Here is a 72,089-nt window from a genome sequence, read left to right on the forward strand (position 1 = left end):
ATCTAATATGACTTGCTCATGTCGGTTTACTCTCGACTTGATTGAGGAGGTTTTGATTTAGGTCTCAATTGGGTTTGCTACATCACATGTAAACCTATCTACCCGACTCGCATTCACATCACATGCAAACGGCACATCACAGGCAGTTATAATCGCAGCATCAAATTAAAGCTAAACTTTAAATAGGTGATGATCATGGATTCTAGTTAGGTCGTATTACAAGCACATGCACGTCAATCGATCAACTGGTCTTCAACTCTTGAATTGGTTTCAAGCCTCCTTGATTCGATCCTTGACCAACTCTTGATCCAATCGCCATCAACCGCTTAGACCCCTGTTCATCCCATGCATCATCTTCGACTTGATCGTTGACGTACATCACATCACAGAAATACAACCAGATGTAAAATAAAAATAAAAATAAATTACATCTCCTTTTAGGAGGCACGCAGGCCTCTCAAAATATCAAATAAGATGCATGCAAGCATCTGAAAAATTACATGACATCGCAGATCACATCGCAGGTCATTACATTTGATACCAAAAGGGTTTGAATCCTATGATCATCACCATATGCAACAATTATAATTTTCAGATCTGAAAACTAACTGATTATGTCATGACATAGGTTGCTGATCATGCTAATCATGATTCTAAACTTTGTAATCTCATTAACAACGCAATTAGAATCATCATTTTATCACATAAAAATCAGCATGCAAAAATCAGCACCCCTGAAAAATCTGCATGCAGAAATTTTCAGCATGCATGATCATTCAATTTTCAGATCTAATAAGCCTTTAGATATTTAATTCTTACCTTAATCTACGAAGCCTAGGCTCTGATACCACTGTTGGGAACCCCGATCATGCCGCTGAAATTTAAAAAAATTCAGAACGCAGCGGAAGAGGCATGCGCGGGATCAACCGTTCATCGCATGAACGCTGTTTCTAGACCGTTCGTAGATAAGATAAGGATTAATACTTTTAAAACCTTTAGGAAGATCAGATCTTCACCTTGTGCGGGTAGATGATCACCGCAAATCTGAGTTCGTGGTTTTAGGAAGAGGGTTCGCTTGAAGCCGTTCAAGTGTCCGGCCTCTACGGGTATCCACACGAAACAGAGGACCGATCAAAGCTTTCTTGTCTTCCCGGGGTGCTAGCTCCCTTGCAAAGACTTCTTTTTGATGGCTGATCTCCTCTCTTTCAATCAACCCTTGATTGTGCTTGAGAGGAGGAAGAAGAAGAATGAAGAAGAGGAAGAAGATCAAAGCCCTTCGCAGCCTTCTTCTTTTCTCATGCGTTGAAGCCAAGAGGAGGAAGAAGGGATGTCGCCAAGCTCTTCTTTCCCTTGCACCTTGCTTGCGGTTGAACCAAGAGAGGAGAAGGGAGGGTGGAGACAGCAAGAGGAGGAGGCTTCAATTGATTAGGGCGCTGGCCCCTAGTCCTCCTTTTAAAGGGAGTGGAGCTCCTAACATTTAGGAGCTCCATGACAACTTGCCTTTCTCTTCTCCCTTCTCCACATGGAAAAGGGAGGGGCATATTCCCCTCCTCATGGTTAACCCTAATCCACATTAAGTAGGGTTTGAAATGCCCTAATGTGGTCAAGCCCTAATCCAATTAGGCTTAGCCCAAGGGTGAACCAATTAGGATCCAATCTAGGTAAGTCCTAATCCAATTAGAACTTAAATCAATTTTGACTCAATTGAACTCTTCAATCCAAATCCAATTAGGAGTCTTATTGATTCATTAGATTAATAATTAATTGTGACTTAAGAAACCCTAATCCAAATTAGGACACATTTAATTTTAGTCCTAATCTAATTAGGACTCTATTTGAATCCGAAGTCCTAATCCGATTAGGACTCTAGGAATCCTACTCCAAGTAGGAATCCAATTTTGATTCAAAACTCCTAATCTCATTAGGATTGCAGGAATCCTATTCCAAGTAGGAATCCCAGTCTTACTCCAACTAGGATTCCCAGTCCTAATCCAATTAGGACTCTAGGAATCCTACCCGAAGTAGGACTCTTGTTTTAAGTCCAAATAATTAATTTCCTTTGTTCCTTCTTCAACTTCTTATCAATCAAATTGATTACTTGTGATTCATAATCACTTTTCAACTATCGGATCGGTCAATACTTCTAGTATGTGTGACCCCATAGGTGCTACTCTGACTGGTAGTGAGATATATTATGATCTCTATCACAATATCATTGAAAACTCCTTTCAATGGGTTGGAACGATTCCAACTCAACTCATTAGGGTTTATCGATCATCAAGATAATCTCTATGAGTCCCACCATCCACCAGTGACACCTAGCAGCATGTAGTGGCTACCCAGTAGAATAGAAAGATGAACCTCTAGGTGCAGTTAACGTGTGATACAGTCCTACTATCGTGGATCCCTACAGGACGGAGGTCATGGACAACTCGTCAAACCCCATCGTCTGTCATATGTCAAGATTTATTCGACTTGAGTTCGATAGTGGAAAACTCTTTTTCCACTTTATATTACTGCCCTGGCCAAGGTCTTAGAACTCAGTCTAACAAATCACATAGGATCACTCCTCTTCTATCAAGGTCGATAGATTCCTTGTAGGTGCATACCCTACTCCTACAGTGAACCTACTGCAGCCAATCTACACTGCATGGACCCATATGGCTAGAGACCATGTATGTGTGCAGTCAAACTACAATAACCTCACTGTGAGTAGCCGAAGCACCGCAGGTCAAAGGACCAGTCACACTACTGCAACATCAAGCAAGTCACTGACGAGTGGATAGACATCCAAGTAACTTCTTGTCTTGGTCACGCTCAGTACCCTTGTTCTCTAACAAGCACCTGCACTATCACTTCAGTGTCCCTACACTGTGGACTCAAGTCTCGTCCATCCAGAAGGAAAGTGATCTGTGCACTGATCGGATCGATCACCGTCCTCGTGATGATCCATTGATCAGGAGCATTTAGAAATTAATCACCAATGATGCATGGCTCAAATTCTCAACTCTTGAGAATATGCATCATCATCTTATTAATTTCTTGGACGATTCATAGACACATAAATAATATGAATGAAAAGATGCCTTTTATTTATTCAATAATAAATAGTCAAGTACAAAATTATGTCCCTAGAATTAACAATGTGTCAGCCAGATTGGCTTCTAGGGCATACATCTAACAGGAAGGTCCTTGTCCCGAGCCGAAAGAGACCCGTCTTCGCGAGTGGGGCCGAGCGACGGTCCAAGGCTCGGAGCGAACCGGCGAGGCCCCCACCTCCGGTTCCTTCCCCGCCTAGGCCGGTTCCCTCGCGCTCATGCGCCGGGAAGGTTGTCTCTACCGGGAGGCAAGTCAACTTTGACTTTCTCTCCCGGGAAGGGTTCAACCTAGGGCATCACCTTAGGGCCCAGGGTTTATAGTTTTTCTGCACACTTGACCTCCCTACCTATCCAGGGTTAGTTAGGAAATTCTATGGTACTGTCGCACGGGTTAGCGGGGGTATCCAGGGAACAATTTTGGGTGTCTTTATTTTCATCTCGGAGGACTTCATTGCTTGAGTCCTCCATCTCTCGAGTGAGGGGATTGTTCCCACACACCCCTCCGATAGGACAGAGGCCCTTACAGCCATTTTAGGGAGTCCACCTCTGTCCCTCATAGAGGAGGTGTTCGCAAATCAGCTTTCGGCTGAAATGCGGCTTCTCCTTAGTATCATCTCTAGGACTCTCTTCCCAAAGACTGGTAGGTTTGACTTCATTTCCGAGAGAGACCTGGCCTTGATGTTCTACCTCCTCCAAGACACTCCCATCAACTTTCCAAAACTCATCTACAAATACCTTTGTGAACCCCTAGACAAACCTAGGCTGAGTCTTCCTTACGGTATGTTATTCACTCTGATATTTAGACAGTTAGAGGTTCCTATCCCTGAGGGGGAACCCTCTCACTCACTGCGTTTTACAGATCGCATGAGTGAGGGGACCTTTCACCGGATGGGATTCCACAAGGTAGGGGGAGTCTGGGTTAGGAAATCATCCACATCCACATCTACACCTTCTGACCCTACCACTCATCACTCACCCAGTCTCGATCATGATCAGGACCATGACATAGCTCCTCCCACTTTTCTTTCCACCTCTGCTCCTACCTATACTGAGCCTTCCACCTCCACTGCCCCACCTTCTCAGCAGCAGCCCCTGGAGGTTCGGATATCTTCTGAGCAGCTCCGAGAGTTGCGGCAGGAGATAGTGAGGGAACTGAGAGATGATCTACTGAGGGAGCTCCGAGGTCCTCAGAGTGCTCCCTCCACCGAGCTAGTTTCCTCCTTAGCAGCCGTGACAGAGATGGTTGCAAATATGAAGGAGGAGATATTCAATATTCGAAGCCTAGTTCAAGCTCAATACTGGAACATAAGTGACGTCAAGGACGACACAAGGAAGATGCGAGACAGCATCAGACATGAGCTAGGCAACCAGAGTCAGGGTGCAGAGCAGCTAGCTAATGCATTGATCTTCAAGCTTGACACCATCCAAGAAAAAGTGAACGAGATTTCCTCGACACAGTCTAGACTCACCCCGGAGATCATCGCACAGCTAGGGAACGTATCTGAGGGGATAAGCTTAGTCATGCAAATGAATAGACTCAAATCAGGAGCCACATCCTCCACTACAAAGAAACCCTAGAGTAGCTTTGTTTTCTATCTTATGATGTATTTACTCTATACTTGTATTTCTCTCTACTATTGTACTCAAAATTAGCATCAATACAATGAGTAGACACTTTCTTACAAAACTGTGTAATACTTTTCTGTGTTCTGCGCTTCTTTTTGCTATGATGACAAAAAGGGGGAGAAAATGTGATGTTTTGAAATGTAAAGAAAGAAAAAGAAAGAAAACCCTTAAAGCAAAACGTCAAAACATAATTTGTTCTAAGTGGATTTGATACCTCGAGGCTCATTATCTCTCTGTTGGGGCTCCTAAAGGAGTAATCTCCAGAATCTATTCAAGGAATATTTGGAGATTAGTTGAATCATACTCAAGAACAAATTGTCAGATTCTCCCTCTAAAACCAAAAATTTAAGCTCAAAAGCTTCAAGACATTAAAAAAAATTCAGAGAATCTAAACAAAATTGAATGCATATGTTGAGGGGGAGAATCTGAAATCTTAAAAAAGCGAAATCATTAACTACATATAAGCCAAACAATTGATTGCATGATATGAAGGCTTATATAATTCCAAATGAAAGGGGGAGCCTTAATTTTAGGATTTACTGATCCATACCTTTCAATTCTGGATAGATTAAAATAACCAGACATTTGAATTCATTTCAAAACTTTTACTGAATGATTGAGCAATTCACTTCAAAAATATTCAATGTTTTGTCATCATCAAAAAGGGAGAGATTGTGGAGTGATTGATTATAACCCTATTTGATTTTGATGAGCACAAAACCATTGAGTATATTTTATATTATACTAATGAATTCAATCCAGCATATCAGGCAAAATTTGTAAGAATCCTCTTTTGAGTGCATGTGGAAATCAGCTTAAGTCAAAGGCTGAAACTCGAGTCGACTCCGAAAGATTTCGAGTCGACTCCAAGTGTTTCAGACGCTCTGGCACAGGCTCGAGTCGACTCCGGCACACTGCGAGTTGACTCCGACTGAGAACAGACAGCAGGACAGAAAGATGAATCTCAGACCCTGTCACCGAGTCGACTTCTGAAGAATTCGAGTCGACTCCGATGCTTGCCGAGTCGACCCCCGTTAGCTCCGAGTCGACTCCAAGGAGTAACAGACAGAAAGACAGAGAAGTTGTTTTAGACTCTGAGAGCCGAGTCGACTCCAGAAGAACTCGAGTCGACTCCGACGGTTGGCGAGTCGACTCCTAAAGAAGCAAGAGTCGACTCTCAGAGGAATGCAAGACTAAAAGTCAGAGAACCAACTTCGGTGTCTGAGAGCCGAGTCGACTCCAGCAAAGTCCGAGTCGAATCCGAGGCAGTTCAACTCCAAAGAAGACCAGTTTTTCGGTGTCTGAGAGCCGAGTCACTCCAGCAAAGTGCGAGTCGACTCCGAGGCAGTTCAACTCCAAAGACAGAAGACCAGTTTTTCGGTGTCTGAGAGCCGAGTCGACTCCAGCAAAGTGTGAGTCGACTCCGAGGCAGTTCAACTCCAAAGATAGAAGACCAGTTTTTCAGGCTCTGAGAGCCGAGTCGACTCCAAGAGAATCCGAGTCGACTCGAGGAAGTAAACCTGAAAGAAAGATCTTTGGATTCCTGAAAAACGAGTCGTCTCCAGAAGGGAGAGTCATCTTCGAACATTGGCGAGTCGACTCCAGGTTTGGCCGAGTCGACTCCAGAACTGGACAGCACTTTATTTCAAATTTTGAACAGTGGGCGAGTCGTCTCCAGTAAAGCATGAGTCGACTCCAGCAACAGCCGAGTCGACTCCAGATCGAGCAAGTCGACTCCGATCGCAACGGACACTGTGTTAGGAGTTGCAGAGTGTGCAGAACGGCCACAAAAAGGTGTCTAACGGCTAGTTTTCAAAGTGGACTGCTTAAATAGCCAGAGTGAACAGTAGTAGACAACAAGAGAGCTATTTCATTCAAACAAAAAGAGATTTCCACCTACCAAAGCTTCTCAAGAGTGATTACAAGTGAAAGAAGGAAGAAGTGCATTAAAAGTCTATCCTCCAAATGTCTTCCTCGCATTCAAGGCTCCCCTTCTGACAACAAATCTTCAGCACACTCAAGAGGAGTTGCAGAGTTTGAGAAGCCCCCTTCTTCACATTCAAAAATCTGTTTGAGGGCTTCTAACTCTTCTTTATTCATATTGTTTATATTTGCTTTTCAAGAAGCTATCCTTGTACTCTTTTCAAACTGCTTTTCTTACTTGATTCAATCAGGGGATTGAATCAAGGGTGTGAAGGTTGGTTGGTGAGCCGAGGGTAAAACCAACTTGTAAGGGTTCGATTGTAATTCCGGAAAAACAATCGGGTGGTTCTAGTCGGTGAGCCTATGAAAACCGACCGAGTTCGTTGTGATCTCGTAAAACAACAAGTTGGGTTGTGAGCTTGTAAAACAACCGGCTGTAATCCGAGGGATTATAGTGAACTCCCAAGTGAAGCTTGGGGAGTGGACGTAGGAGCAAGGGTTAGCTCCGAACCACTATAAAATCTCTTGTGTTTGTGATTGTTTAATTGTCTCTCCCATTTCCTTCATCCACTGCATATAGTAAACTAATTAATCCACTTGCAATAAGGTTCAATTAGTTACTCATTAAGTTTTAATTTGCAATTATTACTTAAAACCCAATTCACACCCCCTCTTGGGTTGTCTTCTTGGGCAACACATATCTACATACATACATATATACATACATAAAGATACACACACATACGTACGTATGTTTGTATATACGGGTGCATGTGTGTCTGTATTATGTATGTATGTATATATGTATGTGTGTATGTATGTATGTTGTGCAGGTACATGCGCGTCTATATTGTGTATGTATGTATGTATATATGTGTGTATGTATGTATGTCTCTATGTATGTTTGTGTATGTCTGTGTGTATATTTGTGTGCATGCGTGTATGCATGTGTGTGTGTGTGTATGTGTGTGTCTGTCTGTATGTATGTGTGTATGTATATATGTATGTTTGTATGTATGCATGTATGTGTGTATGTATATCTGTATGTTATATATATATATATGTATATATGTATGTACGTATGTATGTATGTGTGTATGTATGTATGTGCATGTGTATGTACGTATGTGCATGTGTATGTCTGTATGTGTGTGTGTGTGTATGCATGTGTGTGTGTGTATGCATGTGTGTGTATGTATGTATGTATGTAATGTGAATAAGGAGTAGCATTCTTAAGTTGGCAGCGATTTTTATATATGTGTGTAATGTATGTGTGTGTGTGTATGTATGTATGTACCTTTTTAGTTTGTCGTTAAAGAACTTGCTCTTTTTTTTTAATGTGTGCATACCAGTTATATTGTTTTCTACAAAATAGAAAGAGGGTGCACATTTGCAATTTATTAAGCAATGCAATATTGCATCAAAATGTTTTTCAAACTACTTTAATGACAACACTATAAAAATCACCGCCAACTTAAGAGTGCTACTCCTTATTCACATCACACATGTATACAATTTTATATATATGTGTGTGTGTGTGTGTTTATCTTTTTTTATTAGCTTTTCTGAAAGGGCAGGGCGCAAGAACAAGTATCCATATAACAATCCAAATAAGGCCAATCCACACTGGATGACCAGAGATTTGACATCGATGATCCAACCTATTGGATATGGTTCATTATCTCTAAATTTGCTTATTGTTAAAAAAAAAAGTTATTTGATTTGGAAATTACTAGCATGTGCATTGCTTATGCATCCAATGGTAAAAAAGGGAAAAAAATAAATGATAGGAATGATGCTTATTTTTGTACCATTGGATCTTAGCTAGGGAATCTCCAAAATCTCATTATTTTTTTGATAGTAAGTAGTTGATAGATAATAGCTCACGTCTAATGACTCAATGTTGACCACTCTAGTAATTTTGGATAGATCTAGCCAGAGTCTGGGACTAAGATTCGTCAAGTTGAATTGCATATCAAAATTTCTAGAGGCCATAACTTCCAATGCAATGTCTAACTGGGGTGCTCTTTTCTAAAAATTGGGCAAATTTGCAAAATATATGATGCTGCGTCTACCCTTGAAGGGTTTGACTGCAATGATCATTGGTATATGATGACTTTTAGGTCTTAAAAAGGATCAGTGAAAGTAAAAGTTTCTTTTCTGAAAAGTGTTTTACGGGCATAACTCATAATTTGGGAAGAATTAGATGAAGCAATTGAAGACAAAGTTGATATAGAAGCCGAGATCTAACTCTAGGAGAATTTTAGATTTTTTATAATTATTTCTACTGGTCATAACTATTTTGAAAAAAAGTTATAATCTTTTTCAACTAGAAGAGAAATTTAATATGGATTTCATAAGCATGTATTTTACTAGAATAAATATAGGATTGCAATCAATTTTATTGTTCAAATTAGTTAAAAAAACTTAGACCTTATTTTCATAATTATTTTATTTCTATTATTATTTTCAAGAGGTTCAAATTGAGCAGATTGCAGGAATTTATACCTTCTATTTTTGATCATATCAAGTACTCATAGAACCTTTTCTGACAAATTACGTTCTATTTTTTCCCATCACAAGCAAAATCATGTACTGATGTGAAGGATCTCATTTATGGTATTTGATACTTATTTTTGAATTAGAGTTTTTATAAAATTTTGCGGAGGGTGTGCATCCATGTACTTTATTTCTGAAACTGTGTGATTTTCCTTCGTCATGCTCATCCATTTAGGTGTATAACTTTATCTGATTGCTGACCTTGTCAATGAGAAAGACAACATGGTAAAAGTCATATTTCTTTTGTTCCCTTCTTAATTTGTTTGCCTCAAACAATAGGAGTCCATGTAGAGTCATTATATAATACATGCTGAAAAATCTTTTGTCCAGGCCTGCATACCAATTTCTTAGAGTAGATAAAATATGATTACTGATTTCAACCACCTATTGAATTGGCTCCAATATGTTCTGAGATACATACACACACAGCCCTTTATAGGCCATCTTAGTCCTGTTATATTATGATTTGATTACCTAATCTAAATGTAGATTGATCTTTAAGATAACTACCCTACCATTCTTATTTATCAGGATAACTACCAAATTTTTGATGGTCCGATATTTTTTTTCCTTAAATAAAACTGATAGTAATGTGTAGTGTTGAACATTTGCACTGCTTTAGTCTACCAGAAAAAAGTTTTGCACCACGCAATGCAGCTGCTAAATTAGATAGGATTAGTCATGCAAAAAATTCTAAACTATTTAGGGCTTTCAATTTCTTTCTGAAGTTTAATTTAGTGCAATCAGGTCATTAAATTTTTAAGCTTTTTAATTCGAACCTTCGCTATGAATTCCATCTGGCTGCCATTATGGAGCAGTCACATATCATGCAACTTGCTTATATGGTAAAAAGGGCTGATGTGGACAAGCTTATCTCCCATTTTCGCCCCACTTTGGTTAGGATTTTGACTTCCATTTCCATCCAAATCCTATCTCTTGTTCCCAACGACTGCGCACTAGAAATGGACGTGAGAGTGGTGGTGTTTCCCTTCGGTGGCTAGCAACGTTACTAGTCCTCCATTTCGATGATGATGGTAATATCTTCGTCTTGCATTATGTTTTGTCATTATACTTTATTAGGGTTTCCCTTAGGCTTTTCCTGTAATACGTAATCCCTTCATCCTGGATCCTTCACTCCATAGAGAAAAACAAGAAAAGATTGCTTTTAATATCAAACATTGCTAGTGATTTTGAGCAGAAGGTGATCCAAAAAAATTGTTTTTGTCGTGTCTCTATGTAGCCCCAAAGCTTTGTTAATGCTTTGTTATTAGCAAAACATGGTCCCAAGATGTTTCCCTTTTTTTTTAGTCAGACTTATCCAAATGGGACTAAATAATACCATTTTTATAGTTGGTTTAATGGAACCCTATCTAGTTAATGGAACCCATTTGTTTAATGGTGCCCATTTGTCATGTCTCTTCACTGCTCTCTTGCTGCAGCCATCTAGTTTTTTGAGAATAAGGGAGGCAAGATGCCACCTTGGTTTCTATTCACTGTAATATATTTATCGAAAATATGTACAATCAAAAGCCAACTATTTGTACCTTATTTGGTTGCAAAAAATTGGATTGCTGGCTGAGCAAACAAAGATGAAAAACAACTCTGCTGAAGCACTAGGATCGATCCACAATTAAAAGAGGGATTACATGAATGCTTGAAACTTGAATCTTTCAGCTCCAAAAATAAGGGTGCATGGAACCTTAATAACAGCCGACTTCTTTGCATCCATCTAGTTATTGAAACCTATTCCATTTTCAGCCTGTGTCTTGCTGCAGCCATCTTACTTATTGAATCATGATAAGGTACCTTACCGCAGCAAGATAGGGCGCCTTTCTGAAGCAAGATAAGCAAGATAACAGCCATCTTGCTTTGTAGACTCCGCCTTTGATGTTAATGGACTCTTTGTTAACAGCTAATTTGATCTTAAAAAACTCTTTGTGGGTACTGCTTCATAGATTTTGCTGATAATTTTATCTTAATAATAATGTTGTTTCATCTTTCAAGTATAGTCTTTTTCACATGTCATGCAGAATGGATTCTGTAACCATTGCTATGCATCATGCTGGCAAGTTTGTCAACAAGGGTGGATGCGTTGTGGATGCGTTGAACATGTTGGAGGAGTTGTGGCTTATTATGACATCCGTGACATCCACAGTTTATTTTATGAGAAGTTACAGGATATAGTGGAGAAGCTGTGTGTGGATAAAGTTGTAGGATTATTCTGTAGGGTGCATGTTCTGAATGAAAATCAAGGAATGAGGCTTATATATAAAGACAGTCAGTTTAAAGAAATGATAAAGCCTGTATTGGATACAAGGGAGTATCTTCATGTTTATGTGGAGCAACGAGAGACATAGGAGAAGCAGTTAATGAAACAGTCATAGAGAGACCTAGGACTCGAAGTTTTGAAAAAGAGATCAGTGAGAAGCAAAGCCAGGAAGTGGTGAGAAGTCAAGTGGTCAAAAGCAAGTAAGAGGCAGAGGAAGCAAAGTCAGCAAACTAGTTGCTGAGCAGAGTCAACAAGTGGTGAGAAGTGAAGAAGTGAGAAGCAAGGGAAAAGAGAGAGTACTTGAGATACCTAGGGTTCGATATGTTGCTGAGGAAGCTTCTGAGGATGAAGAGTACTACAGCCCATATAGCGACAATGAAGAGGAAGAGAGTGATGACAGACAGCTATTATACAAATGCTGAGCTATTAACTGAAGATGAGGAGTTGATAGTTGTGAGAGACAAAGTGAAGGAAGCAAGGAATAGAAAAAAGAACAGGCTAATACGGTGCAGAGAGAACAACCAGCTCCCATGAATGAGATTATAGGTCCAAGCTCTACCACTGCTTTGGATGAAGTTGAAGAGCAGATTGGCTACTACGGTGAGTATCATGATTCTTTTGAGTTTGGTAGAACTACGTCAAGTCCTGAGCATGAGGTTGCTGAGCTTAGGAAGAGGAAGAGGTCGGTTTATTTCAACCCTAAAAGTTAAAACTGTCGTGCGGGATATCAAATTTTGTAAGGTATGACATTCAATACCAAGAGTAGTTCAAAGATGCTGTGGCCAGGTACAATGTAGCATTGAGGTATGATGTGAGGTTTAATAAGAATGAGGCCAGTAGAGCAGAGGTAAAATGTGCATTCAGTGGCTGTCCATTTAGACTATGGTGTTCATATGAGAAAAGTATAGATAAATTCCAAATTAAGACTTCTGCTGGAGCGTACAGATGTGTAAGAAGTCATAAGAATAGACAAATGATAACCATGTGGATGGCAAGGGAGTTTCAAGAGATGAAACTTGACATTAGGACAAAATATGAAGTGGATGTGTATCTAAATGTTGGAGGGCAAGGCAAATGGCTTTGGAGATTATTAGAGGGTTTCATCATAAGCATTATGGCAGGCTCCCCTGATTATTATGAAGAGATCAAAAAGAGCAACAAGGGCACAACAGTATCATTGAATGTTGAGAGGTCTGCTGATGGAGTGCGGTTTGAAAGGTTGTTTATAGGTTTTGAAGCTCTTAGAAGGGGCATTTCGGCAACTTGTTGGTCCGTATTTGGGCTTGATGGATGTTTTTTGAAATGGATTTGTAAGGATGAGCTCTTAACTGACATTGGTAGAGATGCTAACAACTAGATGTTCCTAATTGCATGGGATGTGGCTGAGGTGGAATGCAAGGAATCATGGACTTGGTTCATTAATTGATCCCTTGGCTGAAAATCTAAAGATTGGAGATGGGCTAGGTTGTGTTGCTATTAGTGACCAACAGAAGGTAAAATACTAAAATTCAGTGATTGCTGCATGATCATTGTTGCCCAAGGTGACAACCCAAGAGGGGCGGGTGAATTGGGTCTTTTAAAACTTTTCAACTACTTCTAATCTTTTAGAGTTAATTAAGCTAAGTTGTATGGATGCATAGTGGAATTTAAACTTAGCAAGAGTATGATTCTAATCTAATCAACTAATAAGCAGCGGACTCAATAAAAGATTAGTCTAAGTTTGCCCAAGTATGCAATTCAATACAATGAGTCTTAATGCAGTTATATTGAATGAGACTTGATTAAGTAAATTGAATATGCTTGCAACTAAAGGATGCGCGGAGAAGAGTTAAGCAAGCAATTTATCTAAGTAAGTAAGAGAGTGAGGAAGTTAGATAACAAAGAGCATCACAGACACAACAAAAGTATAGTGGTTCGGTGCATCCCAGCACCTACATCCACTCCTCAAGACCTCTTGGGAATTTCACTATAATCCCTCAGATTACAGCCGGTTGTTTTACAAGCTCACAACCCAACTTGTGGTTTTGCGAGATCACAACGAACTCGGTCGGTTTTCACAGGCTCACCGACTAGAACCTACCGATTGTTTTCACGGGCTCAATCCAACCCAGTTGGTTTTCCCAAAGGCTCACCAACCACAACCTTACAACGATTGTTTTTCGGGTTCACAATCAACCCAGTTGGTTTTCCCAAAGGCTCACCAACCACAATCTTAACACCGTTGGTTTTTCCTTTGGCTCACCAACAAACTTTAACCCCTTGATTCAATCCCTTGATTGAATCAAGTTACAAGATATTAGACTAAGAATTTAAAGCAAATACAAGCTTCTTAACTAAGCAAATATTGCAAATATAAACAAATAGAGTAAAGAGAAGCCCTCAAACGAGTTTTGAAGATGAAGGAACTCGGCTTCTTCTTTACTTGTCCCTCTTCTGATTTGGCACGAGGTAGAGGATCACTGAGGCAGCACACGGATGGAGAGGAAGCTTTGGGATTCACTTGGATGCTCTTCTTCTCTCTATTTTGCTTTTTAATGGCCCTTTTGTGCTTTTGGAAGATTTATCTTTGAGATCTCTTTCCTAAGTGTTCTCTCCCACTTCCATTTCTTCTCCCCTAGCTCTCCTCTTGATTTTATAGCTTTAGATGGCGTGAAAACAAAATTCTAGCCGTTAGAGACAAAAATAGAGCCATTGGACACAGTCTGTACCTCCTGACAATATTTCCGTTGGGATCGGAGTCGACTCGCGCGATCTGGAGTCGACTCGCCTATTGCAGGAGTCGACTCATGTTTTTCTGGAGACGGCTCGGCAACTGTTCTGGATTTGAATTAAAGTGCTGTCTTGACTTGGAGTCGACTGAACCTGGAGTCGACTCCCCAATGTCTGGAGCTGATCTGGCACTTTTGGAGTCGACTCGTTCCAAGGAATCCAGAGATGTATTTTTCAAGTTTGCTCACTCGAGTCGACTCGGATATTCTGGGAGTCGACTCGCCACTCAGAGCCCGAACTCCCGATCTTCTGTCTGTTGACTTGTGCCGTCTCGGAGTCGACTCGAACTGTCTCGGAGTCGACTCGGCTCTCAGAGATGAAAATAGAGTCTTCTGCCTTTTGGGCTTGCGCTGCCTTGGAGTCGACTCGAACTGTCTTGGAGTCGACTCGCCTCTCAGAGACAAAAATACCGTCTTCTGTCTTTTGGGTTGCGCTGCCTTGGAGTCGACTCGAACTGTCTTGGAGTCGACTCGGCTCTCAGAGACGAAAAAATACAGTCTTCTATCTTTTGAGGTTGCGCTGCCTTGGAGTCGACTCGAACTGTCTCGGAGTCGACTCGAATTTTCGAGGAGTCGACTTGAGAACTATTCTTTTAAATTTTTCTTTAGAGTTTGCTCCTCCAACTTGAATACTTTTAAACTTGAAACTTGAGCCAATGAAGTGTGTTTTTCTTCCAACTCTTCTTGAGAGCTTTTGAGGCCTTCTTGTGTTTTTCCTTGCAAAATCAATTATCTTTCTTCTTGCAACACAAACATTAGTATTTATACTTCAAGGTTTTGTGATCATCAAAATCAATCTTTAAATCAATCTTTGGGTCATCAGTCTCCCCCTTTTTGATGATGACAAAACTTGGAGTATATTTAATATAAAATATATTGTGTTCTAGAAGTGATGCATAGCTAAGTTGCATGAAGTAAAAAATATATATCTTTAAAATATACTTCATGATAATGCTTTAGATTTAATCTTAACATAATCAACACATAAAGCATTATGAGCATATACTCAAATATTTCTCCCCCTTTTTGACAACATCAAAAAGGTTGTAAGATAATGAAACATTAAGCACAAAGATAATGGTACTCAAATATATTTTTTTTTATAGTACTCTGATTTTCAGTTAATGCATGTCAAATTATTGCAAGAATATGAATCATATAACTCAAGGCAATAATGTCAGAATAAGATTAATTAGCATAGATCAGAGCCAATTAAGATGATTTCAGAGCAAATTATGATGAGAGCACATCGAATGTGATTCCAAGGATAGTTTTCAAATCAAGTGTGGGTGGAATCTTTTTCAAGTTAATTCAAGGAGTATCAAGACTGATATTCAAAGAAGGCACGAATGGAAATCTAACCTCTCTTCAATAATAAGTATGAAAGCTTATTCATTTAAGATCTTTTGCCCAATATATTAAGTATTTTATCAACATGAGAGCAATTTAATTAATTTTCAGAGTATATGATCAAAACTTATATACTTGAAAAACATACCATCATGTTGGATCATTAATTCTTAATGACTTCAAAGTTCTTTTATGATGTAAAAATATTGTGGCATAAATACCAAAACATGAATTCATGCAATTTATGATATATTTTAGAGCATACATAAAATTCAAAGCTTTGAAGGTTCTTTTAAAGCTCTTTTAAAGACTTTATTTCTTTAAAAAGAAGCACATTTTGGTACATATAATAATGAATTGGCACAAAATTGAAGTTCTAAAGAACAAGCCAATAAGAACTCATTAGTGAATTCCAAAAATAGGTTTTCTAAGAGATACTCTAGAAAATTCAACACATTATTCTCCCCCTTTTTCATTAAATTAGAGGTTCTTAGGATCAACTTTTTGAATTGCAATTTGGTTCATGATTTATGCATAAGATATATTAACCAAATAACAAGCCTCAAGGTGTATCATAAAGATTTTCAGATTTAAATTTCAGATGATACATATTGGAGAGTATTAGAATTTGAAGATAATGTTCAATAAAATATTCAAGTTGTCAATCTTGAAAATATATTTTTCTATAAGTTTCAGCACAGCTTACACTCATGAGAGCATATTTCTATAAAGCTTAATGTTTGAGATAAGACGAACTTTGTAGAACTCAACTCAAGGCAAGCAACAAAGAGGTTTATCAAGATATTCATCAAATGGATGTAACCTTTTTCATTTAGATTGAATATCTAAAGCTCCCCCTCACAAGATGCATTCTTCTTTAATCATTCTTTTCTTTTGTTGAATTTCAGATTTTAATAATAAACATGAATAAAACTGAAACTTTCTGATATCAAGAATGTAGAGTGATCTAGAATTATTCAAAGTTTATAGTAATCACTCTTTTTAATCTTTCAAGAACAAGTTATGCTTCCTCTTAATCTTTGAGAAAATGTACTGAAATATTAATCAGAAAATGATTCATTTGAAGCTCAATTTCTTTCAAAAGCATTTACATTTTCTTTCTTTTAAGAATCATTTGAGTGAGCTGAAATGTTTCTAGATTTAAGATCATTCACTCTTTTAATAATATATATATTTATTTTGATGGAAGTCTTTAATAATGTAGGAGAGAAAAACATATAGATGATCATTGAAGTATTTATATTTATAGAACTCAATTTCTTAATCATAGTTTTTCAGCAATGTATACATGAAGCACAATAAATCTTTTTAATATCAAAATAAAATTATATATTTAAAAAAATATTTGTTTGCAATCAAGATCATTGAAAGACACATCATTTAGACCAATATTAGTACATTTTAACGATAAGAAAAGATATGTTTCGGATGCGTATCGAGACAATCAACCAAGGTGTCAAAATTAATTCTGTTTTTCTTATGTTAAAATTTTCATTTAGAAATCATATTGAGTTATGGCTTTTATACAAAATCAGATTCTGAACTTCATAAAGATTCTCAAGGAGGCTTTCAAAGTTGTAATTTGAGATATGTATCTTCCACATTGTAGCTCATCTTAAATCATTACGATTGAAAAACACATATTTCAAATATATGAGAGCATATTCAGAATATTTGTATTTATGTTGAGTTTTGGTATAAATTAGAACATTATATATCAAAGTTAAGCAAGTTGAAGGATAAAACAAAATCAATTCATTTTTCCTAAATAGAGATATCCTTCTCTTCTCCTTTTTACAAATTTATTCAACTTTCAGATTTTAACGATGATTGAACGACAAATCTGAAATTTCTTTTCAATAATACCAAACAAACATTTTATGTAGTATTTCAAACTTTCAATCAAATTGTCCAAGCATGGAGCATTACAAAATATTGAAAACCCATAATTCAAGACATCATGCCACATGCTAAATATATTATGTGTTAGGTCATGCATTAAAATATTAAGAGTAAGCATGTCAATGATCAAAATCAATTCATTTCAAATAAACTCTCCCTATTTAAATATAATCTTCCACTGATTTCATCCTTAAGGTGTGTTTCCAAGTGATTAACACTTGACTTGTTTCCTCTTATATACTTTCATTTACTTTGTCATTCATTTCCTCATTTTTTTGAATTTCTTTTCTTAACAAATTAACGAACATTTTGATATTGTTTTTCGTTTTTACTTTCTTATGCTCTATACTCTATTTGCTCCCTATCCGGTGGAGTTGGAAGGGGCACGAGGTACTACCACTAGCCTCCCTCTTGTGCCGTCCCTAATATACCTTACACCGAATAGTTGGGTCAAATAGTGCTGGGTACTACCACTAGCCTCCCCATTGGCACTATCCCTATGATGAGCAATATAGAAAGGTTAAAATGTTCACTTCAAATTTTCTCTGTTTAAGTATAATTAATTACGGATTTTATCTCTTCCAAAAGAATGCTCACATAGGTTTCACAAATGTGCAGAACATATTATGCTTGTTTTGCTTTTCCTTAAGATTGGAGTATTTGCCTTTACTTAGATTTTTACTTTCCTTGAATAATGTTCATTTCCTTTTCTTTATCTCTCTCTCTTTTTGTTATTCTCAAGTAATTTACATGAAAGAGCAGAATAAAGAAATAATCTTATGTATCATATAGATGTATATCATGCAAACAACATTTTCATTATGCTCAAGGATTCATAGCTTCTCACAAGTTATTTTAAATCAAAATTTTAAGCATAAATTTGTGTAGTTCATGGTTATGACATAGGCAAAGATATATTTTAGTTTGGGCAAACCATGAAACAATTTCTAAAAGCATAAGTCAATCAATACATATATAGACATGATATCAAGAAATTAATAATTAAAGACTTTAATCATGCCATAGTAAGATTTAAGTTAATGACTTTGCTCAGCTAATTTATGAGAGAGGTATCTAAAATTACCGATTCTGCATTTTTCAAGTCAAATACCTACTAGATTTCTTATGTGTAACCTTTTGGCTGAAGAAAGTCCTCTCTCTTGTTTGCATGTGAATGTTTATTGTACCTTACATGGAGGTGTTCTTCAGGTTGAAATTTCTTATTTCTTGCTCATAGATCCTGCATTATCAACAGAATCCTTTTCTTTCTTGAAAGAAAGTCATTAGTTTCTTCGAGATACAAAACATTCATACAACATTTTTCTTAACTAGATGACTCAACATAAGATATGACAATAGTTGAAAGTTGAGTCACTTTACTCAAGAGATTGCCCAAATATAAGCAAACACATGTCACTTGAACTAAAGAGATAGTTTCATTAACCAAGATGGTTCAAGAACAAGCATGTGAGGCAATAGGAAGATTCATCAAGGTCAAATCAATTTCTTATTTTCAAAATCAATTTAGTTTAGATTTTATTTGCTTAAGATAATTATCAATAAGACACGCTAGCTAAATTTTAATCAACTTATCTTAGACAGTTGTTTCTATCAAAATTCAGATTATGATTTATTTGTTATCAATAAAATATGATTTATTAGAGTTAGATTGAAGTCTTGCACAAGGGCACATGAGCATATAATCTGGTCTACTAGCTGTATGATAAAATACTTATTCTGTCATGCTTCAATACAGCTTTAAAACAATAGATCTACTTTGCTCATCCTTTTCAAATTCTACAAGATGGGGTCATAGACATACCTTCTTCATGCCAATCTTCTATAAGAGTTTTCTTGTGGACTAACTTTGGTCAATGAAGATCCTCTTTCTTGTTTGTCTTAGTTTGGAGTTCGAGAGAAAATGTTAATTCATTCATCATACATATTTCAAACTCACCTTGCATGAGCTTAGTAAAATCTTCATATAAATCTTCATTAGTAGAACCAAAAATGATGTCATCAATGTATACTTTGAGCAAATAAGATATCACAAATTCTTCTTTTTGATGCATAGATTTATCACTATTATTTTCTATCAAAAAGGTTACTCAAGCTTTTATATCATGCTTTTGATGCTTGTTCCAAATCATATATTGCTTTATCATATTTGTAATGAGTGTTTTCAAATATGGTGGTTATTTAACATATATCTTCTTTAATAAAATAAGCACATAGGAGTCCATTCTATACATTCATTTGATAGAATATAAAGCTCATAAAGCAAGCAAATGATAATGGTGATTTTTACTTCTAATCATGCAAGAATTCCATCAAGATCTATTTCATCTTTTCTTGATTTAGTCTTTTAGTAGTCATCAATTTTTCTTCATTAAGTTCATTTCTGAAAAACTCAATTTGGTTCTAATTATTAACATGTTTTCATATTGTTATATGTAAAAGATTAACCATATACATATATAATTTGATTTTAGTATTTTGATAATAAATCATTAGTCTCATAAAGAATAAAATGAATTGATATTTCTACAACTATAATCTTTTGATTAAATGTTCCATATGCATTGCTTGATGAATGATATCCAAAAATAGAAATATCTTTATCAGATTTGGCATTATTTTCAAAAGACCATATCAAGCATAACATATACTACTGAAAAATATGAAAGATATGCAATAGATCATTTTCTATTTTTCAGAAGATCAAATGGAGTTTTCATCAAAAATAGATCTAATAGAAACCATATATATGACAAGCAATGATGATAGCCTTTTAAAAAAAATCATTTAAGTAGATGACTATCATACAACATTGCCTTTTTAATTTCTTCAAGGATTCTATTAATCCTATTTTACTTATGGTGTTCTTGGTGCACAAACAATTGTATTCAATATTATTTTCTGTGCACAGCTTAATACAAAATTGGTTTTCAAAACTATGCCATGATACTTCTTTATTTTCATAGTTTGCAAACCTTTTTCATTTGAACCCTTTTTGTGAGTTTGTGCCAATGTAGAAAATATTTCAATTTGAGTGCCAAGAACAGAACTAATGTAAGCTTTTGAAAACTTAGTAACGGAAACAACACCTTTAGATTTAGAAATTAATTTTTGTTTGTTTCCTTAGTTAACATACATAGCAAACTTTGACCTTTCAGAAGATAATCTAAGTAAGCCAATGGCAAGATCTTTTGAGATTAAGTACATACTAGCATGAGTTGATTTTATATGCCAAAGATGGTTTCTTTAATCTTGGTATTCATAGTGCATATATTCAAAGGCATACCAAGTATACATTTTCATATCTATGATCGATAAACAATAATGCCATGGATAAAAAACTCTCAATCAAGCATATAGAGAATTCATAGAGTTATTCTTAATAAATTGATTAATCATTTAGCAACTTATCCAATAGTGAGTAAAGCATACTATAAAATGAAGTGATTTGATTATATTTCCAAAAGTATTTTCTATATTACAAAATTGATCAATACTTGCAATTCATATTTTAATCAAATACTAAAGCAAAAATAATGATGAGATGCAAGGATTACTGATTTCATTATTATTATTTTTTTTAAAAAAAAATTACTTTTCATAAGTATATTTTAAGTTTCATTTTTTGACGTGTGTCTAGAACACCCATTTGTATGAAAGTTCTATTTGTTCCATGGGTATCTTGGCACACCTATGTCTACATCCTCATATTTTCATTTTGGGTACGAAGCTTGCTTGGGTCCTTGAGAGTTAGGACATATGGTTCCTTTTGGAATCCAAATTTGTTTAATTGTAATAACTTTACCACTTGATTTAATTATGTTAGAACAATAGGTAAAGTTGTTATGCCCATTCTTTTCATGTTTGAAATAAGTTATCTTATTTAATGGTTTGCTTGGTGAATTGATAACCTTTTTCTCTAGAGATTTATTGTTAAGTAAAGGAGTCAAGCTAAGTTTTGATTTATCATAAGCAACATATTGGCTTTCAAACATCATTTTTAATCGTTCTGAACTTACAGTAAATTTGTTAATAAAAGATTTTAATTGATTAATTTCTTTACTTAAGTTTTGATTTGTTTTGATTAAGCTATGATTTTCTGAATCAATTCTTCTGAAATTAACCTTAAGCTTTTATTTTCAGAATTTAGTTTGTCTTGTATTTCAGCAATAGAATTTCTTTCTTTTGAAATTCCCAAATTTAGCTTTTTAAGATTTTTATTTTTCATAGCTAATTTTCTACATTCACCATACAAATCATGAAAAGCATTTAAAAGTTCATCATAAGAAAATTCTTTTTGAAAATCATTTGATGTAAAAGTAGATTCAGATTTTACCTTATCTTCTTGTGCCATAAAGCAAAAGTTAGTTACCTCTTGTAGTTCTTTGGAGCTAATATCATCATTGTTGCTCCTAGCTTTCATTTTCTTGCTTGACTCTTCCTTGGTCAAAACTTTCTTCCTTTTTATCTCTTTCTTTCTTTCTTCTTGCTTCCTCTTCTTCTTTGTCTTTAGGAAGCTTTTGAATCTTTCGGTGTTTGGGAATGGATCCTTGTTTCCATTACCGAACTCTTTGTTTTTTGAACTGATCTGTCTTTCAGACTGTTCTTCTCTAGGAGTCGACTCGGACAAATTGGGAGTCGACTGGGCTAATGTGGAAGATTCTGCAATCTCATTATTAGTACGCAATTGAAGCACATGTGAGCTAATCTGAGATTTATCATAAATAATTGTTAAAGTATCCCAGATTTCTTTAGCAGATAAGCATGCAGAAATCTTATGAAATATAGATTCATGGATAGCACAATATAGAAAGTTCATAGCGTTAGCATTCAATTGTGCTAACTCTTTTTTATTGACATTTTGAGAGAGTGTGTGAGGTCCATCTATAATGATATTACATATTTTATAGTTTTGTGATTGAACAAAAATTTTCATTCTAGCTTTCCATTGAATATAATATGTTCCATCAAACAGTGGAGGTCTGTTTATGAAAAGTCCCTCGGCAAATAATATGTTATGTGGGGTTGTCATAATCTTTAGCTCTAGTCGGTTAAGACTATAATTAATAGAAGAGTACCTGCTCTGATACCACTTGTTGCCCAAGGTGACAACCCAAGAGGGGGGGTGAATTGGGTCTTTTAAAACTTTTCAACTACTTCTAATCTTTTAGAGTTAATTAAGCTAAGTTGTATGGATGCATAGTGGAATTTAAACTTAGCAATAGTATGATTCTAATCTAATCAACTAATAAGCAGCGGACTCAATAAAAGATTAGTCTAAGTTTGCCCAAGTATGCAATTCAATACAATGAGTCTTAATGCAGTTATATTGAATGAGACTTGATTAAGTAAATTGAATATGCTTGCAACTAAAGGATGCGCGGAGAAGAGTTAAGCAAGCAATTTATCTAAGTAAGTAAGAGAGTGAGGAAGTTAGATAACAAAGAGCATCACAGACACAACAAAAGTATAGTGGTTCGGTGCATCCCAGCACCTACATCCACTCCCCAAGACCTCTTGGGAATTTTACTATAATCCCTCAGATTACAGCCGGTTGTTTTACAAGCTCACAACCCAACTTGTTGTTTTGCGAGATCACAACGAACTCGGTCGGTTTTCACAGGCTCACCGACTAGAACCTACCGATTGTTTTCATGGGCTCACAATCCAACCCAGTTGGTTTTCCCAAAGGCTCACCAACCACAACCTTACAACGATTGTTTTCCGGGTTCACAATCAACCCAGTTGGTTTTTCCAAAGGCTCACCAACCACAACCTTAACACCGTTGGTTTTTTCTTTGGCTCACCAACAAACCTTAACCCCTTGATTCAATCCCTTGATTGAATCAAGTTACAAGATATTAGACTAAGAATTTAAAGCAAATACAAGCTTCTTAACTAAGCAAATATTGCAAATATAAATAAATAGAGTAAAGAGAAGCCCTCAAACGAGTTTTGAAGATGAAGGAACTCGGCTTCTTCTTTACTTGTCCCTCTTCTGATTTGGCACGAGGTAGAGGATCACTGAGGCAGCACACGGATGGAGAGGAAGCTTTGGGATTCACTTTGATGCTCTTCTTCTCTCTATTTTGCTTTTTAATGGCCCTTTTGTGCTTTTGGAAGATTTATCTTTGAGATCTCTTTCCTAAGTGTTCTCTCCCACTTCCATTTCTTCTCCCCTAGCTCTCCTCTTGATTTTATAGCTTTAGATGGCGTGAAAACAAAATTCTAGCCGTTAGAGACAAAAATAGAGCCGTTGGACACAGTCTGTACCTCCTGACAATATTTCCGTTGGGATCGGAGTCGACTCGCGCGATCTGGAGTCGACTCGCCTGTTGCAGGAGTCGACTCATGTTTTTCTGGAGACGGCTCGGCAACTATTTTGGATTTGAATTAAAGTGCTGTCTTGACTTGGAGTCGACTCGACTGAACCTGGAGTTGACTCCCCAATGTTTGGAGCTGACCTGGCACTTTTGGAGTCGACTTGTTCCAAGAAATCCAGAGATGTATTTTTCAAGTTTGCTCACTCGAATCGACTCGGATATTCTGGGAGTCGACTCGCCACTCAGAGCCCGAACTCCCGATCTTCTGTCTGTTGACTTGTGCCGTCTCGGAGTCGACTCGAACTGTCTCGGAGTCGACTCGGCTCTCAGAGATGAAAATAGAGTCTTCTGCCTTTTGGGCTTGCGCTGCCTTGGAGTCGACTCGAACTGTCTTGGAGTCGACTCGCCTCTCAGAGATGAAAATTACGTCTTCTGTCTTTTGGGTTGCGCTGCCTTGGAGTCGACTCGAACTGTCTTGGAGTCGACTCGGCTCTCAGAGACGAAAAAACACAGTCTTCTGTCTTTTGGGGTTGCGCTGCCTTGGAGTCGACTCGAACTGTCTCGAAGTCGACTCGAATTTTCGAGGAGTCGACTCGAGAACTATTCTTTTGAATTTTTCTTTAGAGTTTGCTCCTCCAACTTGAATACTTTTAAACTTGAAACTTGGGCCAATGAAGTGTGTTTTTCTTCCAACTCTTCTTGAGAGCTTTTGAGGCCTTCTTGTGTTTTTCCTTGCAAAATCAATTATCTTTCTTCTTGCAACACAAACATTAGTATTTATACTTCAAGGTTTTGTGATCATCAAAATTAATCTTTAAATCAATCTTTGGGTCATCAATCATTCTAGTGTGTGGCATTTAATAAATTTAGTTGCTTAGTAAGCCGCAAGCTGCTGCATGTTCATTGCACTTAACTTTTGTTGCATATTCTTTGTAGGGATTGATACAGTCAATTAGTTGGTGCCGTGCGCTGAGCACAAGTATTGTGCAAGCACTATAAAAAAAAGTTATATTTGCCGATGCTTATAAGTATCGATAATTTTCGTAAAAACATCACTAATGCGAGCGTAGAAATTTTTTTTGCCGATATTTTTAAAAAGTGTCTGCAATATTTCTTCTAAGGATGCTTTAAAGCATCATTAGAGTTATTTTAAAAAAAATATTAAAACAATTTTAATATTCTGTATCCATTATTTACCAATCACATATATAACAAAAATCATATACATAACAAAAGTCACATGTCATAATCAAACGGATCATTCGAAATATTCATATTGTCAAATATGATTACATTTAAATTATCAATTTACATTTACAATGTGCTTCGAAAACATAAAAAACACATATATATCAAACTCTTAAATAAACAATTTACGAGGTATCGGGGTCGATGATATCATCATCATCATCTTTACGAGTAGATGAAGTATTAGAAACCTACAAAAAAAAATAGAAACATTAGAAGTTAAGAATATGAAAATCATTAAGCTCATACAAAAATACATTATATTTATGTAAAATATTTAGATAGATGTAGTTGTTTACCTGAGAAAGAGCAAATTTATTCAACACAGATGAAATCTGGTAAAGCTGAGCCCTCAAAGATTGTATTTCTGTCTGATGGCTCTACCTCGACTCCGCCAATTTGGTATGATAGCTCTGCTTTATCTTTTCTATCTCTGTCTGATGGTTTTGTCTCACCTCCTCTATTACTACCTTTAGACTACAAATCTCTGCAGTGCTACTACCTTGTTTAGTATCTTGGGTATATCTACTTACTGCAGACAATTGAGTGGGGGTAACTCCAACGTTATAACTCCTCACTCGACCATAGCGCTCTGAGCCCATCAATGCGACTAGTAGCACCAGATGATGATATGACTCCTTGACGTGCTTTGAAATAAAGGATGTAGCCTGCTCCTATATCTCTCAAATAAACAGTTACATATTAATGTTTGAAAAAAATGAAACTAATAAAAAAATGGTTGCATAAATCAAAGGTGAATACATAAAACTATATTTCTCTACTCCTCTCGAAAAAAGCTACCATCTCAGTGAATGTAAGTCATCCTATAAAAATTGGAGAAAGAGGCACAGAGGTGGAGTTTTGAAGTCCACCTTGTTTTAGACTGCCAAGCGTGCAGCAGATGGAGACTATCTTGATGTAACGGATGAGCCGAAAAGACTATTGCAAGGAGCATGTAAGGGCTTCACAGATGCAAACCCAAGGAAATATGTTAGCGTTTTTTTCAGTCCATTTCCACATATGCGAAACATTCAATGGTTACATAGTACAAGCAAGGGAAAAGCCAATAGGTTAGATGGTTGAAGACATACGAAGGGCATTAATGTCTGGATGGAAAGATATTGAAAAGTGGCATGGGAGTATTCACCCTTGCATTCAAGAGAAGATTGAGAAAAATAAGCCAGAGATAGATGGTGTGAGGCAATTTACAATGGTGATAAACTATGAACTTGGAGTGAACTTGGTTGATAGGAGTTGTGCATGCAATGAATGGAACCTGAGAGGTATACCATGCAGTCATGCCGTATCTGCAATATGGCATAAGAATGATATTATCCAATAATATACCAGCAAGGTAGAGGCCATAATGGCAGCACCCTTTTTTTTTTGGTGAAAAAGCAGCACCCTTTTCCTATGACTCTCCCCGTCCCTCCTCGTCCGGAGAATTTCCTTCCGTGCGACGTCCATCCTAATACCACACGGAGACGGCCGGCGGGCTCGCTAGAGAGCGGCATGCGTCAATATTTGGCAGTCGTGCATGCGGCGGAACCCTCGGAACACCCGGAGAAAGCACGTGATTTGCTGCTGTGCGCCACATTCAGAGGCCATGAAAGCAAGTACACCTTGAGAGAATTATCTAGGTAATTGATTTTAAGAGGATGGCCATCCGGTGAGACTCGCAGATTAATCAAAAAAATAAAATTCTTCGGAGCAGCACATGTTTTTTAAAAAATAAATAGAGCTGCAAATTGAATTGCTTTTTTTTGTGGCTCAGTATTTTGGTGAGTTTATTTGGACGAGAATTGCTGATTTTTTTTCTTTCCTTGTAGCTTTTTTTTTTCTTTTTTTTTTTTTTAATATGAGGGCCATATAAAATACTGATTTTATCGGAGGAAAAAAAAAACGCCGGCACGAGCAGGAAAAGCGACATTCAGCGTACTATGGCCGCCAGTGGACTCTTCTTTAACGTGCTAGTATAGGTGCTTTGCGTCTTTAATCCAATGAGATGTAGACCCAGCACCAACATTAAATTCCAAAACCCAGCACCAAACTCTGAACCGCTCTCCCTTTCCCACCCCACTGCCGGAGAAACGAGAGGGAAATTAACAGCTTCCGGCGATGGCACAACGAACGGACGGATTACCGGTGGACCCTCGGAGCGGCTTCTGCCCCTCCAACTCCATCTTCTACAGTAAGCGCAAGCCCGTCCCCCTCCCCTCCGACCCCCACCTCGACGTCACCACCTTCCTCTCCTCCCGCCGCCACTCAGGCACCACCGCCCTCATCGACGCCGCCTCCGGCCGCCGCGTCTCCTACCCCGCCCTCTGGCGCTCCGTCGCCGCCCTCGCCTCCGGCCTCTCCTCCCACCTCTCCGTCCGCAAGGGCCACGTCGTCCTCCTCCTCTCCCCCAACTCCATCCACTTCCCCGTCGTCTCCCTCGCCGTCATGTCCCTCGGCGCCGTCCTCACCACCACCAACCCACTAAACACCCAGCAAGAAATCGCCAAGCAAATCTCCGGCTGCGACCCGATCCTGGCTTTCGCCACCCGCGCCCTCGTCGGAAAACTCCCCCGCGACCGCGATTTCCCCATCGTCCTCCTCGAGGACCGCCGGATCGCCGGTGACGATGTCCGCATCCGCTACACGATCGAGGAACTGAAGGCGATGGAGCCCGATCTCCGGCGCCGGCGGGAGCTGGTGAGCCAGGACGACACGGCGACGCTCTTGTACTCCTCTGGGACCACCGGGACCAGCAAAGGCGTGGTGGCGACCCACCGGAATCTGATCTCGATGGTCCAGATCATCCTCAGCCGGTTGAAACTGGAGGAGGGCGGTGGCGAGCCGGAGACGTTCATCTGCACCGTCCCCATGTTCCACGTCTACGGCCTGGCGCTGTTCGCGACGGGGCTGCTGGGATCGGGATCGAAGGTGGTGATTTTGTCGAGATACGAGATGGGGGAGATGATCCGGGCGATCAGGGAGTACGGGGTGACGTATCTGCCGCTGGTACCGCCGATCCTGGTGGCGATGGGGAAACAGGCGGCGCCGCTGCCGTTGGGGCGGCTCCGGCGGGTGATGTGCGGCGGCGCGCCGCTGGGGAGGGAGGTGATCGAGAGGTTCCGGGAGAAGTATCCGGCGCTGGAGATTTTGCAAGGGTATGGACTGACGGAGAGCACTGGGATCGCCGCGTCCACGGACTCGGCAGAGGAGACCCGGCGGTACGGAACGGCGGGGCTGCTGACGTCCAACACGGAGGCCAGGATCGTGGATCCAGAGACCGGTGCGTCCTTAGCGGTCAATTGCACGGGGGAGCTCTGGATCCGGGGTCCCTACGTCATGAAAGGTCAGGGGAACGCCCATCTCCCATTTATTTTTTAAGTGCGGGAAAAGAAAGAGAGATAATACGATTAAAAAAAAGCACTTTTTGTTTAGTTAGAATGTTTTTACAAAAAAAAAAAATAAATTAGAGAGGGCATACAAAAGCTACTTAAAAATAAAGTTTTTTTTTATCAAAAGTATCTTAAAGCCATCAAAACCATATATATATATATATATATATATATATATATATATATATATATATATATATATATATATATATATATATATATATATATATATATATATATATATATATATATATATATATATATATATATATATATATATAAAAGGTCTTCTTTTTTATTAAAGCTATAATACATATTTCATACAACTTTTCTGAAAATGTAGATACTCAACCAAACATATTTCACTTTGAAATATATCACTTTTTCACAATCAACCAAACATACCAAAAATATTTTTTTAGGTATCATATTTTTAGGAATTATCTTCCTAGAAAAAATATTCTAGTGAGGACAAATTTTGTCCATGAACAAAATGAGTCCTTACTTTTTTTAAAAAAATATTTCTAGCCTTGATTGCAAATGTGATTTAGGCCCTGTTTTTTTTTTTTTTTTGGTAAAAACGGCTACTCATTCAAATAGATCTAACATGAGTACAACCCGCCATGTCCGAAGAAATAAAAGACAACAAAGGAGAAGGAGCGTCTATATTAGACGTCCACAACACATCCCCGGAATGCCGGGCCACAAAAGAGGCGACCCAGTCGGCGGCCCTGTTCGCCTCTCTAAACACATGACCCATCTGGAAACCGGCCATCATCTGAGCCATCCTCCGAGTCTCCCGAATCAGAGGGTGACCGTCACCGTATCTGTCCATCCCCCGGATCCAATCGATCACCACCGCAGAGTCTCCCTCGAGGAACACTCGCTCGGCTCCAAGGACCTGCCTGGCATAGGATAAGCCCTCCCAAGCAGCCCGCAGCTCCGCACCAACAACTGTAATCCCAGGAGTCCGACGCCCACCTGCAGCCACCAACCTACCACCGTGATCCCTGATCACAAAGCCGACCCCTCCAGTCAACCCGTCTAGTGACCTACTGCCATCAAAATTTATTTTGAGATAGCCAAGGGGTGGGGGTACCCAAGAGACAGTAACGAAAAGGGGCGCTGAAACAGCGTAAGAAGTACCCCAGGTGTCCCTGACCATCCCAGAAGAAATCTCAGTGGCAGCCGCCATAACCTCCCCCGCATGTCGTGCCGCTCTGTCCACCACCGTCCTCGGAGACTCCCGCCTCCCCTCAAATATGCCTGCGTTCCTATCCAACCAAATGTGATAAGACAGGTACGCCCTCCGTATACCCTCCGCCGCCAGCCTGGGCCTACACATGGACTCTCTCAACATCCGCAACAGATCCTGAATCGAGACTGCCGCATCAAACAAGGGGACCGAAGAACACTGCCATATCTGTCGAGCTCTAGGGCACAGCAGGAGAACATGCTCAATGGTCTCCACTATATCACCACACGCCTCGCAAAACTGCGATACCCCCATCCCACGCCGAACAAGCAAACTCCTAGTCGGGAGACATCCCCAAGCCACCTTCCAGATGAAAAGTGCCACCCGTGGATGAATCCGTAATCTCCATATCCATCCTCCCACGATCTGTCGCGCTGGCGTCCTGCAGAACAACGCAGAAAGATCCCTGGCCCTCACCCGCGACCGCCCCGTCGGAGTCCAGAGCAGCCTGTCTGACGACCCTCCAGAGGGAATAGGCAAGGCCAGAATCAACTCCGCCAACTGCTCACCAAACACCTCCCTGATCATCCCCACCCTCCAATGGCTCCCCTCAGCATCCAGCAGATCCCTCACCCTGCACCCAGCTAATCTCGCAGAGTCCACCATGGTCGGCAAACGACATAACGGCCAATCGGTCACCCAGCTGTCCTCCAGCACATCTATCGAGCGCCCATCACCAATCACCCATCTCATCTCCGGAAGCACCACCATAGCCCTGGCACACATCACACGCCATATCGGAGAGTGGTGACGCTCCACCCGCCCTCGAGGCACCAAGACACCATATTTGGCCCTCATCAGTGAGGACCACATGCTCTCTGGCTCAAGCACAAATCTGACAACATGCCTCGCCGCTAACACCTCCCGTCTCGTCAACAAGGACTGCACTCCCAGCCCCCCTGCACTGGTCGGCTGGCATACACTCTCCCAAGCCACCAAGTGGATCCCGCCTCTGCCGCTCCTCCTCCCCCAGATAAACTCCCTGAATAACTGCTCAAGGGACCTCAAGACTGCCACCGGAATATCGACGTGGGATAGAAGATAGATAGGAACAGATGAAAGTACAGAGCGCACCAGAATGATCCTCCCCATCATAGACAGTGAATGAGACTGCCATCCCTCCAGCCTGCATCTGACTCTAGTCACAAGGGACACACAATCCCTAACCCTCAGACGTCGTCCACATAAAGGCACCCCCAGATAGGACATCAGGCCCCTCTGCTCGCCCACACCTAGAACCTCCAGTATAGATAGCTTCAGCGCCCCACGCGTCTTCGGGCTAAAGATCACAGAAGACTTGTCCAAATTGACCAGTTGCCCGGAAAGAGCACAGTAATCCCGAAGGGTCTGAACTATAGCTCGAGCCGACTGCCTCGAGGACCTGGCTAAAAGCAAGCAATCGTCAGCAAATAGCAAATGGGAAATCGCCACCGCTCCCTCCACCGGTCTGTAAGCCTCCATCTCCTGACTCGACACTGCCTGCCGCAATAATCGAGACAACGCATCTGCACAGATAATAAACAACAGAGGAGAGAGGGGACAGCCCTGACGCAAACCCCCAGAAGACGCAAAGAAACGGGAGGGCGTACCGTTCACCCAAATAGCAAAGGAGGGCACCCTGATACAGCCCATCGCCCACCTGATCCAAGTCTCATGTATCCCAAACATCCGTAGGGACTGCTGCACAAAGTCCCACCTCATCCTATCATAAGCCCTCTCCAGATTTAGGCCCTGTTTGATATTACTTTTGGTGGTAGAGTTTTTGGAGCTTTTAGAAGTAGAACTTTCGAAAAGTACAACTTTTGAAAGTAGAGTTTTTAGAAAAAGCTACTTGTTGTTTGGTAATTATATTCTAAAGTATCGTGAAGCTATAACATATATTTGGTAATCAAAATGAGAAAGTGCTTTTGGTATGATAAAATGACAACAAAAAATATTACATAATATTGCATAATAGAGTACAATATAATATAATATTACATATAATTATATATTAAATTATTATTATTTTATTATTATAATATATTATTGAATACTATAGCATAATAATATAACATAATATGATATGATAGGATATAATAATGTATTATTAATAGTACAATATTAATACAATGTAACATAATATTATCTAATATTATGATAATTATGACATAATATATAATGCAATATTATAATATAATATGACAAATATAATATAATGGATTAGAATCTAATCCAATAATAGATGATAATATAATAGATTATTTGAATATATTATAATATAATGGAATATAATATGATGAAATAAAATCTAATATATTACCTTGTTATATATTATTAATACTATATTATAATATTATTATAATAACAATATATTATATTATAATTATGTATTACTACAATAATATATTATATTATTTATAATGTAATAATATAATATAACATAATTTTTTATAATATAATATAATATTATATTAGTTTATTATTATAGTATATTATATTGTATTATATTATATTATATTATATTTATAGTATAATAATATATTATAATATGATATGATAATATAAGATATAATCTTACTATTTGTTGGTGTGTATTTTAGCTATTAAAACCAAAATAACTTTCTGACATTGGCTAGAAGGCACTTTTGGAGAGAAGTTCCAAAATAAAGTTTTTTCTAAATAGACGTTTTCAGTTTTTTAACAAAATCAAAACTGCTTTTCAATTTTTTACCAAATACTACTATACTTTTCAAAAATACTTTTGGAAGATCAGAAAATACTTTTTAGCCTGCCAAAAGCATTGCTAGACGTGGCCTTAGGCCCCATTTGGAGGTGCTATTGGCAGTAGAGCTTTTGAAAGTATAACTTTCTAAAGTAGAGCTTTTATAAAAAGTTGTTTGCTGTTTGGTAACTATATTTCTAAAATGTTGTACTACTTTAACACGTGTTTGGTAAACAAACCGAGAAAGTACTTTTGGTATGATAAAATAACCATAAAAAACATTACATAGTATTATACAACAGAGCATAATAAAATATAATATATATTAATACATAAATATATGATATACTATAATATTACTGTAATGTAATATAATATTATTATAATATAGTAATATAATATTATATACTATAGTATAATAATTTAATATAATATTAAATTATTTAAATAACATATCAATATATTATGATATAATATAATATAATATTATATTTATAGTATAATATAATAATGAAGATATGGTTGTTTAGGATGGTGACCATCGGTTGGAGTTGTCACTACCAACTCCGGCTCAGCAGCGCTCTATTTTGGTGAGTTACTTTCTCGAATTTGCCGAAATCCCATCTTTCTCCGCTTCTCGCCCTCTGCGTCGCTTTCCCTCTTGGATCAACATTGTAAAATGTGATATTCTTATATTCGGGGCTACCCTCTCAGCTTCTTCTCTTTTTTTTAAACTTTTCTCTTAGTTTCCTTCTTGGATCTTTGTTAGAATGGAAAGATCCTCTACCGGATCACTCCTCTTTACCCAAATTGGAGTACTTCTCTTGTGTCTGTCTGTTTCACCTTCTCTTGCGGAGACAAGAGAGAAATTGGATAAAATCACACTGAAATCTGCTAATCTGGATTTTCTTGCAATTTGCTATTCTTAATAGCAAAAGATTTTTTTTAAAAATGGAAATATACAAAATAATTTTTGCCCTATTTAAAATAGGCAAGTGGAAGAAGAAATCTTTTTCTCTTCTAAAATTACAGAGGGATTCAAAAGAATTTTTTTTAAAAAAACAAAAAAAATCTCTTCAATAACAAAAGAGAGGAACCAAAGAAAAGGTTTTTTTATAAACATAAAATTGCATCGGAGAATTTTTTTGCTGAAAAAAATCCAATTTTTATCCAAAAAGAGGAAAAGAAGGCTTATTTTTTTTTTTGGCTTATTTAACATGGTTTCTCTATTTTTTGACTAGAAAATATCATGGTTTTTCTTTTATTTTATTCCAAAAACAGCAAGAATAAGTGTGGATGTTAGCATGCTTGTAGGTCGCGGTCAGATTATGCAATTGCCTGGAGACTCCAGAGAGGTCAGAAAGAAAAATGGAGGGGACTCTCAGGTCTCTGAGCATTGCATTCCCCACTGACCCTCTTCCGTCAACCATGGGTCTGTGGAAGTTACCTGGGTCATGTCCAATTAACATCTCCTGTCATAAGGGGATGTTTGGTATGAGATGATCATCTCATGATCAAGAATGATATAGGTGAAAGTGATGAGATCACTATATTTAGTTGCACCATGGTGATTCTATGTTGCAATGATCCCAAATAACCCCTACCTCTTAAATTACCGTACGACCCAGCAATAAGATGGTCATTATTGAGTCGGAAATCCTAGATCACTCCAGGATTGTGATCTTGGGCTAAAAGTTGAGGATAAAAATGCCCCTTAATCTATCAAAAAAATAGTATATCAATATATTATATCAATATATTTTATTATATAAATATTATATATAATATTTATGATATATGATATTATAATATGTTATTAATCATATTATTATACTTTATATTTATATAATAAAAGTATTTAATAACTTACTTTTTTTTGCCTTATTTTCCTAATCAAAATAATTATTAGTATTTGTTGCTGGAAATTGGACCCGGGGGCCACCGTGAAGCCGGGGAAGAAGGAGCTCCGCTGCTGCAGGGGGCGGACGGTGGTGCGCCGGCTGGCTGCGTCCTCCGCCGGGGGGCGTGGGAGCGTCCGAAGAGGGGTGGTGCGTCCAGTCCTATCCTGTCCTGCAAAAAAGCCGGTGGCCGGGCTCCCCGGCGCCGGCCCTCCGATGCCTAAGTCAGAGGGGGCAAGTATGTGGAGAGAGCAGGGGAGAGAGTATGTGGAGAAGACAAAAAGAATCTCGTGTTCAATTGTGTCTGTGCTGTTTTCTTCCTTTTTCCCCCGGTCTAGGAGGGTTCTCTCCAGCTCCGGGTTTTTTTCTCTGGTTTTTGGTCCTCTCTCCCTTTTCCCTCCAGGTTTCCTTTTATAGGAGGATTTTTGTTACCTGGGAGGTGACAGGAGGTTTGTCCTGTTTTGTAATAATTGGGCACCATGTGGCCCATTAATGGCGTAATGGAGAACGGGACCGGATCAGACCGGAATCAGGGAGTTGTCACGGTCGATCGGACCTGTTGGAGTGGTTGAACCGCCGGCTGCGGTGGGCCTGGGGTCCGTAGATGGTAAGTGCATTTATTACCGAATGAACCGGCGGTCAGGGAGAGCCATACGTTCTGATGGTTCAGTGATCCGGAGATCATCTTGGGCCGTGTTCATTAAATGCCTGAGTGCATCGGGGACTTGAGGGAGTCTCATGCATTAATGGCAGGTCGTGCCGAACGCCTGAGGAGATCTTATGCCTTGATGGCTTGGAGATAGTGGCAGGTCGCAAGCCGTAGGAGTTGTCAAGTCCCTTGGACTTAGGCGGAGGTTGAACATTTGGTCAAGGCATCGGCTCGGCGAGGGTGCCGAGCCGAGCTGATCGCCCAATGGGGCGCCCTGTGGCGGGGCTGCTTTGAGTACTCCTGGTCGGCGCCCTTTAGGCGAGCACCTTCTAGCAGAGCGCCTCGGCGCTGTCTTTGGTCGGCACTTTCTAACCGAGCAGCTTATTTTGGTTGGGCACCTCTTGGCGCGCACTCTGGTCGGCGCCTTCTAGTCGAGCGCCTTCCTGGTCGGCATCCTTTGGCCGAGCAGCTTTCTGGTCGGCGCTCTTTAGCCGAGCGCCTTTCCGGTCGGCGCTCTCTAGCCGAGCGCCTCCGTGGCGGAATGACTTGGGGTTTTTCCCCCAACACTACCCCCCGACTTCCGAGTTCCAGTTGGTTACCAGCTGGAGCGTGGGAAGTAGCTTTAGTTGGGGCATTACGGATTCCAAAAATTTTAATTTGTTGCGCGTTTTGAATTATCGAGCGCTTTGAGGTGCCTTTAATAGGCGGCGTCTCTCTTTTCCCGAAGAGTCTCATTATTGGGGCACTTTTTGCGAAGCGTCCTCGCGTCGTGGGCTCATGATGGGGCCGCACGATCTTCGATTGCGGACGCCTTTCCGCACGATCCGATGGGGCGCTTCGATGTTCGAAGCGCTAGCCCTAATTAAATGCGTCGTTCTGTCTTTTAGACCGACACGTGTTATCATCTAACCGGGACGCAGCGTTTTCTTCGCTGATCCGGGCCGTTGGGGAGGTCTATATAAACTCTCCCCCGGCCCCCTGTCCTCTTTCTATTGCTTTCTGCTTCCAGCTTCCTATTCTTCCAGTCTTCCTCAGACCGAAGTCCCTTTTCTCCGGCATCTTTCCCAGGTCCCCCTTCTTTTTGATTTCCCTCTCTTGTAATGGGTTCGTTGCCTAGCGAAGTAGTATCCACCATGAGTGTCCTGGAGGTCGAGATGACCGAAGAGTGGTTTTTCCCTCTTCACGGGTTCCGTTTGGAACCCGCCAGGCGAAGGGATCGGGTAACCGATCCTCCGGTAGGCTGGATCGGAGTGCACTCGGAGTCACTCTGGGCCGGCCTCCGATTTCCTCTTCACGGCTTTGTGAATGAGTTGCTGGCGGTATGCCAGTTGGTTCCGGCGCAACTCACTCCAAACGCTTGGAGGGCAGTGATGGGTTTCCTGTCACTGTGTTTACTACAGGGGATTCCTACCTCTGTCAACGTCTTCCGGTGACTTTTTATTTTCAAGTCGAACCCGGGAGACGGGGAGTGGCTCTACATCGCCCTCCGGGTGGGTCGGCCACTTTTTCATGGTGCCCCCTCATCCATTCATGGTTGGAAGGAGAAATTCTTCTTCCTGGGTTCTAAACGGTCCTGGGGGTTTGACCCCAGGTGGAGGCCGGCCCAACTTAAATCCATCAACAGGCTCCCCCAGCTTTCTCCGCGTGAGCAGGAGATCTTCGATATCATCCGCAGCCTTGGGGACGGGATTTGGCTGAACGGCCTCATTAGCGAGGACGCCCTGGTGAACGTGGGCTTGAGCTCGGCACGTCCTCAGGGTAAGAATAGTTACAGCAACTTCTTATTTCCTTATTGTTCTAATGTTCTAATTTTGCTTATCTTTGCAGACATCGCAAAAATGGTGACCAAGAGCGAAGTCCTTTTCGCCCGCTTCCAGAAGAGGGCGGCCGAACTCTCAGGAGAACCGACCGAGCCGAGGAAGAAAGCAAAGACCTCGGCAAAGACCTCGACGAAGACCTCGACGACCACAACAGTTGAGGCGCACGCCTCTCGCCCCGTGCGCCCTGAGGCTGGTCGGGGAGAGGGCGTGGGCTCTGGCGGAGCCACGACGGCACTTCCATGTCCGGTGCCAATTTCGCAAGTCCCTGGTCGGCGGGAAGCTCCAAATTCTGACCAGGGAGGGAGGACCTCAACAGATCTGGCACTCGCACGCCCCACCTCTACCACGCAGCGGTCCGGTCAGCCGTCTACTCGACCCCAATTCCCCAGCTCTGAGCCGGGGAATAGCCAAGAAGCAACGGGGTTGGCCGCACCCAGGCCAGCTGAGGCCGGTCTGGCGGGTTCTTCGGGTCCTCAGGAGCGGGTGCCTTACGCTCCTGGATGGGCTGTTTTCGAGGGCGACTCCGCCCTCGATAATGCACAAGTGGCGCGCGAAGTTCTTCGGGTCGCGCTGCTCCCGGCCGACCAGGCCAAAATTCGGTCCATGAACTACGGCGAGTTCATGGACTCCGCTATTTGCTCTTCCATCCGAGTAAGTCAACTTTTATCTCTGTGCAAATTTGTGTTTCGGCTTAAAACTGTTTCTCACATGTCCCTCTTGCAGCGCCTCCACGAGACCGAGACGATGATTCACATCATCCGGACTATCGGGACCGGGCCCGAAGGCATCAAAGGGGGCGCGAGGAGGCCGAAACAAAGTTCCTCGCGTCTGAGGCCGAGCAGAAAGTGCTTCAAGCGAAGCTAGGGGCGGCCGAAGACGAGGGTCGGACTCTGGTCGCCGAACTTGAAGAGGAGAAGGGCGCGCACTCTTTGACTATGTCTGAAGTGCGCGCCGCGGAGGCCCGCCGGACGGAGGCCGAATCGTCGCTCGCTATACGCGAGCAGGAGGTGGGGGAGGCTCGAATAAAGGTCCGAGATCTCGAGATCCGTCTACTTGACGTGCAATCTCTGCTCGCGGATCGCGAGAGAGAAATAAAGATTTTGGAGCGGAAGGCCGCCTACCACGAGGCTCGAGAGAAGGAGGCCCGGGAGCAGGCCCAGGACGCCGTCAAGCTCTTCCGCGAATCGGAAGAGTTTCGCGACTTGATGGAAGAGGAAGGCGTCAATGGTCTCATCCAGGGCTTCAAGGACTTCCGCAATCAGTTGCGGCGACTTCTCCCAGATTTCGACCTTAGCCTGCTTCAACCAGGCGCTGGGGTCGAAAACCCAGAAGCGGAGGCGGAGGTAGAGGTTCCAACCTCTGGCGGGACCGACCAGGAGGGTCAAGCTGAAGAAGGCGAGATCGCTCTCGAGGTCACCGAGGCAGCTTCCAAAGCCACCGTGGGGGCCTCGGCCGCAGAAGAGCCAACCATTCCTGAAGTCGCCGGGCCTGAGCCCTTGGTGTAGTTTTCCCCTTTTTCCTATCTTCTTTTTCTTTTTTGTAAGCCGGAGCGGCCTCTATACTTTGTTAAGGCCGGGTCCGAGCTCTTGTACTAGGCCTCCGGGCTTTTTGAAATGAATATTCATTTGTGTGGAAATTCGTCTATTGTAGTTTAAACAAGTTTCTCTGCTCGGATCTGTTTTAGGTTCCGAGGATATGGGCTCTAGGGCCTGAGCTTTTCCCGCCATAGGGTTTTGAGTTAGAGTTTGGCTTGCCGAGCTCCATTGCTCGGTTCTTCGACTAATGGTGTAGCAACGCTTGTGCTTATACCAAGGGTTTGGGCTCGGAACGTTTTTCCGAGCCTAGTCCAGAATTCGACTAAGCCCTAGGGCGGTCGTTAGGACTTGGGACTTCTTAATGCGACGAATTTCGAATCCGAGCCTCGGGTTGCCGGGGCGAACCGGATTCTTTTCTTACAAATGGACTGCATACCCGTCAGCCCGTGACGGGGATTCACCGGACTTGCAACAATGTGTCGGTGTCATGAGCATCCAATAATGGGTAATGTAAAAATATTAAATAAATGGGTACCTTGTACCGTATGCGTCCTTGCGCCGAGGCGACTGAAGATGCTTCTCTGCTCGGACTCCGTTCTTCGAGGACGTCGGCAGAGAAATCCAATAATGCGTAATGTAAAAACATTAAATAAATGGGTACCTTGTACCGTATGCGTCCTTGCGCCGAGGCGACTGAAGACGCTTCTCTGCTCGGACTCCGTTCTTCGAGGACGTCGGCAGAGAAATCCAATAATGCGTAATGTAAAAACATTAAATAAATGGGTACCTTGTACCGTATGCGTCCTTGCGCCGAGGCGACTGAAGACGGTTCTCTGCTCGGACTCCGTTCTTCGAGGACGTCGGCAGAGAAATCCAATAATGCGTAATGTAAAAATATTAAATAAATGGGTACCTTGTACCGTATGCGTCCTTGCGCCGAGGCGACTGAAGACGCTTCTCTGCTCGGACTCCGTTCTTCGAGGACGTCGGCAGAGAAATCCAATAATGGGTAATGTAAAAACATTAAATAAATGGGTACCTTGTACCGTATGCGTCCTTGCGCCGAGGCGACTGAAGACGCTTCTCTGCTCGGACTCCGTTCTTCGAGGACGTCGGCAGAGAAATCCATCGATGAAGGGACGAGCCGAGCTCATTGGTTGAAGCTGGTAAAGAATGAGCCGTGCTCGTTTGGCCAATAAAGACAACATCCCAACATATCGGGGCATCCCGATGAACCGGGGCGTCTCGACGTCTCGAGGCATCCCGGCCGAGGTCGGGGTAGGAGCACGAGCCGAGCTCAACAATCGATGGAGCACGAGCCGAGCTCGTCCGGTCAGAGAGGACCGCTACTCAATAGTCGATGGAGCACGAGCCGAGCTCGTCCAGTCAGAGAGGACCGCTACTCAATAGTCGATGGAGCACGAGCCGAGCTCGTCCGGTCAGAGAGGACCGCTACTCAATAGTCGATGGAGCACGAGCCGAGCTCGTCCGGTCAGAAAGGACCGCTACTCAATAGTCGATGGAGCACGAGCCGAGCTCGTCCGGTCAGAGAGGACCGCTACTCATGTCTCGACGCCTCGAGCTTCCCGGTAACCGGGGCGTCCCGACGTCTCGGGGCATCCTGACCGTGGCCAGGGTAGGAGAACGAGCCGAGCTCGCTGATGGAGAGCGCACCATAAACTCATGGACATCTTCAGGGAGTCCACGCAGGTACTCCATCCCGAGGTATCAGGGCATCCCAACCGTGGTTAGGGAAGAAGAATAAACCTGATGCCATGGGATAATCAAGAAAATTGGTGAGCTCGGAATAAGTCCGCAAACCATCAGTTTATCGTGAAATGAAATTCATAGAGTGAAATTCATAGAATGGAATTTAATGGTTGAATAATGAGGGACCCCTTAGGGTTCTACTAGTGGTACACGCGGAGATTTTCAGAGCTCCAGCTCCGCGGAATGGGAGTCCCATTTAGAGACTCCAATTGATAAGTTCCGGGTCGGCGAATGCGCGTGACTCGGTATGGTCCCTCCCAATTCGGGGCCAGCTTCCCTCGCTCAGTTGGTCGGGAGGTTTCAGCTCTTCTTAGGACAAGGTCTCCTGGTCTGAAAGATTTGACTTTGACCCTGGCGTTGTAGTACTGAGCTGTCTTTCGTTGGTACCTCGCCATACGCACTCGGGCGACCTCCCTTGTTTCCTCGATCAGGTCGAGGTTGCCTCTGAGCTGCGAAGAGTTGGAGCTAGCATCGTGGTGCTCGACTCTTGGAGAGGGGAGCCCAATCTCTAGTGGAATGACGGCCTCCATCCCATATGTCAGGTTGAAGGGAGTCTCGCCGGTGGGGACGCGGAACGTAGTCCGGTAAGCCCACAGGACATTGTATAGGTCTTCGACCCATTGTCCTTTGGATTTGTCGAGCCTATTTTTGAGACCCTGCAAAATAGTACGATTTGTTACCTCGATTTCTCCGTTCGTCTGAGGATGCGCGACCGAGGTGAAGCGGTGGTCAATGCCAAGCTCGGAGCAGAACTCTCTGAAATGGATGTTGTCGAACTGGCGACCGTTGTCAGAGATAAGGATGCGGGGGAGCCCAAATCTGCAAATGATGGATTTCCAAACGAAATTCCGCATCTTCTGCTCGGTGATCCGGGCGAGGGGCTCAGCTTCCACCCACTTAGTGAAGTAGTCGATGGAGACGACCAGGAACTTCCTTTGCCCGGTGGCCAGAGGAAATGGCCCAAGGATGTCAATTCTCCACTGGGCAAAAGGCCAAGGGGAGCTGATAGAAGTCAAAGGAGCCGAGGGCCGGCGCTGAACATTGGCGTTCCTTTGGCACCGGTCGCATCTTTGGACGAAATCCATAGCATCCTTCTGGAGTGTCGGCCAATAATATCCTTGGCGCAGAATTTTATGGGCCAAGGCTCGTCCTCCCAGATGGTTTCCACAAATTCCTTCATGGACTTCGCGCAGGGCATAATTAGCTTCCGTTGGGCGAAGGCATCTGAGAAGGGGAGAGGTGAAGGATTTCCGATAGAGCTTTCCCTCGTATAGTATGTATCGGGTGGCGAGGCGCTTGATTCGGCGAGCCTCTCGTACATCAGCAGGGAGGGTTTCGTCTTGCAGATAGCTGATGAGTTCATCCATCCAGCTTGGCTCGAGCTCGGTGCAGAGGGTCTGCTCGGGCTCGTCTGTGCTGGGCTTTTGGAGATATTCCAGGACTGCCTCTTTGGGAAGCTCGCTCATGCGAGAGGACGCCAGCTTTGATAGCTGGTCGGCCCTGAGATTTTCCGACCTGGCAATATGTTGAATGTGGAAAGAGTCCAAGGTCGAGGCGAGATCCCGTACCTTCTGGAGATACTTCTGCATGGTCGGGTCTCTAGCTTCGAAGTCGCCCACAATTTGGTTGACGACGAGCTGAGAATCACTGAAGGCCTTCAAGTCCTTCACTCCTAGCTCTTTGGCTAGCTTAAGCCCAGCGACGAGCGCTTCATACTCCGCCATATTATTGGAAGCAGGAAACTCGAGGCGCAAGGCCTGCTCGGCGACCACCCCCTCCGGGCTGGTGAGAATAAATCCTGCTCCACTACCCCCCGAGTTTGAAGAGCCATCGACATGTAGAGTCCATGTCAAACTTGGGGTCTGTTCCAACGGTGGCTCAGGTTCAGGCTCGACCTCATCTGGTATGGTGCACTCGGCTATAAAGTCTGCGAGTGCTTGTGCTTTGATCGCCGGTCTGGGCCGGTACTCAATGTCGAATTCCCCAAGCTCAATGGCCCATTTAGTGATCCGACCCGCACGATCTGATCTCTGCAGGATCTGCTTGATCGGCTGGTCAGTCAGCACAGCCACTGTGTGAGCTTGGTAGTAGGGTCGGAGCCTCCGAGCTGAGATGACCAAAGCGTAGGCGGTCTTCTCAAGCTTGGAGTATCGGGTCTCAGCATCCCTTAAGACCCGGCTGGTGTAGTACACCGGTTTCTGAAGTTTCCCCTCCTCTCGGACCAGGACCGAGCTTACTGCTACAGGGGAGACAGCTAAATACAAGTAGAGGAGCTCACCCTGTTGAGGCTTCGTGAGTAGGGGAGGGGAAGCCAGCAAGTGCTTGAGCTCTTCAAAAGATTGCTGGCACTCGTCCGACCACAAAAAGTTCTTCGGCTTCTTGAGGGCTGCAAAGAATGGAAGGCAGCGCTCGGCTGAGCGGAAGATAAACCTCCCGAGGGCTGCCACTCGGCCCGTGAGCCGCTGTACCTCCTTGACCGTCCTGGGAGGCGTCATCCTTTGGAGGGCTCGGATCTTCTCTGGATTGGCCTCGATTCCTCGTTGTGTAATGATGAAGCCGAGGAATTTGCCGGAGGTGACCCCGAATGCACATTTAGCTGGGTTGAGCTTCATCTGGTACTTTCGGAGTGTGGAGAATGCTTCATTGAGGTCGGCTATGTGGTCTTGCGCCGCCTTGCTTTTCACCAGCATATCATCCACGTAGACCTCCATGTTTCGGCCTATTTGGTCTTTGAAGATCCGGCTGACCAGCCTTTGATAAGTCGCCCCGGCATTTTTTAGACCGAATGGCATCACTTTGTAGCAGTAGGTTCCCCCGTCGGTGATGAAGGCTGTTTTTTCCTCGTCTTCTGGCGCCATGCGGATCTGGTTATATCCGAAAAAGGCGTCCATGAATGCCAGCAGCTCGTGACCCGAGGTGGAGTCCACGAGCTGGTCAATGCTGGGAAGTGGAAAGCTGTCCTTCGGGCAGGCTTTATTCAGGTCGGTGTAGTCCACGCACATACGCCACTTTCCGCTAGCTTTTTTGACGAGGACCACATTGGCGAGCCATTCCGGGTAGGATATCTCCCGGATGAAACCGGCTTCAAGGAGCTTGCCGACCTCCTCGGCTGCTGCTCGTTGTCGTTCAGGGGCGGCACCTCGCTTCTTTTGCCGCACGGGCTTGCAGGTCGGCTTCACCTGAAGCCGGTGGACCATGACCTCCGGGTCTATCCCCGGCATATCTACAGGCGACCAGGCGAAGACATCCATATTGTCCCGTAGGAAGTCGACGAGGCGACTCCTCTCGTTTTCGCCAAGGCCAGAGCCGATCTGCACGGTTAGCTCGGGAAAGTTCTCTCGTAAGGGAACTTGAATTAACAACTCACCAGGCTCTACCCGCTCTTTCTGGGGGTTGACCCGTGCCTCCATAACTTCAGTTGAGGGCTGGTCAGTCGTTGGGGCGGGCACCTCGGCTGGTCGACTTGCCTCGTGGGTCGCTAGGTAGCATCGCCTTGCCACCATTTGGTCCCCTCGGACTTCACCGACTCCCTGGCTGGTGGGGAATCGCATCAGCAGGTGGTGAGTTGAGACCGCTGCTCGGAGGGCGTTGAGTCCTGGCCTTCCAAGGATGGCGTTGTAAACCGAGGGCAGGCGTATCACAAGGAAGCTCATACCCACGGTACTTTCACGAGGGGCGAGCCCGGCTGTGACCAGAAGGTCGATCTCGCCCTCTACTGGGACTGAATCCCCAGTGAATCCAACTAGCGGAGCATTCATCCTCCGTAGCTGTTCTTTTGTCATCCCCATTTTACAATAAGCATCAAAATACAAAACATTCGCCGAGCTTCCATTATCAACCAGGATGCGTTTTACATCAAATTTATTTATGATCATGGAGATGACCATGGCATCATCATGGGGAGTTTCGACTCCCTCTAGATCGTCATCTGAGAAGGAGATGGCTTCAGAGGTGCGCGGGCGCTTCGAGGAGGCTCCTTCCCCTGAGGCTTCCCCAGCCGAGGTCCCTCCTCGGATAGTGTTGATGACGCCGGCGATGGGCCTGTTGGCATTAGAACCTTCAGGCTGTGCTGCTCCTTCGGCTGGCTTCTTTCCTTCACGCCGGCCTTGTACAAACCGATCGAGCACCCCTCGGCGAATGAGTGCTTCGATCTCATTTCGGAGCTGATAACAATCCTCGGTATCATGGCCGTGATCCCGGTGAAAACGGCAATACTTCCGGAGATCACGCCGGATTCTGGTGTCTGGCTTTGGAGGGGGGAGCCGGATGCAATCCCGACTCTCAATCTCCATGAGGATTTCAGCCCGAGGAGCATTGAGGGGAGTATACTCTTCATACCTCCCTTCAGGTGCACGGGCCTGCAGTGGGAACCTCGGGCGGAGTGACCTCTGCTGCGGCGGTCCTCTCAACCGGGGTGGACTTTTCGGGCGGGGCGGATTCTTAGCTCGTCGTGGAGACGGGCTTCTGGGTCGGCTGCGTTCCTCACGGCGCCTCTTCTTGGGGTTCTGCTCGGTCCCGCCCCGCCTGACGGCCACGGCTTCCTCAGCCTTGGCATACTTCCGGGCTCGAGCGAACATTTCTGTAAGGTCTGCTGGGAAATTCTTCTCAATCGAGAAGAGGAATTTGTAGGACCGGGCTCCAGTCTTCAGCGCCGACATGGCGATTGACTGGTCAAGCTCCCGGACTTCCCATGTTGCGGCGGTGAACCGGTCCAAGTATTCCTTGAAGGATTCTCCCTCCTTTTGTTTGATATCAAGGAGGGAGTCAGATGTCCGCCGCTGGGGCTGGCTGGCGGCAAAGTTGCCAGCAAATTGTCTGCCGAGCTGCTCAAAGGAAGAGACAGTACTCGGCTTCAGCCCGGTAAACCAAAGCCGGGCTGGTCCTCGGAGTGTCGCCGGAAAAGCCTTGCACATCATGGCTTCCGAGGCTCCTTGTAGGGCCATTAAGACCCGATAACTCTCCAGGTGGTCAAAGGGATCTGCCTTGCCGTTGTAAGGCTCCACCTGGGGCATCTTGAACCGGAGGGGAACCGGTTCATCTTCAATCTCCTGGGAGAAGGGCGACTTCGTATTGAACTCGAAGTCGCCGTTACGTCCCGATTTTCTCCCGTGGAGTGCCTGGATTTGGCGCTCCAGCTTTTCGACCTTCTTGTCGAGTTCATCATTCTGGAGGATCGCTACAGCGGTTCCTCCGGGTGCAGGTTGCCCTGGAACCGACTCAGCTTCTGAAGGCTGTGGCCAGCCTCCGTGATTTCTGACTGGGTGCTCTCTCCAGAGGGAGGCCTGGACTTGAAAGTCCTGACCTCGAAGAGGAAGCCCGCTTGTAGGGGGCTCCGGTTGAACTGAAGCCGGGGGAGGCGGTGCTGCTGGGATGCCCCTGGGTTGCAAACTTTGGACGGCGGTAGCCAACGCCTGCACTTGCTGCACCAGGGCATCAAATTGTTCCGGTTGAACTTGAGGTGCTGGCTCAACCGGGGGTGGTGAGTTCCGAACGGAACATTCTGGGCTTGGTGGAGGACGTCGAGAGGCGTTGGAAGCCCCTTTGCTTCTTAGCTTCATGGTAGCGAACTCGGGCCCTTCCTCTAGCGCCAACTGTTGCTGGAAATTGGACCCGGGGGCCACCGTGAAGCCGGGGAAGAAGGAGCTCCGCTGCTGCAGGGGGCGGACGGTGGTGCGCCGGCTGGCTGCGTCCTCCGCCGGGGGGCGTGGGAGCGTCCGAAGAGGGGTGGTGCGTCCAGTCCTGTCCTGTCCTGCAAAAAAGCCGGTGGCCGGGCTCCCCGGCGCCGGCCCTCCGATGCCTAAGTCAGAGGGGGCAAGTATGTGGAGAGAGCAGGGGAGAGAGTATGTGGAGAAGACAAAAAGAATCTCGTGTTCAATTGTGTCTGTGCTGTTTTCTTCCTTTTTCCCCCGGTCTAGGAGGGTTCTCTCCAGCTCCGGGTTTTTTTCTCTGGTTTTTGGTCCTCTCTCCCTTTTCCCTCCAAGTTTCCTTTTATAGGAGGATTTTTGTTACCTGGGAGGTGACAGGAGGTTTGTCCTGTTTTGTAATAATTGGGCACCATGTGGCCCATTAATGGCGTAATGGAGAACGGGACCGGATCAGACCGGAATCAGGGAGTTGTCACGGTCGATCGGACCTGTTGGAGTGGTTGAACCGCCGGCTGCGGTGGGCCTGGGGTCCGTAGATGGTAAGTGCATTTATTACCGAATGAACCGGCGGTCAGGGAGAGCCATACGTTCTGATGGTTCAGTGATCCGGAGATCGTCTTGGGCCGTGTTCATTAAATGCCTGAGTGCATCGGGGACTTGAGGGAGTCTCATGCATTAATGGCAGGTCGTGCCGAACGCCTGAGGAGATCTTATGCCTTGATGGCTTGGAGATAGTGGCAGGTCGCAAGCCGTAGGAGTTGTCAAGTCCCTTGGACTTTAGGCGGAGGTTGAACATTTGGTCAAGGCATCGGCTCGGCGAGGGTGCCGAGCCGAGCTGATCGCCCAATGGGGCGCCCTGTGGCGGGGCTGCTTTGAGTACTCCTGGTCGGCGCCCTTTAGGCGAGCACCTTCTAGCAGAGCGCCTCGGCGCTGTCTTTGGTCGGCACTTTCTAACCGAGCAGCTTATTTTGATTGGGCACCTCTTGGCGCGCACTCTGGTCGGCGCCTTCTAGTCGAGCGCCTTCCTGGTCGGCATCCTTTGGCCGAGCAGCTTTCTGGTCGGCGCTCTTTGGCCGAGCGCCTTTCCGGTCGGCGCTCTCTAGCCGAGCGCCTCCGTGGCGGAATGACTTGGGGTTTTTCCCCCAACAGTATTAAAAATATATTATAAGTATAAATAAAAATATTAATTCTATAATAATAATTAATATATCTTATTGGATTGATGATTTATAAGAATAATAAATAAATTTTTATAGAATATATTAATAATTAATAATATGTTTTTATGAAATATATCAAGGATAATTTTGATATTATATAATGAGTGATCTTGGATTTTTATACAATACTAAATAAGTTACTCGTAGATATCTAAAAATCTTTAATTAGTAGAACATAGCATACCAAATGTGATGATTTTAAATCATTAAAAATTAAACTATCCTGAAAATAAGAATCACCTGTGATTGGGTTATCAAACGCTACCTAAGTGAGACGTACAAGGGCTATGAGGAGGTATTAAACTTGGTCCCTTCCCTCCTCATCTAAACATGGACGTCTAACCTAAAAGAGGGATATCAAGCTGCATACAATAGAGATTCTGACCTTTGCTTTCTTCCCCTTAATAGAAATTTGACACATGCACCATGGCAAGTCGAGGCAAAATTTCTTCTCTTTTTCTTAATCCTATGAATTTGAAGAGCCTTGGGCGATTTTTTTTTTAGTCAAACAAAGAAAGGTTGATGGCAGGGTTTTGGCCACATATTATCGGATGGTTTTAGATCATGCCATGTGTCATAGTTTTTCCAATAGAGACCATGCATGAAGAAAGACCATGCATGGAGTCTGTTAATTCTATAACTTAAAAAATAAAAAAAAAATTATGCGCCAATAGAAACTATGCATGAAGAAAGGCCGTCGAATCATCTTTCTTCCTCGTTAAGTGATACATACTCATCGACTTTCTGATACATACCATAAGCTTTTTTGATATACACCTAGTAAAAATCCAATACAAACCTCTAGGTAAATTGATATATAGTTTCTACATTGCGATGTTCACCAGCACAAAGTATATGGGCTAGTCAATACACACTTAGCAATATAGTCATTCAATATCCTAATACGCACCTCTAGGTAAATCGTTATATAATCCAAAATATAATGCTCATCAGTATATATTATATGGCCAAGTGATACACAGTTGTCGGCTTCCCGATACATACTATAAGCATTTCTAATACACACCTAGTAGCAACCCAATACATATCTTCAAGTAAATTGATATAGAGTTTGCAAAACATAGTATTCATGAGTACACACTACACGGTCAGGTGATACACATCTAATAAAATAGTCATCTAAAGTTTCAATACATATCTTTAGATAAATCGACATATAGTTTTAAGAAGGATAGAATAAAAAGACTCGGACGGAGATGGAAGCCCTTATGGATTGAAAAAATGGCTTGACGAGGAAGAGGATACAAGAAGAGGCTTGACGAGGAAAAAAAAAGATGTAGATGGTCTTTCTTTACGGATGATATCTCTTGGCATATATAATTTTCTTTTCTTTGTTTTAAATTAAGTAGGAATCCCTTTATCTCTATTGAGCTTTTGGATTTCTCTTTTAAGATCTATGCAAGAGAAGATGCGTCGAAGAAAAGCCACGTCCCATAATGTTTTCTATGGTGCCCTCATGATTTTTGTTCCTGAGAGAGGCTAGACGGGATCACCAACCGTAGCATCCACCCGGAGAGGTAAGAAGGTTTTTTTTTTTGCCAACCATACCAGGCAAAAAGGCCTGATCAAATTTATTTCTTTATTTATTTTCTACTCAAGCGAATGGGACACCAGCACGTGACAATCATGCGGACATGGCCACCTGATCAATGCCATATGTATGCTGATAATACCACTCGGAGGCTAATGAGGTTTCAACACGTGCGCCGAACAGGGAATAGTCTACCGGATGAACGCCACGTATAAAAGTGATTTTTTTATTTAAACAGAGAGACGTGCGCCTAACAGGGAATAGTTTCTTGTTTTGTTCCAAACAACGTGCGGAACGGATCGTGATAAACGGCCAAATGCGGCAAGATCCGAGTGGCGACCAACATTCGGAGCCGACGTGCGGCCTTGTGGACAAGAACCACGCGCAGTCGTTGGGACTATATGGATTCCCCGACAGCGCGTGGAATCCTCCGAACATTGGAACTGTGGATTCCCCGGCAGCGCGTGGAATCCTCCGAACGTTGGGACTATGTGGATTCCCCGACAGCGCGTGGAATCCTCCGAACGTTGGAACTGTGGATTCCCCAGTAGCGCGTGGAATCCTCCGAACGTTGGGACTATGTGGATTCCCCGGCAGCGCGTGGATTCCTCGAAACGTTGGGAGGATTCATGAAAGACCGTCTGCATCCACTTTCTTCCTCGTCAAACCTCACCATTTATCCTCTTTGTCGTTAAGCCATCTTTCCCTTTTATGATATCTTCCTTCTCCTCTTGAGTCTCTTTCTTCTCTTTCAAATCTTCCTTTTTTTTTTAGGATCTTTGCACCTAAGAGTTTATGGAATCTAAAAAATAATATATATACAATTTCTTATGTTAGACAAAACAAAAAAATTGTGTACTAATACTGATAAAAATCTAAGAAAACTATGAATTGATTTATCCAAAGATATGTATTTGCTTACTAAATGACTAATTTATTGGCTGTATATCATCTAGCCATGTGTGTCTTGGTAAAAAGTATGTTCTAGAAACTATATATCGATTTATTTGGAGATATGTATTGGATCTCTACTCAGTGTGTACCAAAAAAGTTTACAGTATGTATCAAAAACTCGACGAGTATGTACCATTTGGTTATAAAGTACTGATAAATATGATGATCTGAAAACTATGTATTAATTTACTTAGAGGTAGGTATTAGGTTGCTAAATAACTATTTGTTAAGCATGTATTCTCTAGCCGTGTACCGTATCCTGATAAGCACTATATTCTAGAATTTGTGTATTGATTAACCTAAATGTATATATTGGCTTACTAGACTAATTTGCTTGGTGTGTATTATCTGCCCATATAGTATGTATCAATAAAAGTATATTTTGAAAATATTGGCAAGAGGAGTCTCTGATTTTTGATTTTTTTTTTAATAGTTACTAAAGAAAATATAATAAAATTGGCAACCCGGCCCATACTTTCTTCGTTGGTGCTCACCCCCATTTGATTTTTGTTTCTAAAGCTTCACTTTATTGTAGTATAGATTGCAACCATACCAAATGCCTGGAATTAATTGTTTATACTGAATCTTAAAAAATGTAGATTGTTCTTCATGTTGATGATGAGCTCCTGATAATTTTTCTAATGAAATGTCGGTTTTGCCCATGTCTAATAATTAGGTTATTTCAAGAATCCAGAGGCGACGCGCGCCACATTGGACTCAGAGGGGTGGCTGAGGACGGGAGATATTTGCTACATTGATGAGGACGGTTTTCTCTTCGTGGTGGACCGACTCAAGGAGCTCATCAAATACAAGGGCTACCAGGTAGGCTCCATCCATATATGTATCTAAACTTATAATGGTATCCATTTGAGACGTCTGATCCTAATTGGACGGTGGTTAATTCTCATGTAGGTGGCCCCTGCAGAGTTGGAGGCACTGTTGCTGACCCACCCTGAGATCACGGATGCCGCCGTGATCCCGTAATCACCCCTCTCTCTCTCTCTCTCCCTCTAAAATCCCATCGTACACTCACCGGTGGTTAATCAGCACCGTGCAATCCCTGCACCTAATCTAATCGAAACGCAAATTTTGATGCAGGTTTCCGGACAGGGAAGTGGGTCAGTTCCCCATGGCATACGTGGTGAGAAAGGCTGGGAGCCAATTCTCGGAGGCTGGAGTGATGGAGTTCGTGGCAAAGCAGGTGAGCCCATGGATTGAGAGCCATTAATGGCGGCGTTCTTAGTTCTTACCAAGTGTGATATTTTCAGGTGGCTCCTTACAAGAGGATTCGGAAGGTGGCGTTCATATCAGCCATTCCCAAGAATCCATCCGGGAAGATATTAAGGAAGGATCTCATCAAGCTTGCCACTTCCAAGCTTTGATGCCTATTTTTTCTGAGAGCACGTTGTTGTACGTTCTGTGGGAGAAGAAGACGACATGAGCGAGCGGCAGCCGTATTAGATGGCTATCCAACCTGAAGGATCCATTATAAAAAAAATAAGAGAATAAAGCTTGCAAACTAATTATTAAGTTCCTATGTAGTCTAAAATATGTATCTAAACAATGGCATAAAAAGTTTGATAAAAATATCTTTCTTTGCTTTCTCCATCAATTATCAGTGCGTCTATTTCAAAACCATCAATGATGTTGTGTGATTCTTTGTTTATATATTGATGATATTCCGATCTTTAGACTTTTTTTAAAATAATATTTTAAATCAAAAAATGTATATATGTCTAATCATTTTGATATAAAAGACTTGGTAAAGCTGCCAAACTTTAGCACATGTCTAGGATTGGAATTTGAGGGTTGCAATTCTTGGCCTAACCTGCCAACTTGACTTGCATCCAACCTAGTTTAAACGGGTTTAGGTTTGATGTAAATGGATCCGGGTTGTAAATAGGTTAATTTGCATTAACACATTTATTAAGCAGGCTAGTTTCAGATTTAGATTCTGACACGTTTAACCTTTGGTGACCCATTAAATAGTTGGGCTAGTTCATGATATGACCTATTTAACCCACATAAAATCTGATTAATCTATTTAAGATCCCTTAATCCCATATTAAATGGCTATGTCGCTCAAGTCGGATTATCTATTCAATAACATAATAAAGTTTGGTTTTGGAAGTTTGACACATTTAATAACCGTGTCCAATTTGGGTTTGATAGATCTTTGATAAAACATATCTAGCCTAGGTGGACTGACCTTATTTAGGCTATTGTATAGATGCCTACAAATTTAGCATGCTTGGAAAAATTTGGGCCTCCTTGTTCATTAGTTTAGATTGAGATAGAAATTTTCTAAATAATTACTAGATGATGGATATTGGATGTCAATATGAAGCAGGAGCACTGCCTTCAATCCATAGATGGACAAATGAGAGTCATAAATTCGATATTGGTGCTTAATTCCTTTTGGGGGCTATAATTCCATCATCCAAAAGACTTGGGATGATAGCTTGCTCTATCCTAGTTCATGTATAATTGAGTAATGCATATTCTATCCAAAATTAGTTATCTTTGAGGTTTGCTTTGGCTATCTACCATAAAGCCTGATCGATTTGAATTTTACGATTGGTGCTGAGAAAAAGAATGGCATGGAGGAGGGTGACATGGGCTTAAAAGTTTTTAGGAAATATTAGAGAAGTGTATTAGAAGGTTGAAGCATAGTAACATAGATCATAGCAAACATGTAACGACCAACATAACAAGCATCAGGTGAAGTGCAAGTTCGAAGAGAGAGAGAGCTTGTAGGCTACACCCAGAAAAATAGAGGTTGATGGGCAAAAGGAAGAAGCTAAAAGCGATTTACGATGGTCCTTCAAAATTCTAAAGAAAATAGGGGAGAATGCCTTGCCACCGTTATATTACGATGTACTTAGTTATCAATGCTAAAGACATAGATCTACCAAGCTTCTATTCTAGATGAAGACCAAAGCCAAAAACTAGTGCTATCAACTATGGATCATCTTCGGGTGGAACAGAAAAAGCTATTCACCATGCAACATCTCACTAAGGTGCTCTTTTCTAATATCAAAATTTTTGGAGGTCAAAACTTCTCCATGCAACGTTTGCCTGAGGTGCTCTTCTCTAAAATTAGGTAAATTTGTGAGATCTATGACGCTGCATCGATATCTAAAGGATTCGACTTATGTATGCGATGACTTTTAGATCTCAAAATGGATAAGTGAAAGTAAAAAAATTCTTTTCTAAAAAGTTTTTAATAAGCATACATAATAACCTGAGAAGAATTAAATAAAACAATTAAAAATAAAGTTAATATAGAAGTTAAGATCTAGCTTAAAGATAATTTTAGTTTTTTCGTGATTACTTCTACTAGTCACGACTATTTTAGAAAAGTTGTTATATTTTTCAATTAGAAGAGAAATTTAATCTAAATTTTATAAGGGTGTATTTTATAAGTATAAATAGAGGGTTGTAATCTTATTATTTAAATTAATAAAAAAATAATCCTACTTTTATAGTTCTTTTATTATTATTTTCGATAAGTTCAAATTGAACTAATTGAGAGAATTTTTTTCTCTCTTTTTTATTAGATCAAGTACTCATGGAATTTTTTTTTTATCTAATTATATTCTAGTTTTTCACATAACAAGAAAAGAACATTCAGTGACGCGAAGGATCCCATTCATGGTACTTGATATTTATTGTTGCATTAGAGTATGACATTCCTGCGCCGCGCCATGCTTATCCATTCAGGTGGATCACCTTAGCTGACTTCAGACCTTCTCAATGAGAAAGTCAACATGATAAAAGTCTTCTTTTGTATTTTCTTCTTTTTTTCCCCCTCAAACAATAAGAGTCCATGTAGAGTCATTATATAATACTTGCTGTAATGTCTTCTCTCTTACTGTTTATGTTGGAGAAGATCATTTGGCCAAGAATCATCATTTGGCAAAGATCATCCAACCAAAATGATGCTTGTTAACTCCTAGGTTAATTGCCCTAAATTCTAATGAATATTTTTTGTATAATTTTTAAGATAAATTATTTTTTTACATATATAGCTTGGTAAAAATAAGTTTTGATATTCTTAATTATTTTTGACAAATATCATTAATTAAAAATAACATGAATATAGCAATATTGTAAAACTCAGCCCCTCTTAGACAAAAAATAGGGCACCGCCTTTGAAGATAACCTTATAATTGTGGTATATATAGACTATCACAAAAGACTACATAGTTGTCTTTTCTTCGAGATAATCGGTAGCAAGAAATATGGTTAATCTAAAGATCTCACAGAAGAATTGTATGCTCAAAATAAAATTTCTAGGCCTATCAAGCTTCACTAATAGAAGTTCAAACATAACTTTGGACCGGGCTCAAACATAGATACAAAAGAATTATAGTTTCTTGTTGAAGAAAGCAAATTTAAGAGATTAACATGTTGAATTCAAGCTCAACCTTATAAATCGAGCCTTATCCTCGTGGTTATACCTCTTCTGTCTGGGAACCATAACTTGCAGCTTCGAATTTTGGATGGTACATCTCCGAGCATTTGAACTTGGATAACTGCTAATATGACTATCTCTCTCCTTCTCTTTCAAGTTTAATCTTCTCTGCTATACTAGCATGGCAGAAATGGAATACATGCAAAGCACATTTAAGAAAAAAAATAAATAAGTAAATTTTTGAAGAGTACCTTCACAAATTGATCCTACTTCATGCATTTTTAGACTAATAGTTTTATGGAGCCCAACTACTTTAATATAAAAATGCTATATGCAATAAAGACATAAAGCAATTGCAGGTGCAATAGTTTTTTTTTTTTTAATATTAGTTTAGATCTTGCAACATATATATATATATGAGACTAGAAAATAGTGAACTAAACAATGACAAATAAACCTCGGATCAACAATATATCCCCAGCCTCCCACTTGTAGCGGAATTTTTAAAACTGATACTTAGAGAGTTTTAGATCTTTTTTTTTTCTTTTCTTTTTTTTTTTTTTGCTAATGCGGGTGGATCATACCTAATGGATACGAATACCCCCAATAAAGTCAAAAAATAGGATACCTCGGAGTGCCAAAGGCAGCTCCCCATCTCCAGTCCACAAGGTGCCTCCGGAATGACTAGCTACATACGCAGCCACCCAATCCGCCGCACCATTGGCTTCACGGTAAATATGCTTGGCCTGAAAGGCCCATCCATCTCTCACCATAGTCCAAATGTCCCGGAGCAAGGGATGGTCTGTACCGTCACCCCTAGGACCCCCCTGGATCCAACTGATAACGATAGCAGAATCACCCTCTAGGATGATAGACCTGGCTTGTAACACATACTGGGCGTGGCAAAGGCCCACCCAAGCAGCTCTCAGCTCCGCACTCGGCACCGAGGTGTCAAATAGCTGACTACCCCCAGCAGCTACGATCCTAGCAGACGGGTCCCGAATAACGAAACCTGCGCCTCCCCAGCAGCCCCCACTTCTGAGCTTCTTCAAGTTTTAGATCCTTTTCAACCGTGATTGAATGCTTTCCATTGCATACGGCCCCTGTCGAACTCCGTACCATGTTACCCGGGTTCAGTCTAGCCCGGGCCAGCTCACCCTCCCCTGGCTCGCACAGCCCGAAATCCCGCAAAGAAGGATGCCAGCAAAGTTGCTGAAGCCAATATCTTCGATCGCACAAATAGCTCCAATATTTTCTTATAATATTTATAATAAACTATAAAAATTCTTCTCATGTTTATGTCTGTTATAATTGTTATATCTAATAGTCCCTAAAATTTATACAGTTAAATTAATAGCATTAGTAAAATTATTTAGCTTATAAATCAAAATTATTCTAAGAGAGAAGGATGCACGTATTTTTTTTTTATATATCCTTGGATGGATGCAATATCATTCAAAATTATTTTAGTTATTTTTAAAATTTTTCTGATACATCATTTGGACTAACGATTTTACTAGCATTCCACTAAGTTATACATTAAAGTATTAGGTTAAGGACTAAAATGTTAGATAAAGATTAATTTCGAAAAAGTAAGCTTAGTATTGCCGCTGGGAACTGATTCGCCTTAGGCATCACGGCAAAAGGTGTGACGACGCTGAAGAGCTCGGTTGTCGGTTGCTTTGGTCGGAATTGAAAAAAGACGAGCGGAGTACGGTCCCTATGGCTGAGATCTTCGTTGGATGGTAGCAGGACCCCGATCTCAAACAGTATAGAGCAAATAAGTCCACTGGCCAGAATGTATTTGGTACAGGACCCTCTGATGCCTAAGACATGCAGTTATCAGGGTACAGAAGGAGGTTGTCTCTCAGTTTGTAACAGTGCTCTTCTTGCTTGCTTACCTCTCCTTTTTTGTGTATATTGGGGAGATGAGCTTACCTACCACCAAAGGATTATGGCAAATGGGTCCACCCGAAGTGACTGATTTGAGTACGGCCTAGATATCGAGCATGAATGCTTCGCATACGGACGATATTCTATTTGTCATATTGGTGGGATCTCCATGATCATTGGGTCCTACAGTAAGGATGTGGCCAACTATAGGGAGCCCCCGATAGGTAAGCTCGGTGGTATGGCATTGGGCCTGCTTAATGGCCGCCTCCGATCTGCCACATGTTGCAGTCGTGGCATGTTTTGATTGGTTGGTCCTTTTGACTAGTTTGGAGGCATATCACTTGCCCCATACTTCCGCAATTGAGCCGAGCTATCCTGCTTGGGCTGTGGAAGTAGTTTTCCTGCAAGGTCTGCTTTAATGAAGATCGCCAAGATGGATGCATAGTATCTTTTTTGAGAAAATAGTGATTTTTCAAATTCCGTATTTATGAAAGGTGTGGCCTTGCTGCCCTTCTTAAAGCACTGTAATCATGGGCAAGGCATCTAGGAGTTTAATTAGCATCCAGGTCTTAGCAGTGATCCAAATGGGCCATCTTGGGATGCGTGCCCAAGAGACATGCGTCTGAGGTTAGGTGAAGTGTTGCCTCGAAAAGGGCTGCTCAAACCCTCGATCAATAGGGAAGGCTGCAGCCGTGCCCATTCAGGGCTGCTCAAACCCTTGATCAATAGGGAAGGTTGCAGTCGTGCCCATTCATCTCATTCTTTTAGTCCCCAGAATCTAGAGAGAGAAAAGGCATGAGGTCGCAGGGCATGACTTGAGCACTTCTGTTGCAAGGTTCTCCATTCTTGTGCCAACCAAAATCTTATTTTTATTTTCTGGTGGGTTATTTTGCTTTTCCTCTCCCTACTGTTCTCTTCTCTGCGTCTTCTTTCTTTTTTGTTGGAAGAATATTCATGAACCCATCTGCTAGAGAGGTTAGTTGGCATACCAAGCCTTCGGTGCAGCGGCAGATCTTCTACTTAGGCCATTTTTAATCTAGAGAGGTCGGTTGGCATACCAAGCCTTCAGAGCGGAGGCCGGTCTTCTTCTTGGGTTATTTTTGACCTAAAAAGGTCGGTTGGCACACCAATCTTTTGGCACGGGGGCCGGCCTTCTTCGTGACCATTAAATGGCTCGCTTGACCTGTTACATTTGAGAGCATTTTCGTCAGTGGTCATAATGGGATGCACCTGACCGTAAGATTGAGGCCGAATGCGTTCACATTTGGCAAAGAAGGAAAGTGGGACATCTACTTGGGCCTCTTTCAACCTATAGAGGCCGTTTGGCATGCAAAGTCTTCGGCATAAGGTCTAGCCTTCTGACAACCACCATAGAATGCTACCTTGTAGAGAGAAGTAAGTGATTTTATTACATAACTTAGACTTATAATGACGCTCCATCAAGCTTTTACTGATAATAGATTCAGAGATTGGCTGAATTCTACATCCAAGGAATATCCATCCCATCTAAATGTTGAGGCGATAAGCTCCAGGTCGGACGACTTCAAATATTTTGTATGGTACCTTCCTATTAGATGAGAGTTTATCTCGCTCGGTTGGCTGGAAGACTTCGGCCCTCCTTAATACCAGGTCTCTAGGTCGGAAGAGCATGGCTTTCACCCGAAAATTGTAATATCGAGCCACTTAATGCTGGTAGGCAGCCATGCAAATTCGAGCTCGCTCCCTGTTTTCCTCCAATAGGTCGAGGTTGACTCGTAGATGCTTGGGGTTCCCCAACTCATCCAGGAAGTCGACTCGGTGTGATGGTTGTCAGATCTCCACTGGGATGACAACCTCAGCCCCATATGTGAGAGCAAAAAGTGTCTCTCTCGCGAGGTTCGGGGTGTCGTTTGGTAGGCTCAGAAGATACTATAGAGCTCATTAGCCTAGAGTCCTTTTGTCCTATCCAACCACATCTTTAGGCCCTGCAAGATTGTCCAATTGGTTACCTTGGCCTCTCCGTTCGACTGGGGATGTCCCACTAAGGTGAAGTGATGCTCGATGTGCAGGTTAGCACGGAATGCTCTAAAGCAAGAGTTGTCGAATTGCTTCCCACTGTTAGTGATGATAGCATAGGGAAGACCAAAGCGACATATGATTTGCTTCCAGACAAAGCCCCAGACCTTTTCCTTGGTGATGTGAGCTAGGGGCTCGGCCTCACCCATTTGGTAAAATAGTCGATGGCCACTATCAAAAATTTTCTCTGTCCAGCTGCCTGAGGGAATGGTCCCAACATGTCAATCCTCTATTAAGCGAATGACCAGGGTGCGCTGATTGGGGAAAGAGACACGACTGATTGTCACTAGGTATCGACGTGTCTCTGGCACCGATCACACTTTCTCATGAAGTCCACAACATCCTTTTGAATGATTGGCTAGTAGTAGCCCTAACGTAGAATCTTGTGGGCTAGCATTCTATTGCCCTAATAGCTTCCACAAATTTCTTCATGAACTTCACGTAGTGCATAATCGGCTTTACTAGAGTGGAGACACTGAAGGAGGGGAAAAGTGAATGACCTCTTGTAGAGTTTTTCCTCTGAGGATGATAGTGTTATTTTGATGATTAACAAGCAATTATCTAGAGTATGCTATAAGTTAAATTGATACTTCATTTATAAGTTCATTACTCTCAGTATATTTGGTTAATTGAAAATAGATACATGACCTTGTTCATTTGAATGAATCTAACCTTGAGAATGCAGCAAAGTGTGGATTGAGTCGACCCAAAGGTTGATTGGGTCGACCCCGGCACATCAAGAAATCATTTGGCACACTCCTGCAAAAATGGCACAAATGAACAGTGAGTTGGGTCGACCCAAGGTAAGCATGAGTCGACCCAACCTTGAAGAACCTCAAAAACACAACTGAAGAATGCTCTCTGGATTTACTGAGAGGGTCGACCCAAACAGTGGTTGAGTCGACCCAAGCTTGAGTCGACCCAAACCCTGAGAGGGTCGACCCAAAGGCAAGACAGAAAGACAGACAGAAATTGGTTCTCTGGAATTACTGAGAGGGTCGACCCAAGAAGAAGTTGAGTCGACCCAAGTGGACTTTGAGTCGACCCAAAGAATGGTTGGGTCGACCCATGGGAAGGAAGGCTGAAATTGAAGTTTCTGTGGTTTCTGAGAGGGTCGACCCAAGGAATGTTTGAGTCGACCCAAGGCAAAGTTAGGTCGACCCAAGGACAGGTTGAGCCGACCCAAACACGGGCTGAACAGTAACGGCTAGTTCTGCAACTATACTTTTTGTCCTTCCCAAGGTGAGTAACGGCTAGTTTTTCAAATCTAACCATTGGGACTTGTCCTAAGAAGGTGGGAAGCTATTTAAAGGGGCACTATTCATCAGAGAGAACAACTTTTGAGCGGAATATCAAAGAGTATCCAAGAATACAAAAGTGCCCTAATCTTCTTCATCAAGAGCTTCATTCAAGAATCAAAGAAAGGGATTGAGCAGATTCAAAGAGGCATCAAGAGCTCCATCCCCCTTAAAGAGTGAAGCATCCTTGACAAAGAAGAGCAAAGCGACTTCAAAGCGATAAATACTTTCTAACTCTTCCTTGTAGCTTATATTGTTTCATATGCTCATTTAGGAGTTTGAATCTTTCCTTTTGTTTATTAAACACTTTGTAAAGGTTCGTTGGTGAGCCCGCAAAACCAACAAAGGTTTTTGGTGAACCCGGAAAACCAAAGTGTAAAGGTTAGTTGGTGAGCCCGCAAAACCAACAAAGGTTTTTGGTGAACCCGGAAAACCAAAGTGTATAGGTTCGTTGGTGAGCCCGTAAAACCAACAAAGATTTTTGGATTGTGAGCCCGGAAAACAATCCAACTGTAATCCGCGAGATTATAGTGAATTCCCAAGGGGACGCTTGGGGAGTGGACGTAGGTGCTAAGGAGAGCACCGAACCACTATATATTGTTGTGTTTGTGTTGTGCTTGTGTTTTCATTTACTCTTGCATCGTCTTCTACTCTTGCGTTAGTTTAACTCACTCAAATAGCTTAAGAAAGCATCCACCGCACTTAATTAAGAAAACGTTTAAAGCACCAAAATTTAGAAGAAACCAATTCACCCCCCCCCCCTCTTGGCTTGTCACCTTGGGCAACAAGTGGTATCAGAGCGAGGTGCTCTAATAGTGCTCATTGATCTAACAATCAAGAGTTAAAGATCATGACAACCCAAGTGGGATGTGCAATGAGTGAGGGGCAATCCACAAATAGACCACCTCTATTTAATGGCACAAACTACACATATTGGAAAGCTAGAATGAGGATATTCATTCAAGCTTCGGACTATGAACTGTGGCAAATCATCACTAGAGGACCTCACATACCCACACTTAACATAGATGGCACTATCATACCCAAACCAGAAATGGATTAGAATGAAAGTGATAGAAGATTAGCACAGTTAAATGCAAAAGCTGTAAATACATTTTACTGCTCTTTAGATGTAAATGAATTTAATAGAATATCCACTTGCACCACCGCCAAAGAAATTTGGGATAGACTTGAGGTCACACATGAAGGGACCAATCAAGTTAAGGAGTCCAAGATAAACATATTAGTACACAAGTATGAACTGTTTAAAATAGAATCTACTGAGTCCATAACTGATATGTTTACTCGTTTTACTGATATTATAAATGGGCTTAAAAGTTTAGGAAAGTCTTATTCTAACTCTGATTTGGTGCGTAAAATTCTCAGGTCTCTACCAAGGAATTGGGAGGCCAAGGTAACCGCTATTCAAGAGGCAAAGGACCTCAACACACTGCAGTTAGAGGAGCTCCTAGGATCTCTCATGACCCATGAGTTGACAATGAGGCAAAATTCAGAAGATAAGGTCAAGAGAAGAAAACCCATTGCCCTAAAGACTACCACTCCTAGACAACAAACTGAATCGGAAGATTCAGATGATGATGAAGATATTGATGAAGAAGGGATGGCAGTGCTTGGGAGAAAATTCAGAAGATTCATGAGAGGTAAGAATAAGTTCCATAAAAAGAAACCCTTTCTTAAAGGTAACTCAAGCAAAGAAAAGGTTAAGGATAAGGAAAAAGAAAAGGAGACTCCCATTTGCTATGAGTGTAACAAACCCGGGCATTATAAGATAGATTGCCCAGATTTGAAGTGGATGGCAAGAAAGTTGAAAAAGAAGAATTTTATGGCCGATTGGAGTGAAAGTGAGGAATCAAGTTCGGAGGACGAAGATCATCAAGACACGGCCCAAATATGTCATATGGCCAATGACGATGAGGTAGATTCTGAACTTGACTGTGATTTTACTGTTGATGAATTGCATGATGCATTCTTAGAACTCATGGAAGAACATAAGAAAGTAATTAATAAAAATAAAGCTCTAAAAGAAGAAAATCAATCTCTCATTAAAGATAAGATAAAACTGTCTCATAACTATGAAACATTAAGTAGGAAACTTGAAAATGAAACCAAAAATCTAATTGCTGAAAATGTCAAGCTAAAAGAAGATGCTGAAAATATAAATCTTTGGTAGATAGATTTACTCTTAGTTCTACCAAATTAAACTTGATTCTTGATAGCCAAAAAGCTGTATATGATAAGGCCGGTTTAGGGTATAGAACAAATAGGAAACAAAAACTCTTAAAGAATATTTTTGTAAAAGCTAAAAGGGAAAATATTACTTGTTATTGTTGTAATAAGATAGGACATAGAGCATATGAATGTAATTTTAGAAAGTCTAGTCAAAACAGATCAAGTAATAATCAAAAGATAAAATTCAAGAAAGTTTGGGTTCCAAAAGGAACATGGAGTACTAACCCTAAAGGACCCAACTTAGCTTGGGTACCTAAAGGTTCTTCTTGATCTTGATTGCAGGTGTGTCTTGCAGCTGATAAAATGGAAAAATGATGGTATTTAGATAGTGGCTGTTCAAGACACATGACCGGTGACGAAGATCAATTTGTCACCTTGGAACCAAAGAAAGGTGGAGTAGTGACCTATGGAGACAATGGTAAAGGGTATATCATTGGAAAGGGTAAAATTTTCATTGCTCCATCTATTTTTATAGAAAATATTTTATTAGTTAAGGGTTTGAAACATAACCTTCTTAGCATAAGTCAATTTTGTGATAAAGGATTTAAAGTTACATTTGAAGCATCTGTATGCATAATCACAAATCCTAAAGATAATAGCATTGTACTTGTAGGACAAAGGCAAAGAAATATTTACTTAGTAGATCTTCATGAGTTAGGCAAGAAAAATGGTTTATGCTTAATTACTAATGAAGAAAAGAAAATTGAAACTAGTTGGCTTTGGCATCGAAGATTAGGACATGCTAGTATGGAATTAATATCAAAACTAGTTAAGAAGGAATTAATAAAGGATGTGCCAAAATTGATTTTTGAAAAGGACAAAATATGTGGACCATGTTCATTGGGAAAACAAACTAAGTCATCTTTCAAATCGAAAAACGTAGTATCAACAACTAGACCATTTGAACTTATACACATGGATTTATTTGGACCTACTAGAACTACAAGTCTAGGAGGAAAGAAATACGGACTAGTTATTGTTGATGATTTTTCAAGGTATACATGGGTTTCATTTTTGGCACATAAGAATGAAGCATTTTCAGAATTTTTGAAACTATATAATAAAATCATAAATGAAAAGAAACTCACCTTAGTAGCCATTCGAAGTGATCATGGTACTGAATTTGAAAATCAACACTTCGAGGAATTTTGCACTAAAAATGGAATATCACATCAATTTTCAGCACCTAGAACGCCTCAACAAAATGGGGTTGTTGAAAGGAAAAATAGGACATTGGCAGAAATGGCACGCACAATGTTGTGCGAGTCAAATCTTCCAAAGTACTTTTGGGCTGAAGCTATAAACATCTCTTGTCATATTCTAAATCGAGTTTTAATACGACCTATAACTAAGAAAACTCCTTATGAACTTTGGAAGAATAAGAAACCAACTGCAAAATATTTTAAAGTGTTTGGATGTAGATGTTTTATCTTAAATAATGGCAAGGAGGACTTAAGTAAATTTGATGCCAAGTCAGATGAAGGTATCTTCTTAGGATACTCCACATCTAGCAAGGCATACAGAGTATTCAACAAAAGAACCTTAGTAGTAGAAAAGTCAGTCAATATTATATTTGATGAGTCTGATAGTGAGTCTGCTAGGAAAGAAAATACTATTGATGATGATACAGGAATTATCGACTTTGAAAAGTTAAAAATTGATGACGTGCCAAATCAAGATAAGGGAGATGATTGCGTGCCACCACAACCCCAAGACGTGCCAAAAGAATGGAGGTATGCACATGGACATCCTAAAGATTTAATCATTGGTGATCCATCTCAAGGGGTAAGAACTCGATCATCTCTTAGAAATTTAAATGATTATCTTGCTTTCGTTTCACAATTAGAACCTAAAACTTATGAGGAGGCTGAAAAAGATACTAACTGGATAAATGCCATGCAAGAGAAATTAAATCAATTTAAAAGAAGTAATGTATGGACATTAACTGAAAGACCAAAGCATAATTCAGTAATTGGAACAAAATGGGTATTTAGAAATAAATTAGATGAAAATGGATTAGTTATAAGGAATAAGGCTAGACTTGTAGCTAAGGGATACAATCAAGAAGAAGGAATAGATTTTGATGAGACATTTGCTCCTGTAGCTAGATTAGAGGCTATTAGATTGCTTCTGGCATTTGCATGTTTCATGGACTTTAAATTATATCAAATGGATGTGAAGAGTGCATTCTTAAATGGTATTATTGAGGAGGAAGTATATGTAGAACAACCTCCAGGATTTGAAAATCATGAATTGCCAAATCATGTGTTTAAACTACATAAGGCATTATATGGATTAAAGCAAGCACCTAGGGCTTGGTATGATCGACTAAGTAAATTTCTGCTTGAAAATGATTTTTGTAGAGGAAATGTAGATAAAACTTTATTCATCAAAAGAAAGGACAAAAATCTATTAGTGGTGCAAATATATGTAGATGACATAATCTTTGGTGCCACTAATGATACTCTATGCAAAGAATTCGCTGATTTAATGCATGGAGAATTTGAGATGAGTTTGATGGGAGAACTAAGCTTCTTTCTAGGATTACAAATCAAACAAACCAAAGAAGGCATTTTCATTCATCAAACTAAGTATACAAAGGAAATACTGAAGAAGTTTGGGAATGAAAATCATAAGGGAATTGGCACTCCAATGAATCCTACTAGTAAGCTAGACAAAGATGAAAAAGGAAAAAGTGTTGATATTAAGCTCTATAGAGGACTAATTGGATCCTTGCTCTATCTTACTGCTAGTAGACCCGACATTGTATTTAGTGTAGGGATATGTGCTAGATACCAATCGGATCCTAAGGAGTCACATTTAAGTGCTGTTAAGAGAATCCTTAGATACTTAAGAGGAACTACCACCATTGGATTATGGTACTCGAGAGACTCCTGTCTAGATTTGCTTGCATATTCAGATGCTGACTTCGCTGGATGCAAGTTAGATAGGAAGAGCACAAGTGGCACATGTCAATTCTTAGGAAATAACTTAGTATCATGGTTTAGTAAGAAGCAGAACTCAGTGGCACTGTCCACAGCTGAAGCTGAATACATAGCTGCTGGTAGTTGTTGTGCTCAAGTATTATGGCTCAAGCAACAACTAGAGGACTATGGAGTCAAACTAGATAATATTCCTATTAAGTGTGATAATACTAGTGCTATCAATCTCACTAAAAATCCAGTTCAGCACTCTAAAGCCAAACACATAGAAATAAGGTACCATTTTATTAGGGATCATGTGCAAAATGGAAATGTATGTATTGAGCATATATGCACGGAAAAACAATTGGCCGACATATTTACCAAACTATTGAGTGAAGATAGATTCTGTATGCTCAGGAGGGAATTAGGCATATGTGATCCTTTTTATTAAAGAAATATAAAAGGGAGATAGTAGTCTCATGATACATTCCTCTAATTTCAAAAATCCCATGAAACATGAGTCAAATTTGTTATCTATAGATTTCTTACTCATGTATCATTATTCCATAAAGAGTTTATAAGGATTGGAAGCAAGGAAAACTTTTTAGAAGCAAAAAGGAAGAGAAAAGAAAATTTCTGCACTTGGGTCGACCCAACCCAGAACATGGGTCGACCCAACGTTGAGTCGACCCAAGAAAAATCTTGAGTCGACCCAACGTCGGGACCCCACTGTTAAAAGGGGGCTCGAGAGCACATCTAGGGCACTGTTTGCCCTTTGTCTTCTTCCGAAAAGACTAGCCCCCACTCTCCAATCTCCACTAAACTCCTCCAAACAGTAGTTTTCCTAAGGATCTTGGAGAAATGGGACCCAAACGAGCCGTAGCCAAGAGATCCGGAAGAGTGACCCGGGTCCAACAAGAGGAAAGGCACCCTACCGAGCCTTCTCCCGTGTCTCCAAGACGTGAGGCACGTGCGGAGGTCCCTCCTCCTCCTTCCCCCTCAGTGATCCTTGCAAGATTTGCGGGGAGGCCGGTTACTACCGGGAGAAGGATCCATTCGGAGTTTTTCAATCAAGAAGGGTTTCGGATTTGGGAATGGATCCAAAGACAAGGTTGGGAGTATCTTTGCTCCCTAGATGTGGTCATCTACCCCGGGTTGGTACAAGAGTTCTATGCCTTCCTCAAGACTGGTATGGGAGGGCTTGTGTCGGAAGTTCGAGGGGTTCGGATCCGTGTATCCGAGGAGAGCTTGAGTGAGTTACTACACCTACCCTGCATAGGAGCCACTCCGGAGAGGCCAGAAGACAAAATGAGAGCTCTGCAATTGATCATGGAAAACGAGAACTTCGATTTTTCTCAGAAGGTAATAGCTAGTTCTCTTTCCGCTGAGATGAGGTTATTGCTCAATATGATAAATAGAATTTTATTTCCGAAGACCGGAAGATTTGATCTCATCTCAGATCGAGATCTAGCAGTTATGGAGTGTATGATTCGGGGGACTCCTCTAAATCTTCCGGCTATGATATTAAGGCAGATGAGGAAGGTGATGTGCAGCAACAGGGTATCACTACCTTATGGTATGATACTTACATTGATCTTCCGTCAGCATGGTTTACCTCTTGAGGAGGAGGCATCCAAGAGTCTGCATCACACGGACACGTACACTGCACGGACACTCATACGCATGGGATATGCGAAAGTGAACGGGCAGTGGATTCACACCGGTGCAGGCATTCAGGGTGAGGCACCAGAGGGAGAGGCACCAGAGGATGAGGATGAGGAGCCTATGGATCATCCTACTGCACCCTCAGAGGCTGGACCATCGTCATCCGCTCCTCCGACAGATACGGATGACTTCTGGAGGAGGATGACAGAGCTCATGACAGCTCAGGCGAGGACTATTACTGACGGGCTCACGAGCCGATTGGACGCCCGGTTGGATGTCATGTCTGCTGAGATCAGTGATCTGAGGCAGCAGATAGGAGCACTCCGGAGAGAGAGAGAGACACATGGACCATCTGTGCCACAGGCTGCTGAGTCAGAGATATCGGCACAGAGTCATCCCGCTCGTCGTGCTCGACGCCAGACACAGTCTCACCAGGCTCGACCTCCCCTCGCCACGTATGCTAGGAGGATGAGGACTAGATCCCAGCCATTAGATTCCCCCTAGGCTGATCTTAGCGTCTATGTTTAGAGCCTAGGCTAGATATCTAGTTCTCACATGTATCTTGCTTTTCTCCTATGTATCTTGTTTTTATCTTATGTATCTTTAAATCTTGATTAAGGAACATTGTATCTGTCTTTGTTTTTGACATGAATGTATGAAAATGTTCCTATTTTGATCAATGAAGTTTGAAGTTTATTATTTATTGCATCTTTTCCCATATATATATTTTTGATGATAACAAAAAGGGGGAGAAGAAAAGAAAGAGTATTTAAGAAAAGAAAGAGTATTTAAGAAAAGAAAGAGTATTAAGAAAAGAAAGAGTATTCAATTTAAGTAAAGAAAGAGTATTTTATTTAAGAAGTAAAGAAAGAGTATTAATTTTGGGAGAAGTAAAGATATATAACAAAAAGGGGAGAAATAAAGATAAAAGTTATGTAAAGAAAAGAGAAATAAATGGGCAAACAAATTGAAAATCATATAAGAAAGCTTATACATCTGAGGGGGAGCAATTTGTAACAATGAAATTGACTAAATCAAAAATTTCCATCAAAGTTCAGAATTTGGCACATATAAATTCAGAATTTGGCACGCACCTCTCGCACCCCGATACATAACCTGAAACTCAGAGTTTATCTCAAATTTTTGAAGTTTCATTGCTAATGAATTATAAATGAAAGGGGGAGCAATTCAAAAAGTCAAATTGGCAACATTTGAATGATATAGGGGGAGATTTCACAAGTATATATGAAAAGCTGAAATTCAGCAATTTAATCCCTTTTATAAACTGATTTTAAAGACAAGTATCAATAGACTTATACTCTTTATTTTGTAATCATCAAAAAGGGGGAGATTGAGGATGATAGTGTTATTTTGATGATTAACAAGCAATTATCTAGAGTATGCTATAAGTTAAATTGATACTTCATTTATAAGTTCATTACTCTCAGTATATTTGGTTAATTGAAAATAGATACATGACCTTGTTCATTTGAATGAATCTAGCCTTGAGAATGCAGCAAAGTGTGGATTGAGTCGACCCAAAGGTTGATTGGGTCGACCCCGGCACATCAAGAAATCATTTGGCACACTCCTGCAAAAATGGCACAAATGAACAGTGAGTTGGGTCGACCCAAGGTAAGCATGAGTCGACCCAACCTTGAAGAACCTCAAAAATACAACTGAAGAATGCTCTCTGGATTTACTGAGAGGGTCGACCCAAACAGTGGTTGAGTCGACCCAAGCTTGAGTCGACCCAAACCCTGAGAGGGTCGACCCAAAGGCAAGACAGAAAGACAGACAGAAATTGGTTCTCTGAAATTACTGAGAGGGTCGACCCAAGAAGAAGTTGAGTCGACCCAAGTGGACTTTGAGTCGACCCAAAGAATGGTTGGGTCGACCCATGGGAAGGAAGGCTGAAATTGAAGTTTCTGTGGTTTCTGAGAGGGTCGACCCAAGGAATGTTTGAGTCGACCCAAGGCAAAGTTGGGTCGACCCAAGGACAGGTTGAGCCGACCCAAACACGGGCTGAACAGTAACGGCTAGTTCTGCAACTGTACTTTTTGTCCTTCCCAAGATGAGTAACGGCTAGTTTTTCAAATCTAACCATTGGGACTTGTCCTAAGAAGGTGGGAAGCTATTTAAAGGGGCACTATTCATCAGAGAGAACAACTTTTGAGCGGAATATCAAAGAGTACCCAAGAATACAAAAGTGCCCTAATCTTCTTCATCAAGAGCTTCATTCAAGAATCAAAGAAAGGGATTGAGCAGATTCAAAGAGGCATCAAGAGCTCCATCCCCCTTAAAGAGTAAAGCATCCTTGACAAAGAAGAGCAAAGCGACTTCAAAGCGATAAATACTTTCTAACTCTTCCTTGTAGCTTATATTGTTTCATATGCTCATTTAGGAGTTTGAATCTTTCCTTTTGTTTATTAAATACTTTGTAAAGGTTCGTTGGTGAGCCCGCAAAACCAACAAAGATTTTTGGTGAACCCGGAAAACCAAAGTGTAAAGGTTAGTTGGTGAGCCCGCAAAACCAACAAAGGTTTTTGGTGAACCCGGAAAACCAAAGTGTATAGGTTCGTTGGTGAGCCCGTAAAACCAACAAAGGTTTTTGGATTGTGAGCCCGGAAAACAATCCAACTGTAATCCGCGAGATTATAGTGAATTCCCAAGGGGACGCTTGGGGAGTGGACGTAGGTGCTAAGGAGAGCACCGAACCACTATATATTGTTGTGTTTGTGTTGTGCTTGTGTTTTCATTTACTCTTGCATCGTCTTCTACTCTTGCGTTAGTTTAACTCACTCAAATAGCTTAAGAAAGTATTCACCGCATTTAATTAAGAAAACGTTTAAAGCATCAAAATTTAGAAGAAACCAATTCACCCCCCCCCCCTCTTGGCTTGTCACCTTGGGCAACATCCACCTATAGGACATAGCGTGCGACCTGACTTTTTAACCACTGCGCCTCTCGTCGTTCCTATGGGAGTTTGCCATCCTAGAGGTAGCCCACGATCACATCCATCCAGCTGGGCTCGAGCTCGGCCTGCAGCATGTGAATTGGTTCCTCATCAATGCTCAGGCGGTTGAGCACCTCAAAGTAGGTGGACTGATGGAGGTCTGGGTAGTCTAAGGTAGCCAACTTCGACAACAAGTCAGCCTAGGCATTTTCCAACCTTAGGATTTGCGAAGTGTGCTAAACTATTTGCAGGAGTGGAAACTGCAGTGGTCAAGAAATTGCAACCTTCCAAGTAGGAATTGGCCAATTCATAGGTATACCATGAAGTTACAAAAGTTGTACCTGTAACCAATCTCCTAAAGAGAAATAAGCACAAGGAAAGAGCAATAGGCCAAACCAACCTACAAAAACAAAATGGTCCCTCCATAACCAATCATCCATAATATCAAATAAAATATTTTCTTGTTGCAAGTTCTTCGAAGGCCGAGGAGCCTTCTTGGACGTTTTGCAAGTATCCTGCTATAATCGGAGACTTTGCTTCGAAATCTCCTCAAACTTATCCCACTACTAGTTGGGAATCGGTAAATACTTTTAGGCATTGAACTCGAAGATCTTGGGCAAAGTTTAATCCGGTCAGAAGAGCCTTATGCTTTGCCTCGCAATTCGAGGCCTTAAACCTGAAGTGTAGCACATGTTTGGCTACGACCTATCTGAGCTGGTTAGGATCAATCCTGCCCCAGTTTTGTTGATGTTGGAGGATCCATCCACGTGAAGCATCCACGAGTCCTCCAACTCATGGGGCGTCATGTATGTTGGGCTCTCTAGGTGCTCAGGAATGGAGCACTCTATAATGAAGTCCGCCAGTACCTACTCTTTGATGGCATGCCGAGGTAGATGGCATATATCGAATTTAGTAAACCCCACAGCCCACTTTGCCAACCTTCCGGATGAGTGCAGTCGTTGTAGGATTTGCCTCAATGGTTGGTCGGACAAGATGCTAATTAGATGAGCTTGAAAATATGGGTGAAGCTTCCTTGCTGATATGATTAGTGCAACGCTACCTTCTCCAATTGAGGGTATCAAGTTTTCGCATCTCAGAGGACTCGACTAATATAATACACAGGCTTCTGGACTCCGTCCTCCTCTTGGACGAGAACCGAGCTGACAATCACCAAGGAAATAGCTAGGTAGAGATAAAGTACCTCGCCAGGGATCGATTTGGAGAGGATCAATGGGGTGCGGAGATAACTCTGTAGCTCCTTGAATGCAGTTTGACATTTGTTCGTCCAATGGAATTCCTGCAGTTGCCTTAAAATTTTGAAAAAAGGCAGGCTCTTCTTAGCCGACCTCGCGACAAATTTGCTTAATTTTGCCATTTGCCCAATGAGACACTGTATCGCCTTCTTATTCTTTTGGGGCGCCATCTCTAGTATGGCATAGATCTTCTCGAAATTTGCTTCAATTCCTTATTGAGTTACTATAAACTCAAGAAATTTTTTGGAGGAGTCTCCAAATATGCACTTGCTCGGATTGAGCTTCATGCTATATCTTCTCAATCTGAAAAGTATCGTCCAGATCAGCAACATGATGTTCAACCCATCTGCTTTTCAATAGCATATCATCGATGTAAACCTCCATGTTGTGACCCATCTGGTGTTTCCCACATTCTTTAATCCAAAGGGCATAACTCTATAGCAATAGAGCCTTTTGCCTGTGATAAATGAGGTTTTCTCCTCGTCATCATCAGGCGCCATCTAGATCTGATTATAATTCAAGAAGGCATCCATGAAGCTAAGGAGCTAATGGCCTGAGGTGGTGTCAACCAGCTGATCAATTCTTGGTAGAGAAAAGTTGTACTTTGGACAGAACTTGTTGAGGTCGGTAAAGTAGACGCACATTCGTCACATCCCATTTGACTTCTTGACTAACATGACGTTGGCCAACCAGTTAGGGTAATCCACTTCTAGGATTATATTGGCGTGGAGAAGCTTTTCTACCTCCTCAATCACTTTCTACCTTTCGGGGCGAAGCTCCTTTTCTTTTATTGGACCGGCTGGTGAGTAGGGTCCACACTCAACTTGTGGGTAATAACTTCCGAGTCTATACCTGGCATGTTAGAGGCCGACTAGGCAAAGACATCAATATTAGCATGGAGGAACTCCCGGAGCTATACTCGGATGGCGTCAACAAGACGAGCTCCAATTTGCATTGTTTGATCCGACACCATAACGTCAAAAGGCATAGAATAGAGGTCTTCGTCTGGGTCCCCACACTGTTGCCCCTAGCTATCTCGAGAATCAAAGCTTTTGACAGGAAGTGCTTCGTTCGGCTTCTTTCCCTTGAGCATAGCCATGTAGCTTCTTCGGGTGAGTGCTTGGTTACCTCGAGCTTTTGCTATATAGCTTTTGGTTGGAAACTTCATTAGCAGGTGGTAGGTGGAGACCACGACATGTAGGACGTTCAAGCCTGGTCATCCCAAAATGGCATTGTAGGCCGATGGGACTTTGACGACAAGAAAATCCATCATCCTGTCATGATAAGGAGAGTGATGACCCTTTCTATGGGAACTAGGTCCCTAGGAATGCTGACCAGGGGGGAGGTGATCCTTCGAAGCCTGTCAATTGGTAGATTCATTCTAGAAAAAGCCTTATAAAACAAGATGTCCACCATACTTTTTAAATTATAATATGCAATAGGAAGGGAAATTACAATGGCATCATCATGGGGGTTGGTACCCTTTCCTTATCAACAACCGAGAAGGAAATAACTTTCTCTGTCTACGATCTCTTCATTGACGAGCTCCCCATGTAAGTGGATCATGCATAGGTTCTCTAGGAAGACGAACTAGCTCCACCAGTAGCTGTTCTGCTGGCTATGGTGTTAATGACTCCGGCCGTAGGTTGGTTGTCGGGCTTTGCCTCAGAAGAGGGTCGCTTCCGACCATGATCAGCATGGCCCCAAGGGTTTCGAACATTGGCACTGAGGTAGTCCCATTGGATTAAGGCCTCAATCTTATTTTTTAGTTGGAAGCAGACCTCGGTGTCATGCCCATGGTCACGATCGAACTAGCAGTGCTGCGTCATGTCCTTAGGAGCTGTAGACTTCATCTTCCATGGCCATCTCACGTAGTTGCGGT

At 41.8% G+C, this 72,089-nt stretch overlaps 1 protein-coding gene across 1 annotated transcript; it reads left to right on the plus strand.

The window, feature by feature from the left end:
• The first annotated feature begins 27,096 nt into the window (after window positions 1-27,096).
• LOC103700229 (4-coumarate--CoA ligase-like 4) lies at window positions 27,097-51,108 on the plus strand. The gene is made up of 5 exons (XM_039126860.3): window positions 27,097-28,448; window positions 50,173-50,318; window positions 50,409-50,476; window positions 50,595-50,697; window positions 50,765-51,108. Exons 1-5 carry the CDS (start codon window positions 27,224-27,226, stop codon window positions 50,876-50,878), a joined length of 1,656 nt encoding a protein of 551 aa, XP_038982788.3. The 5' UTR covers window positions 27,097-27,223; the 3' UTR covers window positions 50,879-51,108.
• Window positions 51,109-72,089: the final 20,981 nt, after the last annotated feature.

This window comes from Phoenix dactylifera, chromosome 6 (assembly GCF_051530095.1).
Source record: "Phoenix dactylifera cultivar Ajwa chromosome 6, Ajwa_hap1_PhDact_Kaust_v1.1, whole genome shotgun sequence".
Classification (NCBI taxonomy): Eukaryota; Viridiplantae; Streptophyta; class Magnoliopsida; order Arecales; family Arecaceae; genus Phoenix; species Phoenix dactylifera.

Bases quoted from the DNA above. Each gene is read 5' to 3' on its own strand.
- LOC103700229 (XM_039126860.3), top strand. From the start codon at position 27,224: ATGGCACAACGAACGGACGGATTACCGGTGGACCCTCGGAGCGGCTTC. The intron at 50,477-50,594 runs GTAATCACCCCT...ATTTTGATGCAG, and splicing joins ACGGATGCCGCCGTGATCCC to GTTTCCGGACAGGGAAGTGG. The intron at 50,698-50,764 runs GTGAGCCCATGG...TGATATTTTCAG, and splicing joins TGGAGTTCGTGGCAAAGCAG to GTGGCTCCTTACAAGAGGAT.